The 60,948-nt window shown below is 25.7% G+C and overlaps 4 protein-coding genes across 6 annotated transcripts; 2 read left to right on the top strand and 2 right to left on the bottom strand.

The window, feature by feature from the left end:
- Positions 1-1,454: 1,454 nt before the first annotated feature.
- Positions 1,455-4,182, bottom strand: LOC112594027 (nuclear pore complex protein Nup93-like). Its single transcript, XM_025338620.1, has one exon. The coding sequence runs from the start codon at positions 3,987-3,989 to the stop codon at positions 1,569-1,571; it is 2,421 nt and encodes an 806-aa protein (XP_025194405.1). The 5' UTR covers positions 3,990-4,182; the 3' UTR covers positions 1,455-1,568.
- Positions 4,183-7,160: 2,978 nt separating this feature from the next.
- Positions 7,161-19,753, bottom strand: LOC112594011 (methyltransferase-like protein 22). 2 transcript variants are annotated; one of them, XM_025338599.1, is made up of 8 exons: positions 19,667-19,753; positions 14,427-14,594; positions 9,559-9,681; positions 9,272-9,460; positions 8,474-8,641; positions 7,683-7,782; positions 7,291-7,547; positions 7,161-7,199 (listed from the first exon to the last, which is right to left on the bottom strand). In XM_025338599.1, exons 2-7 carry the CDS (start codon positions 14,521-14,523, stop codon positions 7,361-7,363), a joined length of 864 nt encoding a protein of 287 aa, XP_025194384.1. In that variant the 5' UTR covers positions 14,524-14,594; positions 19,667-19,753; the 3' UTR covers positions 7,161-7,199; positions 7,291-7,360. The 2 variants fall into 2 exon arrangements, with proteins under 2 accessions (XP_025194384.1, XP_025194385.1); XM_025338600.1 differs by lacking the exon at positions 19,667-19,753 and adding an exon at positions 18,882-19,225.
- LOC112594010 (protein disulfide-isomerase) lies at positions 19,367-25,730 on the top strand. Its single transcript, XM_025338598.1, has 10 exons — positions 19,367-19,528; positions 19,719-19,899; positions 23,285-23,482; positions 23,581-23,849; positions 23,920-24,153; positions 24,217-24,417; positions 24,484-24,654; positions 24,724-24,855; positions 24,995-25,084; positions 25,416-25,730. The coding sequence occupies exons 2-10, from the start codon at positions 19,731-19,733 to the stop codon at positions 25,467-25,469; spliced, it is 1,518 nt and encodes a 505-aa protein (XP_025194383.1). The 5' UTR covers positions 19,367-19,528; positions 19,719-19,730; the 3' UTR covers positions 25,470-25,730.
- A 4,769-nt stretch (positions 25,731-30,499) lies between these two features.
- Positions 30,500-44,162, top strand: LOC112594058 (fringe glycosyltransferase). Of its 2 annotated transcripts, XM_025338672.1 has the most exons (12): positions 30,500-31,045; positions 31,133-31,318; positions 35,343-35,391; positions 36,965-37,007; positions 37,140-37,199; positions 37,663-37,804; positions 38,867-38,949; positions 42,995-43,065; positions 43,158-43,252; positions 43,331-43,410; positions 43,495-43,595; positions 43,660-44,162. In XM_025338672.1, the coding sequence occupies exons 1-11, from the start codon at positions 30,914-30,916 to the stop codon at positions 43,550-43,552; spliced, it is 999 nt and encodes a 332-aa protein (XP_025194457.1). In that variant the 5' UTR covers positions 30,500-30,913; the 3' UTR covers positions 43,553-43,595; positions 43,660-44,162. The 2 variants fall into 2 exon arrangements, with proteins under 2 accessions (XP_025194457.1, XP_025194456.1); XM_025338671.1 differs by having other exon boundaries at positions 30,501-31,045; positions 43,495-44,161.
- Positions 44,163-60,948: the final 16,786 nt, after the last annotated feature.

Here is a 60,948-nt window from a genome sequence, read left to right as displayed (position 1 = left end):
TTTAATAATTATTTATATTATTTATTTACGGACCAAAAAAAAAAAAAAGAAAGAAAGAAAATCAGTTAAAACCAACTTAATATATATATTATGTTAAAATATTTAATGTATATATTATTATATTAGATGTTAAAGTATATTTACTGTAATAGAACTTCTATCGTTTTTACAATAAATTATTGTAATGCATCTTATTCAATAATAATAGTATGTACAAATATAGTAACAATATGTAATTTATATTATATTTAAATTATTGTATCCATGTTATGCGGCTTTCACATTATATTATGAAAATTAAATTGTTTAAAAATGGGTATGCAAAATAGGATTAATTCAAAAAGTAGTATGCAAATTATTTTATATTGATGCGGTTAAATCGATTAATTTTTCTTTGTAGGATGCAATATGTTTGTGTTCCATTTTTAAAACTATTATTAGTTTTTCATTATGTAATAAGTTGTAACTTAATCTTGTTATTTCCCTTTATGTTGCCTAAAAGGAAATTGGCACTTAGAGACCCCTTAAACTAATTGTAGAAAAAGTAAAATTATACCTCAATTATGAGTTCTGGTGTTGAAGAAGTGTCACTGATCACTCTTTGTACAAACATGACATGTCTATTTATTCTCTAACATAAATTTTACTCATTGTATTGTATATATTGTCGTTCTATGCAAAAAATGATCAGATAAAAATTATAGCATATAAGCAATTATATTGTGATGTATTCATAAAAAAATTGAAAAATAAAATTATAATTATTTTCTGTCAGATCACTTTTTGCATTATGACGACGATATACAGATTGTTAATATACATTAATTCAAAATAAAAAGACAAAAAAATTTAAAACTGTGTTGAGTTTTTTTATTAACATTTTTTTTTCTTACAGGATATTTAAACATATTTTTTGTTTAATGATTATTTGTGTATTAACAGTTATGTAAATCTCATTTTTAAGACAATTTAGGAAAAATATATTTTTGGAGCATACTGACTCTCTTAATAAAAATATCTGCATTCTATTGATCTATCTGTAGGTCAAGAACTCGTACAAAAAAATACTTATTTAGAGTATACTGACCCTGCTGATGATACATTTTTCATCACTTGTAAAGTAATGAAGTGCAATTTTTTATATTTATTTAGTGTATTGTATGCTTGGTTGTAAATATTTATATGAACAATATAAATATAATTGAACCATCAGTATACTATTTGTATGTTGGGCTCTGGCCTATTTTGTTTTGAAATAAAATAAAATAACCATACACACGCAAAGCTTCTCATCAGTTATTCTATTGAATTCCTGAATATTTTATATACTTATTTTTTGCATGTTATATTATGAAATACAGCCAATGACTAGAAACGTTATTGAATACATCATAACGGTACTGTTTAAATTGTATTTTACGAATAAGGTCGTTGAGGTAGACAGTGTATTAGAATTTAATCAAAAATCACAATTTATATTGCAAATAAATTCTTTGCTATTTACTTAATAATATAATCAGGAATAATATCGCCAACCATAGGCACATTGTTACAATAAAATATTTAAATTAATACAATAGAATTTCTGTTTGCACTAAATGATTGATTACTTCAGAGTTGATTTGGAATGGTACGCGACCTGTGAATGATGTTATGGCTTTTGCTTTTTCTCTGATATATTCCAATTGTGCATGCATTTGTTCTGGATCCCTGGCAGACTTTTTGGATTCTTTTTTAATGTCACTGTATTGTGAATACAACATGTTCATCGTGGCCGTCATCACTCCGGGTATAATTCTCAATATTAATTCATTGTATTTCTTAAATGAATCAAGCCGTTCTTCCACCTGGTTTATAGCCAATGGTATTAAACCAATTGTCTGGAGCACATCAAACGCCAACGTGTATTTGTGATTGTTGTAGTGTTCGAAAAATACAAAAACACTCTTCAACATGTTAAATGTAAATATTGCTTCCTCCGATACATTAATTTCAACTCCCGCCAGTCGCTGACTTAAAACTTCGACATAGTCGAACACTTTGTTTTTAGCGTTAGGAGTTTTGTCCAATGAAGAGAAGATATCTGGTTGAATTATCCGGCTCAGCATAATATTGGCAAGTTCGAGTACTTTGTCATATTGATCCACCAATTCATACAATTTAGCAGACATCTCGAGATCACATTTTTGTTCTGTAAGTGAAGCTGTTGTTCTGATAATATCCATTTTCTGTGTTTCTGATACTATAAACGAGTCCAAAATACCGTTTTGTTTTTTACCATCAGGCTTTAGGTACCCAAATACTTTGTCATATTCATCAGTTTCAATTACAAGATCAGCTACATAGGAAATGAAAAGTGTTGTACCTTCAAATTCGATGTGTCTCAGACAATAGTAATAGTTCATGGCCATTTTGAGGTCTTGATTTTCAAATTTGGCACAGTAAATTTTCATCATTCTAGCTATATTTAATCTATCTATTTGGTTATCGTCTTTGGATAAAATTGGCTGATTAAAGTCACTGGGCAAATACAGTAAACCCATTTCATTCAAAATTATAGATACATGTATAGCATGACAACAAAGTTTTGGGTGACGGAAAATAAATTGAATAGCCGATTCGAATTGACCAGTTAAGAAAAGCAATTGGAAATAAACCATAGGTTGAACATCACTGAATTGATCTTTGTATTCATCATAGATCATTGACTGGAGAACAGGATATGTGAGCTTGTCTTGATCATTTCTGACTTGACATAGTTTTAACCAAAGGTAATCGTCTGCAGTCTTGATCACATCTGAATGTTTACTCGACACATCGGTAGCAGAGACTAATGAATAAATCACTTTTTTAAATGGATCATTGGAGTCCCATGCTATTGATGTAGTTAGTCCCTGGTTGTTTAAGTTGATGTAGTTATGGTTTTTTTTTATATTTGTAAAAACATTTAATAACACTGGATCTTGGTTATTTTTTTCTAAAATATTTACAACAGATTCTAAATCGCCACAACGAATTAGATAGTATACTAATGGCCAAAGTGGTACACCGTCATAAAACAGCTTATCGGGGTTATTATACTGATTGATGTAAACACTAACAAAACTTCGTACAAGTGGATAAGTACCCGGAACACCACCAAGTTTTGCTTTGGACATGTGACTCTTTACATAGCTTTTCATAAATACAATATACCTTTGTTCAAGATAGGTCCTGGCATTTCCAATCATTGTGTTTTGGTTGACCGCAGAACTCCTGACATATTTTGAACCGTGTTCAGGTACAATCTGACTCATACATTTGACTATCTTCCACATTTCGTTCACACGGTCATCATGAGCGATTTCCGCCGCTGTCGTGAATGACTGCAAAATGTCAGTTTGAAACCCGTGGTGTTCAACGTGTTGATTGTACTCGCACAAATGTTTGGCATATGCAAGTTCGATCTGGTCCAGCTGGGCACCCAGGCCAAAATTGGTGGTATTGAGCTTGGCGACTGATGGCATCACACTGGAACCAGGGCTAGACGTCGAGTTTGGAACGTAGCCGGGGAACGAGTTGATAATGTTGATTTTCTTGTTCCTCCAGTCCCTGATGGTCGCCTCGTTCTGTCGCCTGTCTATAAAGTCCTCGTTGCTCTTCTTCACCGACTCGATAAGGCTGAGTATTGCGTTTTGCACCTCGTTCTTCACGAAACTGTCCACGTCCATGTCCGGCTTCGGGTCCAGCGTGTCCATGGACCCCGCAGAGCTGAGCTTTTCCAACTGCTTGGGCACCTGGGGGGCGTCCACGCCGCGGCTGCACAAGAACACATTGCCCTTGGCCTCCACGCCCGGCGCGCCGACTTTGGTCCACAGGTTTTCGGCGGCGTCCAACAGTTGTCGGATGTTCCGGGTGACGCTCGGCATGCCCGTGTCGGTGATGGCGTTGGCCTGCAGCTTTTCGGCCGTCATCACAATCGAATTCCAATCGGTGTTGCCGGCCATCATTAATGTCGTTTAATTGATAATTAATGTCGCGTACCTATACGTCAACAACGCGTAATCGTAATAGAATTATTAGAATTACGGAATAGAACTCATCTTCTGTAATCTGTATCGTGATAAAATCGCAAGTTTGTTGTTTTTACCGGTCCGACGTAAAAGCAAGATTGTGGCTACTCGCTACTACTCTGTAAGCCGGTTGGCGGTTACGAACAGTGAAATTAGTTCATTCGCCAGCCGCCGTGATCGCTACCGTCTCGCCATCCACACGCGCGTGTGGCTCGTCTAATCAAGGTTAATAGCTGCTGATATCAGTATCAAACACGCGCATCTTTATCAAATTTGATAAAAGCCGGAAATCGATATCATTGGAACAAGTTGACTTGAGAAAATATATCTGTGGAACAAAACGTCGTGTTCTTATTATAATATTACCTATGAATAGCTCATAGTTCCTGGTTCCGGTGGAAGCAATGAGTAGGTAAGTTTTGTCTCGTTTGACGTCGCCTACAGATAAATACACATTGTATGTACAAAACACACCATATAGGTATAGGTAGGTACAATAATAATATATATGCTTATATTGTTTATATTCAACCATGTATTTATCTTTAGGCCACGCCACTACGGTTTATAGAGAAAATATTACCTACCTATATTTTATACGTCGTGCTTCTTATCGTTTCACGGTGAACATAGTGTTATACTATGATGACGCCATTAACCAATTTATTATTTGTGTAAGCAATAAATAAATAATCTTTATCTATATTTCCCAAAGATTTTAAAGACATTTAAGGGCCCGGCCTGCAGCACACTCAAACGTATTTAGTTCAAAGTCTCTAAGTTGTAGTCTTTAATGAGTTTTGATTTCATTTGATTTGTCGTTAGCATGGTTGTCTCCAGGGGGGGGCAAGATGGAGCACTTACCCCCTCTAAAGTTTGAAATGTATTGCCTAATTGTGATGATGACTAAAAATAATAATGTTCTAAGGATAAAATGTATTATAACAATACCTAAAATGTAAGTATGACGGAACATAATAATGTACAAGAAATACATTATTATACATTTATACATTTGTAGGTAGGTACTATAAATAAAATGTATAAAAATAAATCTTCATTTATTTTTTAAATTAATTTTGCATCTCCCTAGAAAAATGTTTTGAGACGCCCGTAATTCGTCAGATTTTGTTTTAAAGTTCAAATTCTAATTTGATTCAAAAAGCTGTGTTCTGTATCCTACACGGTTGTAACGCTAAACTTGTCAACTTCTCACTTGAAATTTTCACCACTCAACAAAATAAGATAAATAAATAGTATAAAAAAAAAATTCCCACAAAAATCATCTTACTAGACAGAACAATCCCTAGTATAAAAATTGATTAAATTCATAAACTTGCCTAATGCTCTGCAAAATAATCAAAAAAACCGATTTAACTCAATAATACTCTCAAACAATGACCTACGTTTTTTGGATAGACACGCAAGCAAAAGGAAAAATTTTCACAAAAAAACATACCTACAATTTATTTAATTTTTTTTATTAAAATCAGGTAATATTATTATGATATAATTTATTAAATGATCAATATAATAAAAATATAATTATTATTCTTATAAAATATTTTTATATATGTATAATTAAAATTTTAATCTAAGGATTTTTTTGATTAGTTTATTTTTTTAATATTCAACAAGAATAGTTGCTAGAAAAGTTATTACTTTTAAGTACTTTATCTATTTAATAATTTTTAGTTTATCAACTATTAAGAAATAAATATGATAACAGTGAATCTGTGCTGCATGTATCTATTGTGTATACATGTATATCATAACTTCATTAATTAGTTATTTATTTCTCGTATAATAGATTTCACATATATAAGAACCAGGGTGTTATACCGTTGAATGCATTACTATCTTAGCAAAACAAATTTTGTGGCACTAAGCTTAAACTATATGTTAAAATAACAAGACAATAAAACTATTAAAACCAGCTACTTCCCAAATACTTCATATAGTTCATATATAAAAACTCAACTACTCAGGATTATTTAAAATTATAATTCATTAGAAATTAAAAATAATATAGAACCACAGAATAAATCATATAGCCATATAGCCATATAGCCATATAGGTATCTAATATATTGCTCCGATATACGAATATACCTTATTAGTTATTAGGTACCTTAATATTAGGTTATGGTTTAAACTTTAAACATGATTAAAGATAGCCTATGTAATGTTATGGTTCAGCCGTTAAATCATAGACCTATTAATTAAAGAGTAAAGAGTAAAGACCTATTGTTATTAAACAACCCAAACTAGTCAAACGCTAAATTTGATAATAGGTTTTTAATTTATTTAAGTGCACGTGATTAAGTTAGAAAAATAATCCCCGAAAACTAAATCCCCATCCTAGAGATAAAATAAAAGTAAAAAAAAACTACTGAATATTTTAACTGAAAACATTTACACAAATAGATATATAAATTGTTATATACAACATTAAACCTAACAGTGGACATTGTTTTTATGTATCAGCATTAGACACTAAAAGGTTTTTGTTGTTGTATGACATTCAATGTTCTCTACGGGGTGTCACGCATTTATGTTAAATCGGAACATTTTTCAAGAATGAAAGTATTTTTACTGTTTTACTTAGACTTAATAAGTAAATAACTTTTATTAAAAGTAAGTATAGTACTTAGAAAGGGTTGAAATTTAACCTTATACAGTCATACAGCCTTTTTACTGATAGATATTTTTATCGGGTAGAAGAAAGATATTAATAACGTACGTCAAATTATTTAGTTTTTATTGATAAAATGTAATTGTATTTTTTTTTTTCAGTTGGCACTTAATAGAGGTACAAATGGTACAATAGTATAAAAATACTAAATATTTAGAGAATTTATAAAGATATCATGCATTGTAGTATTTAAAGTCAAATAAATAGTATTTTAGATTTTGTGTAGGGTATTTTGAGAGTAAGCTTGCAGTAAAGCATTTATTTTAATTTGTGTGTACATTAAATGACGTGTAATATAATTTATTATTGATATATTACAAAGATTAATAATAATAGTCATGGGCAATGCTATCATAGGTATATTATTTTTATAATATATAGAAGCTAATATACCAGACATGCTTAAGCCTTAATACCATTTTTCTTAAATGATTAGGTTTGGTTAAATAATGCTAAAAAGAAAAAAATTATGTGTTAATTATTATGTAGCACTTGATTAATACTAATTTTTTAATTAAATGTTTCAATTATTATAATAATAACCTTATCCAAATACTCAATGGCCAATTTTGACGTAACGACTTTTTATTTTTAACTCGTTAACAAATTTTTTTTACATAGAATTATTGGCTGTTAACTTGAATATAACTAGTTCTTTAGCTTTGTTGTATTGAAAATATTGAGGAAAATTGCAATCTAAAAGTTGTACTTCACACCAATTGTTATTTTGTGATAATAGATCATTGAAGTATTCGTAGCATGGAGCGCAAACCTCCAAATCGACTGAACTAAATACATACCTGGTGACAGAAATAAGTTATTTTAGCATTGATTTTAGTAATATGTAAGTATAGTATACCTAATAATATAATAGTTGTTTAATACAAAATTAATATTTAATAGGTACTTAATAAATTTATTTGCATATTAAATACCTCTTTTCCATTCCTATATAGGCGGTTTTTCTAGGAGATATTGCCATTATTTTTTTAAGGGTATTGACAAATTGTTCAGTTATGTAATTATCGTAAATCACTGAAAAAAAAATGTGTGGTAATATAATATATATTTAAATATTTTACAATGTTATCATGATTTATAAAGTTGGTAGAACATTAATTTGATTTAAGTTTTTTTTTACAGCATTATAAGTACTTAATATTACATTTATTTTGGAAAATTAAAATTTGAAATTTATTTCCCAGTAAACTAACTATTTTTGAATTGCAACCCTTTTCCTTTTTGAAGTCGAATTTGAATAATTAAATTACTTTTTTTTTTACTAATTTATATAGTTTGCTTTTATCTTGAAAATTGAGTGATTGAGAATGAACTAAAAATTATATGAAATCAAACGGAGGTTCGATCAAAAAGTTTATATTATGCTAAATACAAATAATAATTAAAAAACTATTATTTTTTTTTTACTGCAGTGCGTAAGCCAAAAAAAGGTTAAAAATTTGAATTTAAAAAAATGAATGTAATATATTTAAATCTTGTGTACCATAAAAAAAAATCATATCAAATTAAAGTACATACTTACACATTGAAATATTGATAGTGTTATCTTAAAATGTGATCACAATGTATACCTATATATAATTATCGTTATAGGTTAATTTTATGACCATTTTTAATAGGTCATAATATTACTATATCGTCTATATCATATATATTTAATTTTTAATTCCATACAATATAAATAATGTATAAATATGAAACAAACCATCTGCAGCAATTAAAATTTGTAAATCTTTTAACTTCTCACATAATTCATTAGATAATTCGGGTTCATTGAAATTCAGCGGCAAAACTGTTGTGCGACTAACGACTAAATCTTGATTTAAGTTTATGTTTTTTTCAATCATTGATAATATATCTTTGTTATTGATATCTAAAAGAATCCGAACAAATATCATACAAATTTAGTTACAGATAAAATTTTTCCTTTTTTATAGTATTTAAACATATTATAAGTACAATAATAAATTAATATGTATGTATAGCATGTCTGAAACTACTTATATATTTTTGAAAATCACAATCATCTATGAATATAGTAATAACCGAGTTTACGTCAATTGGTCATCTGAAATTGGTCGTTTGATAAATTAGTCAAAGTACATTTTCGTCGAAAAACATGAATATTGGTTTAAGAACGTTATATTTATATAAAGGTACAAATGGACAATAATCATTTATTATACGTTTTCCGATAATAAGTTGAATAACAGTGTGTACAAATTTAAACCGTCAGAAAATGGTCCAATATTGTACTGGAGCAGAAATCCCTAGAAAACGGAAGAGATATAATGACACCACTGAGAGGATAAATACAATATGTAAAACATTTAATAATAGAATATTAATTTATAAATACATATCAGGTATATAGCTCATTACTTGAAATACTTTTCACATTTATTATTACATATTCCTTTAAGAAAAATTATGACAAAATATTATTTTGAAAACGACTAATTTTACCACGACCAAATTCATACACCGTAATAACTAGGTTTACCTGTAAAAATTACTTCTTTGCAATACATGGCAGCTACAATACCAGTCAATCCTACTCCAGAGCCAAGTTCCAATACAACTTGATCATTGGTGAAAATATCACTATTTTCCAGGATAAAGTCACCCATTAATAACGCGCTTCGCCATACTTGCATACCGACCATATTTAATGAAGTTCGATTTATATGCTCTATAATACAATAATATACGTTAAATGCTAATTGTTTATTATGTTCAATATTATGTATATATATGTATAATTTGGGATCTAAAAATAAATATCTTTACCGATTATAATGCCTTTGGCAAGCGGACTTCTTCGAACTACTAGATCTCCATCTTCATCTACGGACAATTGTTCTGGGCAAGGTTTATTTGGTAGATATTTAAATTTAAACGTGCTCCTAATACCTATAAATATTTGATTATTTATATAGAAAAAAAATGATTTGTCAACGATTTAACTATTAAAAAAGTCACGTTATATATATACTATTCTATATTGTGACAAATACGAGTCGAATACACCACTATTAGAGAAATACTAGCTCCGATATTTATATACCTATAAGTATGTTAGATTCTTTTTCTCCCGAAACTAATATACAGAGTACTCTCGATTATCCGTGGGTAGATTATCTGCATTGCGAATTATTCGTAGTTTTCCCCGAGTTTAATGCAAAAAAAAACTTTAATCACAAGCTAAAAAGAAGTGTTTTTAAACAAAAAACAAAAACTTGTAACTGATTTATTTGCATATAAATAATTAATAATTTTTCATTATATCTACAATGTGCATGCGTATCTTTTATTTTTTATTATAAAATTTAAAATATTTTCGTCATATTATATGAATGTTTAAATAAAAATAAAACATTTTCTAGTGGCCTGGTGTGGCGCGGCGGGTGGCCTCAGTCACTAATGTATTCTGAGGTCAAGCATCAGCCGGCGTCGCTAGCTCTCGGATGGGTGACCACCCGAGTTCTTAGTGACGAATCAATAGCGCACACACATACACACACGTGTCCCAACCGTACTAACCAAACTTTCCAAATAAACCTTACACAAAAAAAAACCTACTGTTCCTATTCACGGCTAATGGCCGTAGTTGCCGGGCTTAAATAAGATCAATAAAAAAAACATACTCTAATTTAATTTTCCTTAAATTCTATTTAAAATAACATATTACATTAAAAAAAAATACATATATGTAATTGTTGAATGTAAGTTTTAATTTGAATTTTGCAGATTATCTGCAGAATTCGCTTTATCCATGGACGCCAGCCACCCTATTCCGCAGACAATCGAGAGTACACTGTAATTATCATTTTTAACTATAATTACTATTTGTAATTATTGTTGTTTTACAAATATGTACTGAGTATTCGACAGTAGGTATACCTATACTTATATAGTTATATCGCTGAAAAATGATGTCGATATACCTGTAATTTACAATGTATTGTTTTCCGATACCTATACTTCCGTGCACGCGCCAGGTTCCATATAATATATGGTTACAGATGATTTACAGACTTATAGCATTACAATGGTAGAATGGTGATATGCACTAATATTTCTAAAATATATTTCAACATTTTAAATGACGAATACAATTATTATACAATACCATACATTCTGTATAGGTATTTTAGTTGGAACAATTGAGTAAAGGCCATATGGTGATCTGAATTATTTTTAACTTTATACACCGACATCTGATTTTTAATTTTAATTTTGTTATAGATAAAATTATGTCATATTATGTAATGCTACTAATACATGCAAATATATAAGATTCATGCACAGTTCACTGACAGACAACGTGTCGAAAAATAAAGCAATTATATGTACGTAATCGACGTATAATAAAATACAAAAAAAAAAAGTATTATTTTTATTAGTGGATTTGTCTGATTATGCAGAGTATTGATTGTGGCAGGTATTAAAAACTATAGAGAGAAACTAACTTGGGTTAGTTATGAATTTTAAGTCATAACGCATAAGTCAATACAGTGAGATCAAATAGGTATCTATATTAATAGTTATTTTAACATTTTTATTAGCTGAATTATTATATTTATAATAATTATAATAGTAACATTAATAATACATTAAGTTAATTCCATAAATTATTACCTTGTATATAACATTGTAATATGTTTTATAACTAAGACTAAAATAAGATATAAATATTAAATTTAGAATATACTAAATGATCGATATCAATAATAGGTACAATATTAATACAGTGATAAACATTTGACTAATATACATTAAATTACATATCTACCAATAAATGTATAACAATATTTAGAATAAATACGAATTTAGTACTATAGTTCAAAAATTTTGCTATTAATAAAATTGTCATAAGTTATAATTTTTATTTAATATTTATAAATAAAAAGGAATTAAACAAGTTTCAAAAAAGGGTGATAGCCTCGCAAACCCATTCAAAACCACTTGTGGTATTACTGATATTACATTGCACAGTTCCTACTTCCTAAAATGATTATAATCATGGCGTCAAATTTTTAATATATTATGTTACACGTAACTATTATTTAAAAAAATAAATATTTTCTTATAAAATAATATATGTTAATACTAAAAACAATACAAATTTTTATAATTGTAAAAAAATAAATGGATTTTTTTTAAATTTTCCAAGCTACCAATATATTTATCCTGTATAACGGTATGTTTCATTATTTATACAGTTCAGTAATTGTAACCAATGTTAAATTTTTTATAAATTATCAATATTTAATACAAATTGAATTTAAAAATATAAAAGTGATGTGCCTCCTACTGCATAGCACGTATGCCATCTGTCCATATGTATATATCTAACTGTTTAAGCATTTCTGGTTTGTGAAAGGAGGTCATACTGGAAATATTTAATTCCGTTAAGCTGTACACGACACTATGAGTAAGTACATTAGTAATAACAATGCAAGTAATATAGTAAGAGACCCATTTGAAAATGATTTAGTCATTTTGATAATTTAATTTAGATTATGTTATTGTTATACTAAACTATAAAATATAATTTATTAATATTCTATTTTTATTAAGGATCTTTGGCCTAACTAAAGATGAAATGTAGGAATGCTAAAATATTATTTTATTATGTACCTAACTATTATAAAGAGCAATTTTTTAAGTTGTAAAATTTCGATTTTTAAGCGACCCTGGTTTTTTTAAATTATAAGTAGACAATAGTCATGTAAACCAAGTCAACATTATTGAAAATTATCCTGAGTATAAATATCAACGAATTCTATAAGATATTTCTTCAGATAATGATTTGTTTTTATTTATTCCAAAAAAGTATTTATGAATATTTAAAACATAAAGTTATGTTTAAAGGTTTTTATTTCAAAATATTATGTTTATTATACAATTATTTGTTAATTGTGTATATATTTCTGCAACTTTCGACTTTATGCATTGTAGCCTGAAAATGTATCGGGTTATGTTTGGTCACAAAAATACGATTCTGAACGAAGATTATCTGTCATTTCATATTTATTTTGAGGATATTCTATATTTTATTATTTGAAAAATTCACATCTATAAGTGGCACCAAAAGAAACAAAATATTTTGAAAGTTATACTATAGCCTAAGTAATGCTAATATAAATACTCGTTATAAATGTCAGGTTATTCATTTTTGAATTAAAAAAACAAAAAAAACAATTCGATTTTTTAGATTCTAAGTGTAGAGAACATGAATAATGTATTGATTTTACTACTGTGTTTTTTTATCTGTTATCACTTTTTGAGGCAGTAAATATGCTTAGATTTTTAACTTTGAGGGTGGTATTTGGTAGAAAATTTGTGGGAGGGGGGGTCGAAAATTTTCTGGTAAAAAATATTAATTGTAGAACTGAAAACATATATTATATATATATATATGTATTTTACTATACGTAATTATATTTTAAAAATACCTAGATATTACTTATTTATGTCATGAACCTATTCATACCGTTGTATGATAAGGTAGTATTAGCTCAAAGAATAATAACAATAATGTTAATATAAATAATACATATGTATTATTATGATAATATGATAAATGCAATATTTTCGGAAAAAATTGAATCACTTCACAGTCCATTGTAATACTATTAGTGAAATAAATTATTTTAGTAGAAATATTAAAAAACCCAGATATATTAAATTTAAATTTAATACATATCAAATATCTATTACAGTGATCCACTCGACATCTATTGATCTATGATGCACTATAGTGATACTCATTTTCTCATATTTTTACAGGTTTACATATTTATTAATTAGTAATTATACATATTATCTACATATTTATACAGTGTGGTTATAATAGATTCGACTATAATTTACAAAGGTTTCTAATAAAAATATATATGAGTATACTATATTTATTTATTTTACTTAAAAAATAGGATTAGGGATGTATGTATAGTAAAAAAAAAAATATATTGATTTACGTTACAAAGTACATTTTTAAAGAGAAGTTTGAAGTAGTCTTAGCTATCATCTTATACTTCTCAACCTCTCTATGTCTACGCTCAAATTTATACATTTTCAAGTATAGAAAATAAGTTATTTAATAAAATTAATAAAGTTTTTAAGATAATTAAAATTTAAAAATAGAAAATACCTACTGAAACTCGATTTAAAAAAAAATTAGCAGATTCTCATATTATGTAACAACTTATATATTAGCGGTTCGTCTATTTCACAATTACTACCTAAGACGATTCGATAAAATTAATATAATTTGTGTAGCTATAAAATTTATAAGGTTATAATTTATACTTTAAACTAAGTAGGTATACAATTTATACATTTTAAGTGTTTATTAATTTGAATCAATTTTATTTAAACAGTTGGATAGAAGTTGAATATTATACATATATTATAAATATTTGTTGAGTTTTAAATTTTACATTGATATATTATGGTATTGTATATTTACTATAAAACTTATATTTTTATCTATAATTTAAAGTGAAATTATATATGTACTGGCTACTACATACTTATAAAAAAATTATACGGTGATATAACTGGGTTAAATTTAATCATTTGCATTAATAGTACACTATGGTATTTACTTTGTAATATTAATTATTACTAATGGTTAAAAAAAAACTTACTTTTAATATCATGAGTATCACTAGATTCATGTTCTTCGTTCATTTCTAGAAATAGTTCCGACTGCAAAGTATTTGTAGTAGTACTTGTAGTTTCCATGTTTTTTATTTTGTCAATTTAAATAAATCGATATTAAATATTTGTATCAATATGTTATAATACTAGCACATCTAAAAGAATATAATAATACATTTAATTAATGCTCACAGATATCATATATTTAAATAAGCAAATAAGAATAGCCAGGATTCTATTAAACGTACCTATGCCAAAAAAAAAAAAAAAAAATAAATAAAAAAAAATACGCTCAGGGTTTGAGATATGATTATTATAGCCAACAAACTCGGCCAACTTTATTATACTGCACATTTATTTTATTGTTTTCACTCCTCAATAAGTATATAATGTTTGAGTAACCAGTATTATCATTTCAAAAAAATATTTATAAACACATATAATTTTGTTTATTTTTTAATTAATTTGTTTTAATAATTGAAACATACAAATTACAAATTAAGATTATAAAAGTTGGTTCTATAATTATTTTGAAACTTTTCGTCTCATTTAAAGGAAATAAAATAAGATCAAGATGTTTGCGGTCGGATAAAGAATTTAGATCAAAACTTATACAAATATATTATTAATAGAATAAAGGTTCATAATTATATTAAAGTTTAAACTTAAATGTTTCGAATTGTTTGTAAAAAAAAAAAAAACTAAAGGGAATGTGGCGGAACCGTAGGTAAGTTAAAAATAATTGGTAAGAGTCAACATTTTTTATTGGGTAGGTACTTTATTGCTGGTTCAGCGAGAGAACACATCAATTCTGCATTTCTCCATGCGATACCCTACCATCGAATCATTCAAAACTGGTTCCATTATAGCAGGATATTGTATGGGATATGCAAAACGCCAAAACTTATTTTCGTCAGGCCACGGCGTATTCCCTCGATGAATACAGTAATATATAATATAAAAATAATTTAATTTAGACAGTATAGTATAGTCGCTGTTCATTGTGGAATTATCTAAAAGAACTCACAATGAATGTATAAAAAATATTGAATACCATAAAAATATCTAATGCCAAATGTCCTTTATCCAATCATAATTTTTTAAGTTTAATAGCCCTATATTAAGTTTTACTTTAGTAAATACTTATACAGTTTTACAGATGACAGATATACATTTTTTTTGCGTACAATTAATTTGTATAAGTTTATGGAAAACTTGTGTATATCTAAAGAGTAACTTATTTTATTTTGGCAAAAAATATTGATTTTTTTAAATCTTTGTGAGTATTAAAAAAAAAGTAAATAAGTGATTTCCGCTCTGCTGTACATCAGGTATTACTGTGTTAATTGGGTCACTATTATTAGTCTGTTAAACTTAAATTCAATAATATGTCATTGAATACGAAAAACGATTCTGAACGGAAATGGTTTATCAATCTATATCACCAAGTGATAATTTTTTTTTTTTTTTATTATAACTATTAAAGTAATTTATTTTACTTTTAGTATCATATAGTAGGTTGATTTAAATTTTTCCAAGATATTATATTTATTATATTATTATAATAATTTATAATTATACAATTATACCATACGTATTATATCAACTTATATACCTCAAAATTGAATAACATATTTTTGTAAATACCGTAAAACAGAAAAATAAATTTATACTACCTATAAATAGATAATATTTTATAATAAATCAAAAGTGTTATTGTGCATAGTGAGGTTCATAATAAAATAAAATACATAAAAGTAACGAATAATGTTTTTAAATTATAACAAAATAATTAACATATCATTATTTATTGTTTGAATAGGTAATTTCGTTCGAATTGGAACTTTAAATGTCTATAAAAAATAATTGTCTTCATATATTTTTTAAAATTTTATGGTTGCAATATGAAAACTTATAAAGTATCTTGTAAACATTTTTCAAAACTTGGATACAAAAAAAAATATGAGTTTTTATGAATTTTAAACTACAAAGTAGTTAGCACATTTTTGCGTTTTCGACAAATTTTGTAGTATTAAAAAACTTGAAAATTTCTCATCCCTTAAAAATAACTCAAAAACGATTAAAAATGTTTTTTCTTAAAATACAATCAAATATCTGAAATTGTTCGAGGATAAATAATTATTTTACATGTGAATATCGAATGTTGAAAATATACTCAACAAAAATTAATTTGGTTTTCGGATAATTTTTTTTTTTATGTATTATATAGGTTGAGCAACTAATAAACAACTTTGTGCTACACTTTTAAATCCTAGGTAAAATGAAAATTTTTTTATTAAACTATATTATAAATAAATATTGTAAAAATACTATGTGTATTAAAACAGTTAAATTAATATAAATAAATTTTATTTTAAATATTTCTAACTAAAAAATAATTTATTAATTTTCATGATTTTTATAAATGTCAAAGTTTTAACTTTAAATTTCATAAAAATATATCGTAACAAAAATCTCGATATAACGAATAAAACTACCAGTCCCTTGAAAATATCGCGGTATAACGAACAAATATAATGTATTTTGGTCCCCTCGATGAAGCGAAGCGTTTTTGATCAAAACTCTTGCGATGTAACGAATTTTTATAAATTTGGAGTTTTCTATTATGAATTTTTAATTTTAATTAAGATAAGATACATGTCTCTAGTGTATAACTTTATGAAAAATATGTAAAAATAAGTATGTTGCTATTACCACATAATAGATTACGAAGTTTTTCTGATGATTATCATGCGATAGTACATTCAAGTATAGTATCGAAATTAAGATAAGACTTATGTCGATTAGTGGCTCTACGCAAAATGTACTTAACATACAATGTAACATATCGGTACCGTTTTACCGTATACATATGTATACGAATAATAAAATTTTGAATTTTTGTTTTAAATCTCGTTATAAATGCAATTGGTGTACTCGTATTCTCTTGATATAACGAACTTTCGATATAACGAATTTTTTTCTCGGTCCCTTGAAATTCGTTGTTGACTGTATTTTGAAAATGTTATTGTATATAGAAAACAATAATATAAACAAGAAATGAAAAATTAAAGTATCTACAGTTGTTTATTTTCAAGTAATATTAAAAGTACAAAATCAATTTTGTCAAAAATTAGACTTGCGTAAAAATTTCCACTTTTCCTTAATTTTTGTTTTTCCCAGTTATAAAAATAAATACAACTAATCCAATTTTATAAATAAAATCATTCCCATTTTTAAAAATAAAATCAGCTTATCGACAATTTATCGTGAACTCATACACATCATGATAAAATGAATACATTCATTTTTCCGCTTAGTATCTAAAATGTATATATACTTAACCCATTCATCTATTACGTAATTTTAATAATTGAATATATTATATTATACATTATCTAAATCATCAGAAATCATGAATTCCTATATTATAATCTTGATATCTTTTATACTGCTATCTATATTTTAATATTAAATATTATACAGATTGCAGCAATTATTATAAGATTTGAATAAAGAATATTAAATGTTTATTTATTTTAAATTGTATTATTATATTTTTATTTTGAATAGATTTTTTTATAATTAATCAATGTATAGACTCTTTATAAATTTAATTGTATTATTAATAATAAAAAAATTAATGTCATTGATGACTAATGATGTATAAATTATCAATTTTTCTCATAAATATTAAAAACATAGCACCGTTATTTTTTTGAACTGTCGGCGAGATAGAATTTCTTAAAATATTTTCTAGGTTATGTATTATACTTTATAACCCAACAACCAGTAATTCTTATAGAAATAATAAGTAAGCAGCAATATTCAAATTATGCCGGTTAATGATGTCCCCGCCTCGCCTATCAACTATGACAAGAAACTAAACGTTTAGCAGTCTGAACTCTGAATGTACCTAACTTTAATTTGAAATTTTTAAACTGTATTGCTAAAACAGACTCGTCACAAATAGATAGGTAGGTAATCTGTGTACCTGTATAATTTTGTAGACAAAAGGATTTTCAATAAGGAAATACAAATTATCTTATTTATTACAAATTAGTACGTGTATAGGTATAATAGATGTTAAGGAAATATCTATACAGGGACGGATTTAGATATGCGATGGCCCTTGAGCGGGAGATATTGTGTGGGGTCCGAATAAACTATAAACAAGTTATCACGTATATATTTTTGTTATTGAATAACGTTTAATATTTTCAGCTCGCCACTCGCAAAACTAAGTAGTAAGTATCAGTAATTTTGATTTTATATTGTATAATATATTTTCTGAATATGTGTAATTTTAAATTAAACACGTTTTTCTATACTTAACATTAAATTATTAAATAATTACAATAAACTGTGGGGGCCCTAAGTTATAAGCCACTCAGCCTTTTCTAAATCCGGCCCTGTATCTATGGCTGTTACCAGATACATACCGATCTATATTGAAATCTGGACGAGTAATGAGTATCCACTATTTAGTATTTAATCGTCAAAAATTTTCGTGATAAAAAAAAAAAAAAAAAATCCAAGAAAATATTATGAATATAATGTGGGTGCCTTCGCCTTAAATTATTATTCTTTCGGCTCCGTGTAATAGTCGCAGTACTTTCCGAAATTAATAATAAATTAATAAAATTATTTATGAAAATTAACGATTAGCGATTTTGTGTTGTTTTTGACGTGTCTAAATTGAAAAAAAAATAAGATAAGAGCACCGAATGCTGAACGTTAAGCGCGAGAGTGAGAGAGAGAAAACGCGGACGACGTACGCTACAATTATTGGTTCGAAAATGTGTGCGCGTGTACACTGTGCCCGCGGACCAATGATAGGGCACCACGAGCCAGCACGAACATTTTGTTTACATCATCAACATTTTATCAGCGGCGAACAACACCGCACGTCAGCACGACGCACATTATCCCGTCACCATTCGCACAACCAACGCAACAGTGGTCGTCGTAGTTTCCCTAGTCAGTCGTTAGATCCGTTAATTTTTTTCTTTAGTTTCACACATCGTACTTAGGGTTTTCAAATTGTGCGCATCCACGTCAGATCATCACCAAAATCAAACACTCTCAGGTAAGTACCTAAAGTCCGCGGTATTCCGTCAACGGCAATCGTGTATTTCTACTCGACATCTCGGCCGCTGTACAGTTGTAACTGTACAATATTTTAATAATTACCGGTGTCGTGACCGGTGACCCACCGCCTACTCACCTATTATGTCGTTCCTTTTATGATGCGTGTCTTCGTATTTTTTCTCCTGCAGAATCGAATCGACATGATCCTTCACGTAGCGTTTGCAGCGTTCCTGTTGGTCAACTCGGCGATCGCCGACGCCGGTGTCCAGGAACAGGTGGCCGTCGAATCTGACGAGGGCGTGCTTGTGTTAACAAAGGACAACTTCCAAAGTATTGTCTCGTCGTCCGAATATCTACTTGTCAAATTCTGTGAGTAAACGTTTTGTTCCAGTTGTGTTTACAAGCAAGTAAACAACTGTTTCGTTTTAAAGGTTAGAAAACGTCACAATGACCCATGTAATTGGGTTTAATTATATGACACATAGGTTTTCCCACTGATCCAGCACCATATTTTTCATTATGTGAGGGGAAGGAGTTTGTGGCTTTATTTTATTTTTTTTAATCTTAATATCTAAACAGTAGGTACACAAACACAATATTGAATATTATTTTTGACTATTAAGAAGTACATTTTCTAAGTAGGTACTTAATTGTAAACAGTTTTGATACTTAATTTTTGTATTTAATTTTAAATAAAATTTAAATGATTAATAAATAATATTAATATAAATGTGATCAGTGTTTTTATCTTTTTTGTATCTATTTTGGATATTATTCTCTATATCTATTTTTACTCAATGAAAAGAATACTGTGAAGTGAATTATTTTACCTACTCTGAAGCTTCCATTGAATAATTTATAATTTTTCTTGTTTAATTGGTACAATTTATATATTATGAACTTAGTATTAACATTTTATTTTTAGCAATGTATGATAAAATAGATAAATATAATTATGAACTTTAATAGCTTTTAAAGAAAAAATATTCAATTCTTATCATTTTTATCCATAAATATTAAATGATAAAATTAACCCATGATGGCTTAAAATACATTTGGTATTTTTTTTGGAGAAAATAAGTACTTTAATAACCATTTTTTTTATTATTATTATTATTATTATTAACTATTGTATTAATTGTTTATAAAGTCTAAACAAAAATTAAACATCAGAGCTTATTATTTAAGTTGCTTTATTAAATTATAAGTTATATTTTTAATTTTTATACCTGATAAAACTATTTTTGAATTTGAGAGTTTGGTCATCATAAATAGATTCAATCAACTTGTATTATATTAAAATCTATTTATAGAATGGTGTTATCAAAACATTAATAACATAATTTCTTAGTAGTCATGAGTTTATATTTTAATTTATTATAATGATGTTAATCATAATTTATAGTATATGGCTATTATTTTAAATAACTTCATCACATTATTTAACTATACCCTATTATTATAATTATTACTATCAAGTATTTACTTTACTTGCATAACTTACGTTATAAATTTTAATATGTAAAATTATTTATCTATAACCATAGTTTTTACAAAAACTTATTTATTATTATTATTAAATTAATTAAGGCACTTAACTACTATTTACTACAGTCATTTCTTTTCTTGCAATAAGAAATTTAAAAATATTCAAAACTTTTAATTTTAGTGGATCTAATTTTTGATACTACTATAACAACTAATAAAAGGAAAAACAATTTTACTTGCGTATAAATTATAGCTAAAATAATTTTTAATTTTAAGACCCAATATGCTACCAATTATAATTTCACTACAAGTTTTATCCGAATAATATTTATTATGGCTTATATTTTTTGAAAGCTCAAAAAATATTTATAGAATTTTTAAAAGTTTGTTTGCTCAATATTTAAATAAAATATCTTTTTATTAATATTTTTTTATGAAATTAAAATTTAGGTATCTATTTACAATAATTATATAATTTATTGCTTAGTGTTGATTACTTTTTATTATTTTTATTATGTAATAACAAATGTTTGGTAATTGTATATAAACAATTGTTTTTTGAATAATAATGTTTATGTTACGGACAAAAGCCGAAATCGGGCAAACCTCAGAAATGCCCGGGCAAAACGCGAATTGCCCACAATCCTTGGGCAAAATGTCATATTTCAGCTTTTGACCGGGCAAACCTAGTTATGACCAACATCGTTTGGGCAAAACCGCCAAAACCATATACTGACTTTCATCGTAAGGACAAAACCGTAGAGTTTTAAATACGTTCGCTAATATTATAAACAAATTTAATAATTATAAAATAAGTATTATTGTACAAATATATAAAATTAATATATTTTAACCTCACTTGAGTCAAACTGTAGCGTTTTAAATAACCACTAACATTAAATACAAAAAAATAATAATCATAAAATATTGTACAGATATAATTAAATACACTTAAATAATAATAAAAATATAATGATATTAAGTACTCGTATAAAAATAAACATATAATAATATTAGGTTCTCTATAATTTTAAAATAAATAATTAATAAAAAATATTGTACAGATATAATTGAATATAATAATAAAAAAATAATATTTTTGTTTATTTGTTGCTACACATATTAGAACTACATACAATTTAAAACTCTACAGTTTGACTCAAGTGAGGTTTAAATATATTAATTAAGTTTATTTAATTATATTTGTACAATAATACTTATTTTATAATTATTAAATTTGTTTATAATATTAGCGAACGTATTTAAAACTCTACGGTTTTGTCCTTACGATAAAAGTCAGTATATGGTTTTGGCGGTTTTGCCCAAATGATGTTGGTCATAACTAGGTTTGCCCGGTCAAAAGCTGAAATATGATATTTTGCCCAAGGATTGTGGGCAATTCGCGTTTTGTCCGGGCATTTCTGAGGTTTGCCCGTAACATTTATACAATATAAAATAGTACAAGTGTAGTATAGTATAGTATATAGTACCCATATGGGACTATATTTATATACACCTACTTATGATAAAAAAATGAACATAATTTTTTGGCTTTGATGTGACTAGAACCAATAAAACTGTTCACCAATTAGAAACTTTTTTTTTTTTTCTAAAAATATTACCTACAAATTTAGTTGTGTTAATATTTATGCGTATCAATATTGTTTATATTAATTCAGTGCCTAAGTTTAATAAAAATTAAAATGTAGGAACATATTTAATTAAAATAATAGTAAAAATAAGTTATTGACAACGAATAGATCTTAAAAGTTCTAGTGTTTTAAAATATGTATACGCTAATATAAAACAAATAAAATTACAAACGTTAGGTTATATGTTTAATATGCATTTTTTAGTAGATTCATCAATGATATGTTTTAGTGTTATTTAGGTATTAAAGTATTCCATATCAAGTGAATATTAGTTTAAATGCAGACTTAATTTTAACTTGTAAAGAATTATAGTTTTTTTTGACAAATTAATGCAAAAAATGAAGTTAAAATAGTTTTTTTTTTAAATTTAAGTGTACCAGTTGTAACCAATTAAAAAGAAATATTCAGTTTTTCTATGAAATTAATGCGAATTGTATCTGTACTCATAATTTTATAGAACTTTTTGTGTAACCTTTATTTGCTTGCTGTAAATATTGATTATAAGAGCAAAAGAATTTTAAAAACCAAATAAAATTCTTGATAAATGTTGTGATGTATTTTTAAAGTTTATTTATTGTTTTATAATTTTGGTTGTTTTTTTGTATATTTTATAGATGCACCATGGTGTGGTCATTGCAAACAATTAGCACCAGAATATGCAAATGCAGCTCAACATTTAGCCCAGAATGAATTATCAGTTAAATTGGGCAAAGTAGATGCTACTATTGAGAGTGATTTAGCTGAACAGTTTGGTATCCGAGGATATCCAACTTTGAAGTTCTTCAAAAGTGGAAAACCAATTGATTACACAGGTACCCAAAAAAAAATTTTTTAATGGCTAAAAATATTATTCCTAAGTATTTATGAAATTGTTGTTTCATAATAATTATTTTGTATTTTAATATTTTAGGTGGCCGAACTAAGGATGAAATCATCCAATGGGTATTAAAGAAGTCTGGTCCCGCTGCAAAAGTTTTGCAATCAGAAGAAGAACTCAAATCATTCATTGATGGAAAAAATGTTGCTATTGTTGGTTATTTCAACAATTTAGAATCAGATGCAGCCAAATTATTTTCAGAACTGGCTGACTCTGTTGATGATCATCCATTTGGTCTTGTATCAGATTATTCTAAATTTTCTGATTTAGAACACAAAGATACATTTGTTTTATATAAAGATGTAAGTTTTAAAATGTGAATGTTTAATTTATTATTTGATTATTACCTTTATATTTTGATTTTAATTTTAGTTTGATGAAAAGAAAGTTGCATACGATCAAGAGATTTCCAATGTTGAAGAAATCAAGAAATTTATTTTTGTTCATTCGTTGCCTCCTATTATAGAATTCAACCAAGATACTGCCCAAAAAATATTTGGAGGTCAGATTAAGAGTCATTTATTACTCTTCTTATCTAAAAAAGAAGGACACTTTGAAAAGTTTATTGATGACATTAAGCCTGTTGCACTTGACTTCAGAGGAAATGTAAGTTCAATTGTATTTTAATGAATTTATACTAATTAATTTGATCAAATTGTATTTCTTTAGATTGTGTTTGTTACTATTGATACTGATGAAGAAGAACATCAAAGAATTTTGGAGTTCTTTGGAATGAAAAAGAATGAAGTACCAAGCATGAGAGCAATCAAACTTGAAGATGATATGACCAAATTTAAACCAGAATCTCCTGAATTAACTGGAGAAAATGTGAAAAAATTCGTTACAGATTTTGTTGAAGGAAAAGTTAAGGTATGACGATTACTATTTATTTTAATTACTATTGATTATTGTTTTTGACAAAACATTTCTTTTTAGCAACATTTACTTTCTGAAGAATTACCCGAAGATTGGAACAAAACCCCAGTCTGGACTTTGACTGCTACTAACTTTGATAGTGTAGCTTTAGATTCAACTAAGAGTGTTCTTGTGGAATTTTATGCCCCATGGTGTGGACATTGTAAACAACTTGCTCCAATTTTCGATAAAGTAAATAAATTAAGTCTAATGCATTTTTTACTTAAATAAAGTTTTTATTTTTATTTATTTATATTTTAGGTTGGAGAACATTTTGCTGATAAAGATGATATTATCATTGCAAAAATGGATGCTACAGTTAATGAATTAGAGCATACCAAAATCTCTAGCTTCCCTACACTAACATACTATCCAAAGGGAGATAGTCCAAAAGTATGTTAAGTCATTTTTTTATTTGCATTGCAAGTTAAACAAAATTTAATTTTTCTATCTATGAATTTTCAACCATTCACATTATATACATTTTAAAATGTTTTAGAAAATTATTTCATTAATGAATTAAATTTTTTAGGCCATTGAATATAATGGAGACAGAACTTTAGAAGCAATCATTAAATTTGTTGAAGCTGATGGTAAACAAGAAAGTTCTGCTAGCGCATCGGTAATTAACACTTTTAAATTATTATGTTACTATAAAAGATTAAAAGCCATTCTTTCCTTACGTGTCAATATTTTTTATATTCGCGTTATAACCTTTGATTATACTAAAGTTTTGATTTAAAACTATACATAATCATATATCCATGTCCAATTAAATACAGAAGTTATTGCTGAGGTTTAATGGTAAACTAAAAAATTAAAAAAATATTCTATTCAACTTAACTATGAATAAGAAACCCTTCTCTAACATATACCTTTATAAAGAAAATAAATCATATAAAGTGATTATGAAAAATTAAAAACAATTTATAAATAAACATATTATTTTACAGAGTGAGGAAGGAGAAGAAGAAGAAGAACGCGAGAAGCTTAAAGACGAATTGTAAATAGTAATAAATTGTAAAGAAATGTTTATAATTATTATTATTTTGTTTCATCTTACTTGTGAAAAACTTCAGCACATTAGAGTTCAATAATTGGACTACTACCTAATTGTGTACATATAGTTCATTTTGGTTGTATTTGCATTATTTAAACTCTATAAAATTGATATTATTACAATTGTAAGAAAAACAATTTTAATTTAATTTTCATAATGTACCCTTTTTCAAGACTGTCATAGATGGTTCTGAAATGGACTTCTTAAGAAACATTATTTTAAATCAATATCTATGATGTTTCCTTGATAAGTAAAATAAAAATAATAAAATTTATATTTATATTTTTAATTAATTCATGAATCATTATTTTAAGTTATAGTTAAAAACATTTATTTATTAAACTATAATTACTCAAATTCTTGAGTAATTTAATTTATATAGATCTTTTTACTAATTTTATATACTAATAATAACATTGATTTCTGAAATTAATTTTAATGGTAAAGTTTAGCCATAGATTATTTATACTTTGATAAAAAAATCATATATATATCATATATTTATATTTTTTTTTTACATTTGTTATGTATTAAAAACAATCGTGGGTGTATTTTTATTTTAACATCACAAAAATTCATATTTTTACTTCATTTGGTTTGTTAAAATGTTATCTTTTTGTAGTTACTTTAAAATAAATGCTTTATGATTTAATAAATTTTTAATTTATTATGTATGGTGGTGTAAAGGATACATTTTTAAAGACAATAGTACAACAATATTCAAAAAATGTGATGTAAGTTAAATTTAGTTATTTTTTAGTCAGTGTATATTTGCTACACATGAGACGACATTTTACCAAATAATTGTTTTTTGATGATAGTGTATAATGCCAAGTGCTAAGTTGTACTTATATTTTAATATAACTTTTAATCCCTGAAAATGTTAACATAAAAATATATGATTTATCATTAAAACGCTTTAAATATAAGATTTAATTTTATAAATATAAATTTTAGTTTTAACCTTAAAACTATAGGTACTTCAAAGTATATATTATCGATTATATTTTGTTAAAAAATGTTCCAAATAATTCATGTAATCCTACATTGTAATGTTTATATTCTATAAATTATGAATTGAATGGATAATACTAAAAAATAAATAATTTTTAAATTAGTTTTTATCATACTGACCTTACCCTTTCCTTTTTGGTGTTTTCTGCTTAGAACAATTTATGTGCTATTTTTATTAACCTGAAGTTTTGAATAAATCTATGATAAAAACTTACTAGTTAAATGCAATTTTACTAAAACCTTGAATTCCGTAATAGTGCATACATATTTTCACCAATTGTTTCATGTACTTTAAATTTTAAATTTCATCAGCCAAAAACAACTATTTAAGACATTGCTAACTTTTGAAAATGAAAGTACTTAGGTAAGTTATTAAAGTTTTAAAGTATTTAGTGTTAATACATATAGTATATACTGAGTACTTAGATGGAATTAAAATCTTTACATTGCCTGTATTTTTCATATCTTTACAGTTATCTAGTATTAAAGTAAAATTATAATGTTGATTATTTTAATTTATTTCTCTAATTTCCCGAAGTAAAATAATTTTCTAAAAAAGTTATGTGAAAGATATATCAATAATATTAAATTATTGGATTTTATATTAAGAATATCATAATAAGTAATAATAAGTTTTTAAAGGTTGGATAAGCCTATTTAAGAAAAAAAGTCTGAAGTATATTATAATAAAATCGATGTGTATTTTTAACTTAAACCTAACTATACAATATTACAATGTCGTTATAATTACCGATAGGGGGAATGGAGAAGAGCTTCCGTCAGAATGTTCTTATGATTAGATTTACCATTGTTTTTACTAAATCCGGACACTAAAATTGTGAGTCGGGGGGGGGGGGGGGACCAAGGACCAACGCTAAGTATTACATGTGAAAAAATTAACATACGAATAAAAATAATATTAATAGAATAACATTTAATAATACCCTTGTCGTTTATTTTATATCAACTATCAAGTATCAACAACAATAATATTTGGTCTTAGCTTAGCCTTCCGTTTAAGATGACATGTTTTATTGATAATTTAAATTATTCAAAAAATATGATAATTATAATGTTGTTTTTGGGCCTATAGGTTAAAAACAATCGATCCTTCTACAGTCAATAGAATCGATTTTAATGGATGTCTGTACCTATGTAGTTGCTTACAAACCCTATAACTAGTTATAAGTCCTGGGCGGCTGGATTGCATTATATCTTTTTTTCGTAATCAATTGCTGTTTTCCAATAACTATTAGATCTAGCAGCCATCTAAGCTATTGGTTAGGGGAACATTCAGTATCGATGCCTCCCGTAGAGATCAATGATAGTCTTAAAGGTATAATATTACAATGATATAATGTTATGTTTCAGTGATAATGAGGCGGGCTAAAAGACGCCAACAAATCACAATACTCTATGCATAGTAACATACACCCTGTCCTACAATCGGACTCAGCTCATGTTATATCGTTAAAGTGAATAGAATGCGTGCGATTGTCGGCGGTACCTATATATTATTGTATAGGTCTTGTATAGTTGTATAGTATTATAATAACCAATAGGGAAGGACGTACGATACAATTATAAATTAGTTTAATCGAAGAAAGGAAACAATGTTTTTTTTTTTACGAAAATACTATACGTTTTTTTCTTGTCCCGGCACGATACGTAGCATTGTTTTTAGGTCTCGTCAGTCGTCGATACCGTCATAGTTTTTTTGTTTTTTTATTTGAGCAATGGGCCGCTACAAAGATACAAAAATATCATGATATTAAATTATTAAATATTATAAAAGTACCACTAGTACCGGCTACAAGCAGGAGGGCCATTTAAAATTTTTGAAAGGTATGCAAAAAAGCGGTGGAGCAAAATAATTTTTTAACAGACCAATATAACAAGTATCTATATGTGCATTGTAGGTACTTATATACTAGAAATTAGAATTTAAACAAAACACTTTTAATAGTTTCACTCAAAAATTAACTTCTAAAATTTTTTCCATCTCCTACAATATCAGTAAAATAATACTCATCTACTGTGAAAAAAATTTTATATCTCAAACCTCGACTAATTTAACTTTTTTAGCCTTAAAGTTTAAAATCTATTTTCATGGTATTGTATTACGTATTTTTTAATTTTGTAACTAACCTACTTACCTACCTATTGACTATTTTGTGGTTTTTTATAATAATTAGTACCTAATATTATAATTAGGCTTAAGGATATTTACTATTTAGCTCTAAAATATAAAGGATGCTTTAAAGAACAACCAAAAAAGTTCTAAAAATAACAAAATATACAATTCAACATATTTGATAACCATTGAATTTTATTTGAAAATAATTTTCGTACGATTGATTAAACTATAAATAGTATAAATACATTTAAATAGATCAGGGATGGTTTTTAGTGTTAATATAGATCATAATGAATTATTGGTTTTAAAAAAAATCTGTTCGCCAAGTATTGTGTACCTATTTAATAAGACTATATAGTAATATATATCTACTTAAAATATTAGATTTTAATATTCATATAAATATACTTAGATATATAAATGTATAGGGAGGCTTAAAAGAGTATAAAACCATAGAAATCGTTACCTATTGTAACCACTTACTAGTAACCATAGTCGTATTTTAATATTACACAATACCAAACAATTCAAACCATGATTTAAAGATTTAAAGATTCTAAGATGTTAAATAATTATTTATATCTCAAATCAGTATGTTGAAACGGCTGAGTAGTGTGAACGACATATCAAAATAGAGCTATAAAGGTTAATCTAATAATTTCTGGCATTGAGGAAATTCAAAAACACAATCTTTATAAATTTTTGGTATTCATAGGCAAGGTACCTACTGCATATCCTGCAATAGGAGGTATCTACTTTAACTGACACCCATGGCTATAGGCCTACAGATACGATAATCCTTCGACGATTCAGACGCAAATGTGCTTGCTACTTGGATGGCATAGATAAATTTAATTATAATATTTATAGTCTAATATGTATGCATAAACAATGCATTTAAGATTAGAAATCTATAAGAAATGTGCTTAGTGTTTTAATTTTTTACTCAGTAAAAATTTTATTCTGTGTTTATCTTTTTTTAAGGATTAAGGACTAAAGGTCCAAGACTTACAGCGATCAAGATGTGTGTGGTGTGTGAAAATCGGTAAGACGCAAATGCATTGTAATTATTTTAAATCCGAGTTTTAGACTAAAATATTAGTAATTAATTATTATTTATTAGCTATTACTTGTCAACGTAGTTACGTAGGTACCAATGAAAAACGTCTATTTCTACTAGTTATGAGTGTTATGACAATATTATACATTTACACACCTTTAGAAATTAATACTGCTATGCATCTATTACACAGAGGCGTGAATAGGGGAGTACAGGCAATGCGGCTGTATTATAGGTCTTTTATGTCTAGAGAGCCCTTCTGTTGGTTTAAGACAGCGTAGTAATAGCGACTCGAATAACATTTTTTTTTAAAGGCGACCACCGAACCAACAGTGCACCACGGGAGACGTTCCTGCTGTAAATAAAAAAAAAATATACATACATCTGTGTAATATTAATATAATAGGTATTAGGTAGCCATCTAACTTAGTATAGTCTCCTGGTTTCCAGTGTTCCTGCGTGCGTAACAAACACGCCGGTCGGAAGAGGACGTTCGTAATTATTACTTATAATATTAATAATAATAATATTACGGATGTCGTTGGGACGAAGTGGAAACGGAGAGGGACAAAAATATGTGTAACAACTAACAATAAATAATATTATTAACGCGATACGACGGAACACCTCGAGGCCACCGCGACCCGGAGGTTGATGCCTTCACGCAGTCCGTGTCGCGCCCAACACGATCGTCCGAAAGTCTAGCGAGCAATCGGCGGATGCGGTCGTTCTCCACGGTCTCGGCGTCACCACCGCGGTACAATCTGGTATTCTCAGGTGTGATATAATAAGACGTAGATAACCGCCGATCACCGTCAGTCATCACTCGCCGGCAACCGCTAACCGGCAACGGCGGCAGGCAACCGGCATTCGCGTCCCGTCCGTCGACCTGTGTGAACGTGCGCGCGCTTCGTCTACCACACGGTGTCGGCCGTCGCGTTTCTCGTGCTCGTCCCGCGACGGGTGATAACAGTTTTCGCTACTGATAACAAACGCGCACCAAAATAATAACAAAATACACCACACCTATCGATATTATTGCAGTCGTCTGCTTGTTATTACTATCATCATCATCGTAATAACAGAAATCAGTATTCAGTGTTTACTTTGTAGCATCGGCGGCTGGTCGACGGCCGTCCGTGTATTGCCGAAAATGTGATCGGCCGGCCGCGGTGGAACTATGTCCAGAAAAACCAAACGATGGCTGTTACAGTTGCAGATATTACTCGCCCTATTGGCGCTCGCATCGTTCGTTTTTTACCAACAGGTGGGAATCGCCGGAGGCAATGTGCTCACTCCTGTCCAGCAACAGGTCTGTCCCACTCGTTTGACTTATGTTTCGACTGTGTAATTAACGTTTTGATTTCTTTGGTTTTTTTTTCATGTTCGCGTGTCACAGCTGCCAAAAACAGTAAGCAGTTCAGCAAATTATTCAATGTTGGAAAGAAAAACATTTCAACGCATATTGCCTGTCGATGATGACCTTTTAGAAAAAGTGTTCATCACCGTAAAAACTACTGGCAGAAATCACTTGACCAGGTTGCCCGTAATTATAAAGACTTGGTTTCAACTTGCAAAAAAACAGGTACCTATTATTATGAATTTATGTATAGTGTATACTGAATATACAATATACTATTTATCCAATTGTTATAATATATTTTATTTGATGACTACTCCCTTGATCAGAATCACTAGATAATGACTTATTTATTCTTACGTTTATTCTCATTGTATATTGATACTCTACCAAAATTATTAGCAGAGTTATTAGTATGAGCAAACAAGAGGGTTTTCTTGAAAACATACTTTATAAAATAGCTATATAATATTAAATTACTTAATATGTTATGTTTTCTTTTAAAGTATTAAAATAAAAAAAAAATAAATTAAAAGCATTATATTTTTTTAGTTACTAAATGAGTTATGAAGTTACATAGTTGAAACTTAAAATCTTATTAGCTATTCCGAAAAAATAAAAAAGAAAAAGTTAACAGTTAGCTACATAATTAAACATTTTACCTACTCTAGATTTTTTGCTGCATAAGTTTGTTTTTTTAAATTTTTAATTAGTTTAATTTATTGTAATTGAGTTGTTATATCTATTATAATATAATGCTATAAATTAGGAAGTTTGAAAAAACAGATAATATCCTTTTATAAATTTGTTTTGTCATTATTAATGCAATAATGCTCCTTTTTGTTTTTGCTGGTGTAAATATAAAATAATTTATATTTTATTAAATTTAGGGTAAATTGTTGTAATTTTTATTAGTTTGGTAGATTTGAGATAGATACTTTTCTAATCATTAGTTCAATTAATATTTGTATTGCATGCAGTTTTTCTGGTCTTTTTTATGGTTAGATATTGTGATATAATTAATCAGTGATTATTAATTACTTTATAGAATACAATTTTGTATTGAAAGATATTGATTTAAAACATTTGAATTCCATAATTTAAGTTAAGTTAAAATTTAAAACTTACAACAGTTACAACCACTTGTAAAAATTTAATTAATATCTTCAATTTGTTAATAATTTTTTTATAATTTCCCAGAACTACACTAAACAATTACTCTATTTCGTAAATGGATAGTTGCTTGTGCAGTTTTGCTAAATTTCTGTTTACAAATTGGTTCTAAATTCTAATATTAGTTTGAATATTTATTCAGCAATGTATAAAATAAACAAAATGTTATAGTATTACTTATATTTAAAATTATACCATTATTGTTTTTCACGCTATAGTTTTGTTGATTATATCATGCCTTTATAAAAATTCAATAACATTACTATAGTACTTTCTCCATATATTTTTAATCTTGAGATAAAATTGTCTCCAAGTCATATATTATTTAGAAAAACAAATTTTGGAAATAATTAATAATTACGAAATTCAAAAATTATCGTAACAGCTATAATTTACCGATGACTACTACATTTTGGTAGGTATAGGATGAAAATAACTTTTAACAATTAACAATAAACAATAACTAAGCATAATTTTATAGATAAACAATTATGTATTTAACTTAAACATGGTTTTTATCTTCAGCTTATTTTAACTAAAATGGGTATTGGCGATTAAAGGATTTTTTTTTGTATGGAGTATTCTACACGAGTACCAATAATTAAAAATGCTTATACTACGTTTACTCGAGTTAGGTAAATTACTTAAATTGATTTAATAATAATATATTTTTTTTTATTAAGAGGACGCCGCACTCGCATGTGTTATTTTTATCTTACATATATACAACATAGTAAATTTTCATTTAACAAAATCCATTTATGTTGTTAGCTTTAATATTAGAGTTAATTACCTATTATCAAACTTAAAGGTAAAGATTTAATCTAGGTGATGATTTAGGATTTTATTGATATTTTAATTTTAAGCTGAGTTATAGCTATATAAAATATTGAAACTTAAAAATACTCATAACTATCACTTTAAAATTATAATATTAATAAAAGCCTATGTTATTGCTTAGATAAAATTCTTACATTTAATTTTGATAATAGGTAAATTTATTCTTATGTTAAAGCTAATAACATAAAATGGATTCTGTTAAATGAAAATTTGCTATGGTGTATGTTTGGAAAACAGAGATAACACATGCGGGTGTGGCATCATCTTAACATTTTTTGGGTTAAGATGTACCATTTATTAATAAAAAATCGAGTTAAATTAGTTTTTAGACAAAATTATTTTTGATTTTCTTGCTTGTAGAGAAATATTTTGAAAAATATTGAATAAAACACGAAATTTAATGTAACTATAATATTGTTAAAAATAAGTTCAAGTTTTAAAAATTGTTTATTATATGTTTTTCCGTGATTGTCTTTAAAACATAATATTCCATAACATAGAAATAAAAAATATTCAATCGAGTACCTATCATCCAGCATTCTCAAATTATTTATTATAAGTCGAGTTAACAATTTTAGGCTTTAAAATATGATATGATTATAAAATATTATTTAAGTAAGTTTTAATTATTACTAATAAATATCTCAAAGGAAGTAACATTTATTAATTTTAATTTAATGCCTAAATTACTTAAATTATTTATTTTTAAGCTATTTAAAATTATAAAAAGTTCGTGAGATTTTTTTTTTAGTTATTCGGTTACTTAACCGATTTCTATTCAAAATTATTTTTTAAGTACAATAAATTATTATTGATTTTAAATTTATAAGTATAATACATTACTATGGTAAGGTGAGATAAGCGATGCGAAAAGAGTGCTCGAAATTAGGTCTCCGTATACGTTTATAACGACATTTTGTTACTAGTAGAAGCTCTAGTATATTAATTTGTATTTGTTACTATTTTAATAATCATTTCAAAGGAAAAATACTAGTATTTGCCGTTGCTACGCTGTCAAAGGCTTAAAAATAACTAAGAAATTATTTTTAAATTCAATACTTACCTTCAGTACTTATTTGCGTATTTTACAAGAGTCCATTTGCGATATTTGGTTGGTAGTATTTTTTATTTAATCAAGAAAAATTGAGAAAGTTAAAATTATTGCTATTTATATTTAGGTTGATACTAGTTACGAATATATAATTTATTATTTTCAATTATTAGTTTTTGAATAAAAGTTATGTTAAATGCAAAGTGGCTATAGGTTACACAACACACCTGCATAAAAAAAAAATAGTTATCTAAAAAAGATCGGTACTTTTTTTGTACAATGGAATAATAATAAAATTATATAGTTTATCAGATCTTAAATTATACAATCATTTATATGCTTAAATTATAATACATTTAATTTGTATATATGTAGGAGTACAAACTGAAAATTTGAAAATAATCATTTATGTACTTACCTGAAATGTATGTGGTAAATCACTTCATTTTACAATGGGACTTCTAATAGACATTAAAATATTTTCGAAGAATACTTAATTAGTATATTTTTAATTTTTTATACTTATATAAATAATTTTTAATTAAAAACTGTGGAATAAAATATTTATTCCTTAGTTAAAATTATGAAATAAAAGTATGTTATATTATAATATGATCATTGATTAATTTTATTTATTATATGTAGTAATAATTGTTTTGTTACATTATTTTTTAAATTCATTTTATGCAATAAATAAATTGTATCCTAATTTTTTTTTTAACTATCGGTACCTTTTATACAAGAACAAATGTGAATGTGAAGGATTAATAATTATGTTTATAGGACGTGTCGTAGTATTACACGTTCTCTTGCAATTATAAAATGATTATTGTAGTATCAATATCTGTGGAAATACCTAGATTTCCCTTGGATATATAGTAGGTATGTGTCGATGACGCTTATATTCCAATATTTACTGCTATAAGGTTTGTTGCATTAACTATGCATTTAATATTAAACTCATTCAACACTTGTAAGATTTGTAAAGTTCGTAAAATGTATTCGGTAATTTATAAGAGTTTATAATATCAAGGTTAACTAGATCAACTGTTTTATAAAATTAAATTTGATACATAAGTTGTACGTGCAGGCATTTTCTTGATTGTATATAATTAAAGTATTTGACGTAATAGTGCTGTGTTGTTTTTAATTATAATAAGTTCACAAAAATTAAATTTGTTACAGACTTGGTTTTTTACAGACACTAATGATCAACATTTAAGTCAAGTGACGGGTAAGTTGTATGATTACTAGTTTTTAATATTATTTAATTATGGGTACATATTATGAATATTGAAACATACATTTTATATGATAAGTAGTATCAAAATATTATTGGTATTTTATATTTATCAAGCTAAAAGACTTAATACTACTGTAAATGAAACGCAAATATATTTAGCATTTTACTTATGGAAAATCATATATATTATTGTGAATCGTGATGGATTATTTTCATAAGTTATTCACCTGTTATAAAACAGTCAAATTCACATTAATATGTATAATAAAAGTTTACACTTAATAATTTTATCTAACATACAAAATCACACCGAAACTATTATTTTCTACTAGTCATTTGGTAATCTTATTAAATGTTCTCGTTACTAACAGGTGCTGTAAAGCGTATTATTTAAAAAAAAACATTTTTTATACTGTGCCCTCGATTTGTGTACAAGTAGGTATGCACATGTACTGAAATATATATTTATATACTTGATTCGTAGACTTCATCATACCGCTTATTATTTTCGGTTTGTATGACTTGAACTAATCATAGTAATCATTCATCGCTTTTTTATAATCTTGCCTTATACTTACCTATTTTATTACATATATTTAAATAAGATTCTTAATGTTTATATTTTTTATACATAGATTGTTTCACTTTGATATTAGATTTTTCATAGATTATAAAAATCATATTTCCGAGTACCTAATTACCAGTTTTAAAATATATACTTCAACTAGTAATTTAAAAAGTTATATATTTTGTATTTTCATGAATATTCAAAAGTGTTTAAATTTCATAAAGCTATTTTATTTTACCTATAAAAATATAAAAGTTTTACGGAAAATAATATCAGCCTTATTTTAGATTCAAAATGTAATAAAAACTAGCAGATCCGAGTAAATTATTTCATTTACTTAATTTAATTATTTTGAAAACTGAAATTTATTAATTGATTAGTATTGTACATATTTATTTTTTTAATAATTAATGTGATATATTTTTTGAAATTTATTAAATTATTTTTCCATTAATTATATATATATATATATATATATATTATAAAAGCCGTTAAAATTAATAAATACAAAAGTATGATAATGTTTTTGTATACCTATATATTCATTTTAATCTCAAGTCATTAATTTAAAAATACGAAAATTTTTAGATAGAACAATACTTCTTTTTGTTTTCAAACAATATGAGTTCAACAATGACGTTTTTGTCTGGGCAGGCTAATGTACACACTAGAAATAATTATGTATAGAACATTATTGTTTAGAAAAATTATTTGCTCAATATCCTATACTATCTTCAAGTAATTAATTTTTTAAGATTAGACTTTAACACCCGAATTCTTAAAAATATTATTTTTCTTAAATTAGTAAATTGTAGAAATATCATAAATAATTCATTTTTAATAAAATAAATGTATTTATTTACATAATTAGTTTATTAAAATTTTTTATAAACAATGATTTACTTATTCGTTTCATATTAAACATTTATAATATCATAATGATAAATCTGCTTTTAAATACATTTTATGTTGATGTTTTACTTTTTTATATTCTAGGTGGTCACGTCATAAATACTAACTGTTCAGCTACTCATAGTAGGCAAGTAATACATATGCATGTAACATTACAATAAATCGCAGTGGGATATCAATAAATAATTATTTTTAAATTAAAATTTTTATCTTTACAAGTTTATATAGTATTTGACGCTAGTTTTAATTTGATTTTTAGACGTGCATTATGCTGTAAGATGTCTGTCGAATTGGACGTGTTCCTTGAATCGAAAAAGAAGTTAGTATACAACTATTTAAATCGATCTTGTTTAATATATCATTGGTATAAAGAGTAAAATTCACGAAGTCGTATGTTGTTCTATAGTATAACTAATTTTGTATGTCCAAAAAACAACTTATAAACGATTTAATTTTAAATTTGTTATGTAGTATACTAAATTACTGGGTACTGTATTACATATATTTAGGTAACGTGTTTAAATGTTTTTTATCATATTAAAAATATTTATGTATTTTGAAGTCAACAATTTTACATACACTATCTTAAAAATAGTTGCGATAGAAATATGAAATAAGAAATGTTGGACACTAGGAGTACTGCCAAGAGTGTTTCAGAGCCTTTTTTGTTTTTAGATTAATAATTTATCTTTACGACAGTATCTAATTATTACTATGTTTAATATAGTTTTATAGTGCTTTACTGTTATAAAATATTATAAAATTTGTATTATTGATTCAAGGTGGTTTTGTCATGTAGACGATGACAACTATGTTAATGTTCCTGCTTTGGACGAATTATTAAAAATGTATAATCCAATTGGAGATTGGTATTTGGGACGCACTAGCACTCCAAAGCCTTTACAAATTCGCACCAAATTTCAAGTAAGTCAATACCAATACAATAAGGTAGTTATATCTATTCATTTGATTAAAATAATTGTTTAAAAGTACTGAGTATTTTAAAGTTGATGAAATATTGTTAAAACTTTGGAAAGTAAACCACTAAAAAACTTTAACAATGTCATTGAATATTCTATGTGTATTCATTATGATGTTGGTAATATCTAAGGTGACGGAGTAAATTATTTAAACATTTTGATTGAAACAGTATATTTATATAAATAATAATACTTTTTAGCCGTGTATCTTAATAAATACGTTGTTAAAACTTATTACGTGTATATATATTAAATAAATAAATCATCATAAAATTTGTTTTTAAATATTGTGAACTTCATAATAGTGTAAAGACATTTTTTCGAAATTTGTTTTTAGTTTTTGTATTTTTAGTTATTTGAAAAAAGATACTATAAATATTAAAAAGCATTTACTGGAATTTTATTTGAGATTTGACGAAAAATTGATTTTTTTCAACAGATTTTAGTTATTTGGCGCAATTTAACAAATATTAATATAGACGCTATAAACTTTTAGCTGTACATATGTTTCATTATTTTCTTTCCGTATTCTATATATATACTATATAGTATACACATTACACAATACTGTCTTATAATTATTTATTTTCATGCGAAAAACTTATCAATATTATTTCATTAATATTAATAATATAGTAACTTAAAATTTATACGTGATATTTTTGACAAAAATAAAATTCATCTTTTTAATAAAGAAAATACTACAAAATATAATATAATATAAACTATTCTTAGAAATATATGCTGATTCACCTGTTTTCTTGCTCAGAATCGTTTTTTTTTGTATGCCATGATTTATTATTAAATTCTTTAAATTTAACTTAATCAATTGCAAGATATATTCAAATCTTACTATACGCAGGCTCCGCTGACCATAAGCGAGTCTCTGGTTTTCTAATATACAAATGATAACGTATTTATTGTATTTAATTTTAATTTAGGGATATTATGTTCGTGCTTAAATATTAACTGTTACGTCCATAATGTTTTTTATTTTTTGTTTTAGAAAACTACATTTTGGTTTGCTACTGGAGGTGCTGGATTTTGTTTGAGCCGTGCATTAGTACTTAAAATGGCACCGATATCTGGGTAAGTTTTTAATAATTTTTTTGAAGTTATGACATTTAAGTATCTTTTACTTAATATTATAGTTAAGTTGCAAGCATTTTAAGTTTTTATTTTTGACTAAAAAAAAAAAAGTTAAATATATATAACTATTATATGAAGTATAAAAAATTTTATCATCAAAAAATCAAATCGATAAACATTTTCTGTAATTTAAACTTGAATGTAGGTGTACTTAAATACTGTATACAACTTTAAAAGATGTAGATATCTGTCGGCTGTTTTAATTATAATTAAAAAAAAAATAATAAAAGTGAGTATAATAATATGTTCTTGTATATCTAATTAAACAATAAATTTAAAATTTAAAATCCTAAATTTTAGAATGTATTTAAATAATACTACGGCAATATTTAAAAAATTGGTATTTATTTTATATCATACAATCGTAGGCAATACAATGCAATGTTATACAATCCAAGTATAATTTACATAATTTATGTTAATTGTTGTAACTTTTATATAAATTATATTTTAATATGTATTTTATAATATGAATATTTATGTCTAAAATATAATAATGATTTTCTATACACGACTGTACATTGTCATAGAAAATGTTTTTATGCATGTTATGAAATTTGAATTTTTATGTTTATTTAATCTAAATTAGATGAATATTTATCTCCACGGTGAGGCTAAGAGGGAACGTCCCTTTCAATTTATCGCTCTTTAAAATTTAACTATGTAAATCAAAGTTGTACAATACTGTTAGTGTACCAGTTTGTTACCACTGTCTAGACATTTTTATTTAAATTGATACCGATCTAATTATTTAACATTTGTATTTATATTTATTTTATTTTGTATGCTTATTCGTTTATATTTTATTTTTAAAACGCTTTTACTCGAGGAACCAATAAATGATTTTATCTCGTAAAAATCTAATACTTATTAAAACACATTATTCTGACCAATACTCGATTCATTGATATTAAACGTGTGAACAGTTTTGGAGATATTTTTACTGTTTAAATCGATTTTATTATATGTATTTAATATAATATCAGGTTTTTAACTGGTTCTCTGAGGTGAATAACATTTTAATACAACTATGACGATTTTTGTCATTTTTAGGTAGGTATTGTCGTTTTTATATAAAAGTCGACCCATAAAAAATTCAATTTTAATTGCTGGGATAAAACGAATTCAGTTCTTTCTAATTTAATGACATGCAGTCTCCATGAGTCAAAAGTGTATTCGTAACCCGTTTTTTTAAATTGAATAATAAATTGGGTGTTCCAATACAACTGTCAGTTGACGCCCCTTGTCCCCTCTATTTTCTTTCATTCCTCGTCGTTAATCAAATTGCTGAATTGACGAGTTAACCGGTTTATCACGTCTAGGCTCTCCGAAAAGGAGTTGTCTTGTGATGTATTTTTCGCACTAATAAGCTGAAATTCCTATAATAACAAAGCATTTTTTTTATTTTTATCATTCGTAAATTAAAAAAAAAAAAAAAAAAAAATGAAAGGAAAATTTCCCGCCATTGTTAAAAGAACCAAATTGGGTTTCGATTGGTGTTTGTCGGGGAATGTAAAGCGATTGTCTAATTGGCAGATTTTAATTGGCTAAAATTCTTTATGGAAGAAAAATATCTAGTTGGAGTCAATCCAAATGCGAAGGTAATAAGATGAAAAAAATGTAGTTCCAATAAATTAGATATAATGTTGCCAACAAATGTTGTTGCAGGTGATTTGTTGTAAGTATTGTTATTGGACGTCAAACTTAAAATTCAATGACTAAATTTTAATAACTCATTAATTTTAATGATAACATACCAACATTTATTCGCTATATTTCATATTAGTAGATATATGATTTTGAAAACAAATAATGAAAAGCAAAACCAATGTTAACACCAGAATATGTTCCTACTTTTTATGTATTTAATGTTCTAATTTAAAAATATAAAATTAAATATAATTTTTAATTAATGTATTATTTGAAATTCAATTTTATAAAATTTATAATGATAAAATATACTATAATTTAATACACGCGGAAAAATCACGGGGGACAAATATTATTTAATTGACTTATGAGTTTGAAAGAGAACACAAATTTTATGATAGTTAAATGATACATTATTAGAAGCCAAAAGCTATCTTTATGAGTCTAAGAAATATTGATATTATTTTTATGAAAAGTTTGTTACTGGTATTTGATAATGAATATCATGATAGACGGGCTAACTATAATGGGTATTCTACATATTATATAGTTATACAGACATACGGTATACATACTACAAAGTATAGAAGTAGGAAAATATTAAATAGTACCTATTATTACTTTAGGTATGTAAAAGGATTATATAGTTTAAATGTTTGTATTCCATTCAATTTGATTATATCCTTAATCACAGTTCATTATTTAAATTAAAATATTGTTTTAAAAATGCTTTTCAATATTTTTTGTTGTGTGTTATTTGTTAGATGTCGATTTATTTTGGTTAGCAATGAATTTTCAATTAGGAATAACAAATTTTGCAAAAACTTACACCTCCCTAATTAATAATTATGGTGGGTATATCGGAAGTTTGGTATTTAGTTTACCACAGATGTTTGTCAAAACTTTTAAAACTTGTTCATAGCCGTAACTTGTGTATGGCGTTCGAGGCGTTACATTTAAAGATAAATTGATTGACTACAACAACTTTATAATTAAGTCAGGCTTAATAATAAATACATTTTAATTGATATTAGTATATATTTATGCATTTATGTTCATACTAAAATATAAAAGCCCGCTTTATAAACGTTGGATATCATTTATTTTTTTGCTATTACTTTATTTTAATTATATTTATTTAAAATATTTTACATCAATTCGTTCGCGTAATGTATAATTAAAAATTCATTATTTTTGTCATAAAAAAATCAATTTTTAAATTAATACCTATACATTTTAAAATAATATTTTAAATTTGAGTTTTTAATTAAATTCAAATATTTTTTCTTTTGAAATAAAATAACGACAACAGTTAATAAGACTATTTACAGTGTTATTAAATTAATAATTTTTTAGAGTTAAAAAAGATAGTTGCTTAATTTATTTAATTTAAATATACCATTAATATAACCTTTTGATAAATTATAAAAAAAAGTTAAGTATATAGTAATAAATGTATAATAAGTTTTAAAACATCACAATTTTTAGGTTAGACAAAGATTAAAATAATGTAAGAAAGTACTATTTATACTCTACCATAAATATAAAATTAAAAGTTCTTTACTTTTAAAATTAGGTACCTAATTTTATAATAACTCGTTTATTATACTACGATTTAAATCATTTTTACTAAACGATGTCTAATGTTCATCGAAATTCTACTTAACCTGAAATATCTTCAATTTTATTGTAAATCGATGTACGTCTTATTCATCAACTGCAATAACATAAAAACCAGACCACCTATCAATAATTATTATATTTAAAATACATAATAGCATTCTGTGGTATATTAAGTAAAACGTACAACTCTAAAAGTAGTTATGTTTATTTTATTACGAATTAGGTATCATTTTTAGCGTCTTATGTTAAAATAATATGTCTTTTTTATTATGTCATTGATAAACATATGATTTTAATAATAATTATCTAAACAAGGTTTGCGTTTTCATTATTTTGAGTATAGGTATTGCATGGGAAATAAATTTTTTAGTATTATCATATGGCTCACAGTAAAATATTTATTTATTCATTTTTTAACATTTGGAACAGATGACGTGTGAATGATCGTTTATTAGATGATTTTATTTTTTTCACAAGCCATGTGTCACACATTAAATAGTTAAATTGTCAACCATCCAGAAAATATACATTTATGAACACGTTAAGAATAACAATACATAATAGTTTCCTGGATGAATAAATTTAAATCCTGGCTCTGGTTCTTTGTCATTCACTATTATGCAGACAGAATCGTAAAAATTAATGGCGTCTTTTTGTTTTTAAATGAATTGATTTTACTTATTATTATTATTATTTTTGTTTTTTGATGCAGGAATGGAAAACTTATGGCAATTGGGGATCGTATAGGTCTTCCAGATGATGTTAGCGTCGGATACGTTATAGGTGTGTATATGAGATTCGTAATGTATGGTTATTCAGATTTTCTTGAATCCTTATCATTTCTAAAATAACCAATTATGTTTTATTTTTTGTAGAACATTTGTTGAAAATACAATTGACTAGAGTGGAACAATTTCACTCGCACTTGGAGCCAATGAGACTTATAAAAAAAGATTTATTCAACGAACAAGTAATAAATACATATATATTATATATACACCGAAATATCAATATTAATGTTAATTATTTTGTACTTTTTATAATATAGCTGACGTTTAGTTATTCTTTGGACAATGATCCAAACACTGTGGACGTGGATGGATTTAACGAAATCACTGATCCTACCAGGTACATTTTTTACTGTTACAGAATTTAGAATAATGTGTTGTGTATTACGATGTAAAATAAATATTAAACTATTTTTATTTTCAGATTTCTTTCACTGCATTGCTTTTTGTTTCCTGAAGCTTCGAATTGTGTTGAAAAATAAGTATCAAGTATACTATTAATCGTTATATTGTTCCAGAGACTTAGTAAGAGTTAATAAAATCAAATTTAGTGTCGTTTTGTAACATTTTGCTCGGTATTTTTTTTTAGTTGTTGTCTTGTTTGACCTAACGTTTTATTAACTTGAAATATAAAAACCATTAATCATAAGGTCTTCTGAATGTGCATGTCATGGCTGATCAGAAGGTGGGAAACCGTCATAATGGTTGCGACTAATATTCGTGTGCTTACAGTTGAATACTCATTTCCCATAATGTGCCCGAATGATAGGACTGAAAATTCCCTCATTACTATATCATTTGTTACGATAATGACATTAACTATGAATATTTTCGATTAATCTTAAATTTAGGTTAGCCTAAATTAACTTTATACTAAAAATGACACTTATAAGAATTTCTTTAATTTTAGTTTTTTAAGTATTAGATACTCGGAACAGTCTGAACAAATATACTATTTTACATGAATGTTATTTTTTGAATATTTTCGGTTATGTTTTGTACAAAGATTTAAAATGTATTAAACATTTTCATAGAAGACATTATTTAAACAATTAATCAATAGGAAGTTCGTGTAAACAGTATAAACAATAAAATAGTAATTCTTTAATCATTAACTTATGTTTAAATTAATCATTGCTCTATGTGTTATAGATAATTAATCTATAAATAATCAATTTTAATATCAATATATCGATGTCTCATCCGGTTAATATATTTATATTTTTATTATTATCATAATAATAATGGTTAATGTTTTAAAACCGTTTTCTAAAGTTTCTCGTTGTTTATTGAACCCCTTCGCTCTTTAATGAAATATTTCTCAGTAATAGTCGAAAATATATAGGTAGTATTACGTGTAAATATATTATGTAAAATGTATGTAAATACCGCACGTATCTACTTACGTGCCACCGGAAGGCGCCTTATTGACATGCACGTTATTTATGTTAAGTTTTTTTATCTGTGATATTTAATTTTAAGCAATTATTTTTTGTACAAATATAATTTATTATTATAATTATCTAAATTATGATCTGTTTGTTATTTAATCAAAACATTTGTATAATACGGATTTGCAGCTATTACCTATTTGTGTCTTTTTATTGTGTATTTTAAGTAGTTAAAATGTTTTTATTTTTCGTTAATTTAAATAAATTGTTCATTTTTTATTCTATTATAGTGCTACCACTGATGTATTTTTAATGACAGAAAAGTTTTTATTAACACTTATTAATATATATATATATATATATATTTTTTTTGTGGTATTATATGTAACAATAAAGCTCATTATAGTCGAGTTTCATTATCTGATATATTTTCTAACAGATTATATACTATATGAAAATAAACGTTATTATTATATAGTATATACATGTACCGTGTATCTAAGTTATTTATTATCATTTTAGATTAACATACTTCGACATCAAACGTTGAAAAAAAAAATTTTATTAATAATCCATCAAGATATTTTATTGGATTCAAAGGTTAAAAATATTTTTTTTTTCATGTTTTTTTGTAAAGCCAGATGCACAAAAGAAGGGAGAAAAATGTATCAAATCTGTATTCACTATTCATCACTGCATGAACCGCATCACAACCGTCGTGTACAATAATATAATATATATGTCGACGGAACTAAAACTAACGTTTTATACGTTTAAGTGGTTTACTCCGAGATGAAGGATAGAGACAAGTGATGGAAGGAGGGGAAAAGGAAATGAAACACATTTTTTTTCACAAACTCTGATGACGGGAGGATGTCTTGCGCGATAAACGCTGTCATATGCGCGTGTCACGTACAAACTTTGCTTGGGTTTTTATATACCCTCGGGGCATCAATTGCCTTAGAAAACTAGCCCTTATATTATACCCTCAGCTATATATATATATATATATATATATATATATGTATTGATATTATGGCTTTTTCTCGACGGCGGTAATAAAGTATTATATTTTTGTATCGCATCATGCTCGGTCAGAAATTAAATTTGTCGATCTCGCTGGTTGGCATATACGGATCAATATATACTGGGTGATTCACATTGTATGTCCACCTCGTTGTTAATTTTTAATCGACTATTTTTTTTTAATATTGAGTTGGAATTTTTGAAAATAATAAAAGTCCATAATATTTTTAAGTACCTACATTTATAATATACATATTTATATTTTTTAAATTTAAGTGATAGTATAGTTCAGACTAAATTTATTCAAACATGAACTGAATAGAATTCTCTTTTCACCTATAAATTATTAAGCAGATTTTTTTAAATACAAATTAAAAATATATTTAAATATTTTTTAATATAAATTCGAATAAGAAGTCTTAATTCTAAAAATTAATGATTTGAATAAATTTATTATTAAAAGAAAAAATCGTGGTAAGTATGCTTGGTAAATTACCCTGTGTATATTTATATTGTATTATATTTTATTTCTATTTTATTTCAGTTGCTTATATCTTGTTCTCTTTACTTATAGACTATAGGTATCGCATAAATATATCGATCTTCACTCGTGTGTGCACTACCCATGTACATTGTACACATACAATACACTATATATTATATAAATATTGTCATAACCGCGTTTGTTCCCTGGATAATTAATATCATAAAAACCGACCTGACCATGTTGTAACGTTTGGTGAGGGCGCTGAAAATTTGGACTTTAATAATCCTTATAAAATTGATAAAACAATGATTAAAACTTAAAATAAGTATAATAATAACAATAATTTAGCAGAGATAGAAAGACATTTACAGCGAAATTTCATATGAAAAATTTAATTAACAAAATGAATAAAAGCAGTATCTACCTACTTCACAATTAATGCTTATGCATACGTGTAAATATACGGTAAATTTATTAGAAGTATTCATAATAAAGTATAACTAATCCGGAAGTTAATCAATTATAGGTAAAAACGATACATTACAGAAAATCAACGATTCTTTCAGTTTTGCTTGCTGTTGTATCTATTTTTAGTTAGCGGTTTGAATGTCTACACTCTACAGAGTCAAGGTGGAACGCAACAAGTTTTTCGAATGATCGATACCAACAGAAAAAAAAAAAGAATGTAAAAAGAAACGACGAATAATTGAACACACATAAATATCGTGGATAATTATAGTTTATAATTATAAATATAAAAATACCAATTCAATCTACATAATATAGATACGTCGTCACTCGGTGGTTGCGAGAAGCGATCGGATTGGAAGCGAACGTTAGGTAGGTATCTAATTTTTTTTTTAACCTGCAGAATCAGAGACGTTTAATAGGTATGCTGTGAGGAATAACAGATGTTGTTAATTAAAACGTAGGTTGATTAGCGTCGTCTGTTTGATTGAAATTTAATATGTTTAATCCGCTTTTGAAGAACGCATTCTAATGCTATCATTAAACGAGCATAAAGATATCTTCTAGGAGTTTATCCGTTACCTAGTCGAGACTTTCTCCGTATTGTCATTTTGCGTAGGATAATAATTATCGTTTTAACCGCAATGTCGTCTACTCCTATAAAATTGTCAAATAGGTCCTTTATGGCTTCACGTAGTACGAATATCCCTATTTATAAAGCTCATTATCATAATATAGAGAATTATATTATATTAGATATTTTCGTGCGTTTAATATTTTGGTGATATAATATCGACCCGTGTAATTCAATGACACATTGTTGCAGGTTTGTAGATATTCTGATAATTTTAAAACGGTCATTCTACGCTCGGTTATAGTAAATTATACTTATCTATTACCGTACATTTTGTGTTTCTATAGAAATATATTGCAGATTTTAATATTTTCAAAACAAATATCGACGGTAGTTTTGTTTTTGTAAGGATTTTCCAAGGATTTTCTAAGTTAATAACGTAAATATTTATATTAGGGGTGTTGTATGCATGTATGTATATATATATAGATGAACTCGTTCAGATTCATATTATAGTTTTATGGACATTGTTTAATGAGTAACGCGTTCCAAAAAGTCACCATAGTTAAAAACTTAATTTTTGTAGTTATAATTTTTAGCTATTATTTGTTAAATAAATTATAACTCAATTGTTACAAAATCACTGTAGGTAAAGATGAATATACTATATAGGCATCTAACTGATCTAACTACCTATGTCATATCTAATACTAGTAATGTATATAAGATTGGCATATAAATCAAATAAATAAATAAATATATTTTAGGTTTTGAACGGAACGTTGAATGAATTATCGATTTTACAATGATGTATGTTTAGTATTTTATTTTATTGTGTCTGCAGAAATATAGTGAAGGTTTGAAAACTCAATTCAAGGCTTTTCATCAATTGTTCTAACCTAACCAAAAACTGAAAAAAATACATAATTTTTAATAAAGTTTGTTTTGATTTGTCGACGATGACACTAACGATTGCATAAAACAAAACCCGACTGAAACTATTATTTAATTAAAATTGATTTATCACGTGGTGTGTACACTGGCTTATAATTTGTATCGTAATATTCTTAATCTATGCCCACAACATTAAATATTAGATCATTATCACAGATTATAAATTGATCTTGGTTTTACCTTATAGCAACAAATATTATGCTCGATAAAAACTTATTAAATTCAAGTAATAAACTAGCGTTTCAAAACATTTACGTATACCTAACGGCTAACGCACTAACGCATAAAGGGTTATTAACTTAAATCGGGTATTGTAGTTTCTGCAGTAGTTAATCCCATTGGTGAGAATTAATTACTAATTATTATAGGTACGCATATTTAGTATAATAAGTACCGTTATAGGTTTAACTGTTTATATTCTTAATTTAATTAATTATACCATGCACAATTTTATTAAAAATTATTTCAAATTAAAAAAAAAAAAAAAAAAATTGAGAATTGTTTGAGTGTTAAAAAAAATTTAAAATAATTAGTGCGAGTCATTTAAGGTGTTGTTAATAATAATACAGTACTTTGAAGTATCTAGAATGAAAATATTACAAATGACTTAAACGCAAAATTTTAAAATATACGATCATGTGATATTATAAATTGTTGTAATTTATAGGCATTTTTAATATATTATGATTTATAGATTTTTTACCATTTAAATTTTATGTCGTGAAAATAAAACTTACAAATGAATTATATTTAACAGTTAAGCTGAAAGCAACAATGGTATTTAACATCGTATGTTATAGTATTATGTAATTGTATGTAATTAGGTGATTATAGAAGGTAATCTATAATATATATTTTACTTGATAATGAATCATTCTGTTGAAAATGTATGTTCTTTAAAACCAAAATTAGATAAAAAAAAAAAAGTAAAAATTTAGAACGATGGTTTGAAAATTTGATTTAATCAAATACAAACATAATGGTGTGTTAAAAGATATTTCATAGTTATTTATAAATAAAAAAAATTAAACAGTAAAATAAATTTCATCATACATATTATATTTATCTATTAACTATTTAAATTTATAATTTTTAAAAGTATACTCTGATTTCCAAACATATACAAGATGATTCTTTTATCATTGAACACTCATTATTTCAAAATGTGTTGACTTTTTTCAATTTTTTTTTTAAAATGTTTAGTTTTATGCTTTTCTAGAATATAAAATCTATAAATTCTATTATATAAAATTTTTATTTTTTCATACTTGTCTTACATTTAATAGTGAAATCCCTATAAACTTTTAATTTTCAAATGGCAACCTATATATTAAATGTCATATATTAATAGGACTATTTTTTTTTATGAATTTTAGTGTTATAATTATTAGTTTCCATATAACTGTTAACGAGTTTTTGCTGCTCAAAGTTGGGTAGTTTAGGTTTTCAGGTGTTCGCTCACAGGTTATTACGGCTGCAAGACATTGATTAAAATTTAAAGCACAATTATTGTTTTATGTTTATAAAACATATATATGTATATGACCAGTAGTCAAATAATAAATCGTTATCGTTCGACCCAAGGTAATAATATCTTTATAGTTTTGTACCTGCTAATACTTACAACACGTATACGGACTATGGACCTTCGTAGACTTTGGTATCCATGATATCACAAATTATAATTAAAGTTTGATCATTTACAACTTTCTGATATCATAGTTTAATGGTTAGAATAGCCACAGATATATATCTGTGACAATATCATAATATGAAAGTACCTCCTAAACCACGTGAAAATTATAATACTTTAGCTATAGGTAAACTCCTAATGATTGCCGATAAACATAGATACCTAATATACATTTTTAATACCTATACCAATATACCGAATAATGATGTTAACCTCAAATTTTTTAACGCAAAATAATGTAAAACTCATTAGTCATTTACTCTTTACTCGTCATTATTCGTTTGACATTTAATATAATACAAGTCGTTTTTTCTGTGATTGAAAATTTAATTATTTCATTACTTTCATTACTAACGTAAACACTAAACACGTCGTTATACGCCAACATTTATATTAAAATTGAAACAATTATTATCTCTATAATATAATATTGTTATACAAATTAAAATTATGACTTTGATAAATAATAGGTTAGCTATATGTTTTTTATGATGTATTTTTGTTTATTACCTAAGTATCATCCAAATTGGTATCGTGTTCCCACGATTGGTTTACTTGGCCAACATTTGGTACTGGTGGTTACTTGCTAATTGCTATGCCGTCGAATCGGCATACTTGTACAATTATTTGTCACTGGTGCCGTTCTCGAAGATTGTCGGTAAATGTGACACAAGTCAAAGGAACGGCGAGTATATTTATATCACTGATCCCACGACTGGTTCGTATAGGCCAAGAAAAACAGTAGCATGCTAACTTTGATTCAGATCTAATAACGCCGAAATTAGTGAGTACTAATATTGAATAATATTTTATGATAAATTATGGATATGGAGAGAATAGATCCTTCCCATATGCTGTATTTATTTATTTATTTATATTTTGTCGTTCCTTATTTTAATTTTAAGTTTAAATACAAATTTATCGGGATTGGTAAATTGGGTCCCAGAAAAAAAAGGTTGTGGGTAAGTTGAGTCCCGAAAAAAATATATAAATTAAAATGTATGTGGTTTTTATAATATTATGTTCTCAATAAATAATATTATATAGTATAAATGATTAAAAAATTGTGAACCGGAAAAAAAATGTCAATACGCTAAATAATATAGTACGTCAAATTTTACAATATATGGTATAAATAATTAAAAAATTGTGTACCGGAAAAAAATGTTAATACGCTAAGTAATATAGTACGTCAAATTTTACAATATACCTGTCTAAACACACATTAACATCATACGTAGAATTAATTGGTGTCCAGGCGGTGTACCACACTGTCTGCAATATGACGTATTATTGTAACAATTATTCAAAAGTAAATTATATAAATATGAAATATTAAAGTTTTAAGTTTTTAATATTTTAGACCTAATCGCGCCAATGATTTATAGCCGGGACCCAACTTACCTATTACCTTTTTATAGCCAGGACCCAACTTACCTACTACCATTTTATACCCGGGACTCAACTTACCGCTTTCAAAACGAACCCAAATTATCGCGGACCCAATTCACCTAGCTCCAAATTTATATATTAATATATTATTATGAACTAAAAATAAAACGATAATAATTTTAAAACTTCATTAGTAAGTTTTCAATATAGGTAAGTGATTTTTTTAATTATATTATCTATTGTTTTGTAGCGATCATCTATTATAAATTATTAAATAAGATAAAATGTTAATATGTGATGAGTAGGGCCCGGATTTCAATGTAAAATGCATCTTATTTTGGTTTATCTTATACAATGCTTTCCAAGTTTGTAATTTGATTCATGTAATGGAGACTTTAAATCAAAGGTGAAATTTTTTGCTTTTTTTGTATATTTTAATATTTTTTTATTTTTAGAACATATTTTAGTACATTTCAGTCATTTTTTATTTTTTAATGCAAATTTGTACATTATACGATTATAATATATAGTATTTATACACATTACGGCCATAGATTAAATATACTTAGAATATAAAATCTATGATACGGTTTAATTTTCTTACATGTTTTTTCCTAAAATTTATAAATCATTCTATACATACAATATTGTCTATCTATCTTCATTTATTATCGGCCTAATCCATCGTCGCTAGTCGTAAGTCAAACTTATCAATTTTCAGTTTTTTTTTTTTTAAATTAAAATATTATAAATTACCAATAAAACAATAATTTAATACAAGTGTATAAATAATTTTTTTAAAAGCATTTTTTCCGGTAAAATGTATTTTTAAGACATTTTTAGCTTTTTTTTAGAGTATTTTTCAATAATTTTTAGTGCATTAAAATCCGGCCTGTAGTGATTTATTATAAAGGGTGGTGTGGTGGCAAAGCCCCCACAGGTCTGCCTTGAAGTATTTTTTGATATCATCTGTCCCCCGCCCGCATAAGACATTCTGAATCACGCAACTGGCCGCCACCTCCAATATTTGCTATAAACAACTAGCTGTGGGAACAGTGTACTTGGTTACTTGCACAAGTGTTCAATTATTGACGTATTTGGCGAGTACACCAGTCGCGGATTAACAAATGTAATAATAATTTTATACTTGTCTTGTATTGCCCAATCATGGTATTTATAATTATGCTTTGTTCCAAATGACCCTCTGCGGTTTTTCTCAGTCCTGTTTTCGACCTAGGGTATTCACTTACACCGAGTTTCACCGGTACTAGTAAGAGTAAAAATTATTATAAAAATGTATATTTTATATTTTATACCATATTATATCAATAACATAATATTTCTGTGAATACTGTATAATAGTAAAATTAGATTATTTATATTCATAGTAGTACCTATAAAGTAAAAATAAATAATATTTTAAAATAAATAAAAATGTTATTGCGTCCAGTAAAATTTACAATAATACAGGGTGGAATACTCGAACGGCCGATTTTAAAAATAGATTTTCCCAGAAATAATTAAGATAAGAATTATGGCTATATATTATTAATTTTAAAACAACACATGCCATTTACTATTTACTATTTACTAAATAGTATTTAGTATTCATGGAACAGTAAAGTAGTGAACAACGTGCTCGTTCGATGAAATTGTTTTACAAAAATAATGACAATTTCGTCGCAATTTGCAATGCGTTCATTTCGTCTTCACTTTAATCTTAAACGCCACGATTCAGTACCATCTGCCAAGGCTATTAAAATATGAATTACTGACTTCGAAAAAATGTGTTTCTGAAAGAAACCTGTACGAAAAAAAACCATTCGTCCACTTGAAAATGTACTACCTTTGGAAGTGATACGCCGTATAGTGGAAAATATACGAAGTAGGCTCGGGAAGAGATGGTCATTATCTTGAGAATATGATTTGAAAAAAATAAATGGTAAGTTATTCACTTCATTATAATAGATAATAATTCATTTTTATTCGTTTTTTTATTTTATCGTTCATCTTTGAAAATCGATTATTTTAGTTTCTCTCTCTGCAAAAAATGCATAAAAGTTTAGGAACCCACGATTTTTTTTTAACAACAGCAAAATAATTATTATACCGTTATTTATTGTCTAAAAAGTAAATTTCTCTAAATTGGAAGTTTAAAACGTTTATAAAAAAAATAATTTCCTTAATATACAGTGTTTCGCAGTGAACTGACAATTGCAATAACTTCTGTTTTATTGAACATTTTCAACTTATTATTGTTTTAAATTATCAATTGTCATTTGCATTATATTTAAATTAATATTTTGATTTTTTTTTTTAAATTTTGTATCTATATAAAATTAAGAAATTAAAAAACTTTTCTATTTGATGTTTAAAAACTTAAGATAGCTATTTTATTAATATCAATTTTAAAACATGTTAGCAAAAAAAAAAAAAAAATTAAAAATGTTCAGTTATTTATTTTCTACGATTTTTTGAAGTTTGCATAATTTTATATTATTTCAAATAGATTTTCTGGATGATCTATAATTGCTTAAACACTAATAAACAAGAAATAAATTTTATTTTAAGCAAACTTAAAAAGTCGATTAAAAATTATTGAGTTAACCTTAGTAAAAGTTTTGAACACTAAAAATTTCTAAAAATCGAATTTACAAAACAGCTATCTTGATTTTTTAAATATCAATCAGACATTTTTTTAATATTTTAATGTGCATAAAAAAAGTAAAAAAATATTTTAAATGCAGCGAAGATAACTGTAGATTAAAAAAAAAAAAGTTGAAAATGTTCAATAGAACGAAAGTTATTATAATTGTCAGTTTAAGGTGAAACATTCTGTATTTTTATATTTTATTGTTTAAATATGAAATAATTATGATCTTGTACAATATTTTTAAGTATTTTTACTTATAAAAAATTTTTAATTGATATTTATTAAAAAAAAAAAAAAAGAATGAATTTTTCTTATGTTGATTAGTAGCTCAAAAATAGTTAAAGCATTTTGAAAATGTTATGATTTAAATATTTGGTTAAAAATTTCAAGAATCTATGGTTATTAGTTATTGAGATACATGAAAAAAAAAATAAATGTAACAATATGCGGACATTTCATTGTATAATATCTAAAAATAACCTAATTTAAATTAATTATAAGTTAAAAATAAAATGTGTAAGCATTAGTATAAAAAAAAAAATAATGTAACAAAATAAAAACCTAATTTAATTTAATATAAGTTAATCATAAAATGTTTATGCACAATTGCAAAAAAGAAAAAATATATAACCTACCTAATTTAAGTTATTATATAAGTTAAATGTCAAATGTTCAGACACAAGTTCAAAGAAAAAAATAATGTAAAAAATATAAAACCTAATTTTAATTAATTATAAGTTAAACATAAAATGTGGAAGCACTAGTATAAAAAAAAAAAAAAATGTAACAAAATATAAAACCTAATTTAATTTAATATAAGTTAATCATAAAATGTTTATGCACAATTGCAAAAAAGAAAAAAATATATAACCTACCTAATTTAAGTTATTATATAAGTTAAATATCAAATGTTCAGATAAAAGTTCAAAGAAAAAAAATAATGTAAAATAATATCAAATCTAATTTAAATTAATTATAAGTTAAACATAAAATGTGTAAGCACTAATGTAAAAATAAAAATAATGTAACAAAATATCAAACCTAATTTAAGTTAATATAAGTTAATCATAAAATGTTTATGCACAATTGCAAAAAAGAAAAAAATATATAACCTACCTAATTTAAGTTATTATATAAGTCAAATGTCAAATGTTCAGACACAAGTTCAAAGAAAAAAAATAATGTAAAAAAATATCAAACCTAATTTAAGTTAATATAAGTTAATTATAAAATGTTTATGCTCAATTGCAAAAAAGAAAAAAAATAATGTAAAAAAAAAATATAACCTACCTAAATTAAGTTATTATATAAGTTAAATATCAAATGTTTAGATAAAAGTTCAAAGAAAAAAAATAATGTAAAATAATATCAAATCTAATTTAAATTAATTATAAGTTAAATATCAAATGTCTAAGCACTAATGTAAAAATAAAAAAAATGTAACAAAATATAAAACCTAATTTAATATAATATAAGTTAATCATAAAATGTTTATGCTCAATTGCAAAAAAGCAAAAAAATAATGTAAAAAAAAAATATAACCTACCTAATTTAAGTTATTATATAAGTTAAATATCAAATGTTCAGATAAAAGTTCAAAGAAAAAAAATAATGTAAAATAATATCAAATCTAATTTAAATTAATTATAAGTCAAATGTCAAATGTTCAAACACAAGTTCAAAAAAAAAAAAAAAAAAATGTAAAAATATAAAACCCACCTAATTTAAGTTAATATAAGTTAAATATCAAATGTTCAGACACAAGTTCAAAGAAAAAAATAATGTAACAAAATATAAAACCTAATTTTAATTATTTATAAGTTAAACATAAAATGTGTAAGCACTGGTATAAAAAAAAAAAATAATGTAACAAAATTTAAAACTTAATTTAAGTTAATATAAGTTAATCATAAAATGTTTTTACACAATTTCTAAAAAGAAAAAATAATGTAAACATTTTTAACCTACCTAATTTAAATAATACAGTCGAATCGCGATAACTTGAAGTTGAAGGGGAATAAAAATACACTTTGAGATACGTATTTTTCGAGATACCTAACTCGAGTTTATTAAAATTAAATCAAAATGTTGAGTTATATAATGAAATATAATAAAATATAAAAATTATAAAAATTTAAATGGATACAATGGCATTATAGATATGTACATAATATGCATTATTTATTAGATGCAGTATAAAAACAATTTGTAATTAATTTTATTGTGTTAATAAAAGTATATCAAAATATTTATTTCATCAATTTGTAATACAATTGGTCTAAAGGATAACTGGAAAAAACAAGACATCCTGTAAGAATTTAATATTTCACCAAATACGCTGTCAACATTTTTAAAAAATAAGACGGATATTTTATTAAAATGTGAAGACAATAAAAAGTTGAAACTAGTCGAATATCCAAATATATAGGTATGTTTATTCAAATAGTTTACTCAATGTAGAGATAAAAATATACCTATAAGTGGACCAATACTAAAAGAAAAAGCAAAATATTTCGCAACTCAATTTGATTATTCTAATTTTAAAGGAAATCAAGGTTGGTTAGGGAATTGGAAAAATCGTCATAACATAATTTTTTGTAAAATATGTGGCGAAGTGCTTCTGTAAATGACTCTTTGTATAATAAATGGTTAGGAAAGTTATCTAACATCATAAAAGAATATTCTTCCGATAATGTATTTAATGTGGATGAGACAGTATTATTCTTTTAAATGCCTACCCGATCGCACTTTAATTTTGAAAAGGGAAACTTGTTCGGATGGCTATCAAAGCAAGGAACGGATAACAATTCTTTTAGGATCAAGTATGTCAGGTTCCGAAAAAATTAAACCACTTATAACTGGGAAATCAAATCAACCACAATGTTTAAAAGAGTTAAGAGTTTACCATCAAATTACGAGTCAAACAAAAAGGCATGGATGACTGGTGATTTATTTAAAAGTTGGCTTGAAAAATTTGATCAAAAAATGCGACTAAATCAAAGAAATGTTTTATTATTTATTGATATCTGTACAGCTCATTGTATTATTAATTTAAAATCTGTAAAAATCGAATTTTTACCTCCAAATACTATACATCTAAACTACAACCAATAGATCAAGGAATAATGCAAAATTTCAAAATATTATACCGCAAACAAATTATTCAAAAATTGTTTACGATATTGATGAAGGCAGACCATGTTCAATAAATTTATTACAATCTATGCGCATGTGTGAAAAAGCATGGCGTAATGTACAACCGAATACAATTATCAATTGTTTCAAAAAAGTGGGATTCTATTTTAATGAAAAGCAGTGTGATGGTGATAAATGTTTAGAAAACAATGATGATGATAATGGTGGATATGATTGTCACATTGAAGCAGATATAGCTTAATATCGATCAATAGAGTACATTTCAATCGTATACTACAATCGATGAAAATGTTGAAGTCAGTGGACTGTTAACTGATAACGAAATCATGGGTATCAATATATCAAACAGTGATTTCAAAAATGATGAAAATGATGAGTTTGAAAGAACTTTAGATATGATAACGTCGAATCAAGCAATATCATACTCAAACTGTTAGGCAATTTGTTGAATCTGTCGCAAGCGTGGATTTGAAGCCATAGGAAAATTAGAAGATTTTGTCAACAAACAATTAATAATGAAATTGTGTCAGCTATAGTTAAACGATCTCATTTTCATTTTTGAGACATGTTTAAAAACATACAAAAATACGCACAATACACACGACACCTAAACATATACTAACCGTACATACATATTTACTGTTATTGTGTATGCGCTAATAATCAGTTTCTCATCTACTTGTTTAATCTTCAAGTAGATAAAATAAAATATTACAAAATACCCAGATACCCAAATATTACAGATATAATAATATACTTCGACTAAGCTATTCATCACAATTTTAAATTCGAGTTCACAAGACTTATAATACATCGAGTGTAATGAGAATTTCTAGGAGAATAAAAAAAAAATCGAGTTGTTAAGTTTTTCTAGTTATCGCGACTCGACTGTAAAAGTTAAATATCAAATGTTAAGTCACGAGTTAAAAAAAAAAGTAATGTAAAAAAATATAAAACCTAATTTAAGTTAATATAAGTTAAATATAAAATGTTCATGCACTAGTTCAAAAAAAAAAATAATGTAAAAAATATCAAATCTAATTTAAATTAATTATAAGTTAAATATCAAATGTCTAAGCACTAGTGAAAAAAAATAATGTAAAAAAATATATAACTTAATATAAGTTAATATAAGTTAATCATAAAATGTTTATGCACAATTGCAAAAAAGAAAAAAAAATAATGTAAAAAAATATAAAATCTGCCTAATTTAAGTTAATATAAGTTAAATATAAAATGTTCATGCACTAGTTCGAAAAAAAAAATAATGTAAAAAATATCAAATCTAATTTAAATTAATTATAAGTTAAATATCAAATGACTAAGCACTAGTTCGAAAAAAAAACAATGTAAGAAAAAATCCTAAGAGTAATAGGTTAAAAAAAATTTTTTACAATTATTAAAGTATAAAAAAAATATCAAAAATCAATAAATTAATATCACATAAAACTAGAAACTAAAAGATAAGGCTAGTTCCATGGGAACGCAGAGGCTTTTGATGAAGCCGCCAGCCTCTGACTGGATTGACCATATCGTCTCCGTCGTCAGTGTATGCGCACTTACCACTCGAGCTCTCCATACAAGATTCTGTAAGCGATAACTGGACCTTTTCTTTTCAGTAAGTTAAACCAGTGATGTTTGTTATTTGGACTCAAGTGTTCAGAAAGTTGTCTTCTCATTTGTATTACTTTACTTTTTTCTAACAAGTATCACATATTCACTTCTGCAAGTCTGGTAAGTTGCATAAATGCATGATTATATTATGTTACATATTATTATTATTATTATTATAGATTATAGTATATTAATTTTACATAACGGTGTACTTGGTCATATTCTCAAAAACTTTCCGAAGATCAGGTGGAAGGTAAAACTTGAATTTAATATTAGTATCTGACGAGGTATCTGATGAGTGATTATATTTTCCAGCACTTATAAGAGTAGAAGTATATCGCTTCAGTTACATTTATCTTTGCTTTATTTCATTTTTTTCTTCTATTTTTCTTGTTATTACATAAACGAATTTGTCAAAAATTTGATTTATTAGAAGATTGCTGTTTTTCCTGAATTTTTTATTTGTTTTCCCAATTATAAAAATTAGTTCAGGGAATTTTTAAGTTAGACTCCGTAAAAGTATAGACTAGATTCAAAATAATGTTCAAAACCACCCTCATTTTATGAAAGTTGAAGCATTTTATCGACAACTTATAGTGTAGATAATCATTTAAAAAAAACCAAAAAACAAATACAATATGATAAAATTAATGGCCATTATTCCGTTCAGAATTTAAAATGAATTATTCTGATAATACTTAAACGTATTACGTGTAATATCGTAAGTTTCAGAATTTCAAATTTTCAAAAGGATATATAGCCATGTAGGAATAAAGATATTTTTAAATCCGTTAAAACAACCTCATGTTAAAATATTCAAATTTTAATTTTTTAATTTAAAATGTTTTCAAAATGTCAAATGTCTATAAATAGCATTAAAAATGCCAAAATGTTTTGAAAATTCTATTAAACCAAGGAAAGGTTATCATGAATATTTTGTGAAAATGCCAAGTCTCTATAACTATTTATTTTTGAATTACAAAAAAAAACAAAGATAGATTTTATCAAAAATTATATAGTTTTGTGTAAAAATTACATTTTTCATTAATTTTTCTTGTGTGAGTATTCTTATACTAACCTGGGGAGTAATCAAAGTATAACTAAAGGTAATTTAAATATTTTAATAATATCAAAAATACTAAAATATATTTTAGTTCTTAACTTGATATTTGTATGATCATTATTTTTCATGACGATTTTAAACTGTTAAATTATTATTAATAATTATTTATCTTAAAAAAATTACCATTGATAATAATTTTTTCAGATTAAATAAGTTGTATTAACATATTTGTAATAACATACATAAATATTAAAAGTTTATACAAGTTAACACAATTTGTATTTCACATTAACATTTAATATCTCAATTTGTATATTTTTACTCTATGAATAAAAAAAAGAACCTTTTCTCTTGAGCGAGTATATAGATACTGTTCTAGATACAAATTATAAATTAGTTATTTGTTATTACTTTATTATTCTTATCAGTTAAAATGCTCGATGGCGTCACAAACATAGTTTTAGGGCTATTGCCCCATATAATTTTAAATGTGCGAGTAATTATAAATTGCAAATAAAGTATAAAAATATTTTTATATTTGACTATTATTATGGAATAAATAAAATGTTAATATTAATTCAGTGTGATTAAGTAGTATTGTGTTAAAATATATTTTACTGATTAACACATAGAATCAACATATTAGCAAAAAAATGCATACAGTATGCTCGTATAGTTGTTATATTTAATAGGAGAATAGGGAAGATATGATTATTTTTTATGCATAGAGTATTTATTATTGGAAGTTACCTATGAGTTAAGTAATGTGAAACATATAATCTATTATAATAATGTTAATTCATATAGTAAAATAATATTATACAAAAGCCGTTTTTAATTTTATATATGGAGTAGATGGGAACTTTAATATTTTGCCTATTTGCTCTTTTAAATAAAATTTTCATAACGAAACTGAAATTGATGATAATATAGAGAATTTGTAGTTATAGATTATATTAATAAAATATAACTCAACATTTTAATAGCTATATTTTATTACTAATATAAATTTATATCATAATCAATGAAATTGTATTATGAAATTTTAAATTTTAAATGTTATATACATTATACATATTAAAAATTTAAATGTATAAAAATGTTTATGCTTATTATAGATTTTGATAAAATGTATTGAGTATGAAATATGGCTGTATTATTAATTACCTATCAACGGTTTTGGTAATACTCATTGTTTCTGTTATCAAAAATAAATTTTATAATCTATCTGCATAAAATTAACACCCTAATATACTCTACTCTACCTATAGAAAATTTAATTAGTATGTATATGTTAATTAATATTTGACAACTTGAATTTTTACTTTATTTTATTAATAGTAAATGTAAAATACATTAATATGGGCAAACTAATAAAGTAAACGGGATAATTAGAATCTGAATTAA

Source organism: Melanaphis sacchari, unplaced genomic scaffold (assembly GCF_002803265.2).
Source record: "Melanaphis sacchari strain LSU unplaced genomic scaffold, SCAv2.0 Contig21_pilon_pilon, whole genome shotgun sequence".
Taxonomy (NCBI): Eukaryota; Metazoa; Arthropoda; class Insecta; order Hemiptera; family Aphididae; genus Melanaphis; species Melanaphis sacchari.
The sequence above is the reverse complement of the archived record's forward strand: the minus strand, read 5'-3'. Positions and strand labels throughout refer to the sequence as shown.

What these genes read in the sequence shown, in the direction of transcription:
- LOC112594027 (XM_025338620.1), bottom strand. Translation starts at nt 3,989, where the DNA reads ATGATGGCCGGCAACACCGATTGGAATTCGATTGTGATGACGGCCGAA.
- LOC112594011 (XM_025338599.1), bottom strand. Translation starts at nt 14,523, where the DNA reads ATGGAAACTACAAGTACTACTACAAATACTTTGCAGTCGGAACTATTT. An exon ending in CAAAGAAGTAATTTTTACAG is followed by an intron (nt 8,642 to 9,271) that starts GTAAACCTAGTT and finishes GGATTCTTTTAG; the next exon opens with ATATCAATAACAAAGATATA. An exon ending in AATTTTAATTGCTGCAGATG is followed by an intron (nt 7,783 to 8,473) that starts GTTTGTTTCATA and finishes TTTTTTTTTCAG; the next exon opens with TGATTTACGATAATTACATA.
- LOC112594010 (XM_025338598.1), top strand. Translation starts at nt 19,731, where the DNA reads ATGATCCTTCACGTAGCGTTTGCAGCGTTCCTGTTGGTCAACTCGGCG. An exon ending in CACTTGACTTCAGAGGAAAT is followed by an intron (nt 24,154 to 24,216) that starts GTAAGTTCAATT and finishes GTATTTCTTTAG; the next exon opens with ATTGTGTTTGTTACTATTGA. An exon ending in TTGCTCCAATTTTCGATAAA is followed by an intron (nt 24,655 to 24,723) that starts GTAAATAAATTA and finishes TTTATATTTTAG; the next exon opens with GTTGGAGAACATTTTGCTGA.
- LOC112594058 (XM_025338672.1), top strand. Translation starts at nt 30,914, where the DNA reads ATGTCCAGAAAAACCAAACGATGGCTGTTACAGTTGCAGATATTACTC. An exon ending in TTCAACTTGCAAAAAAACAG is followed by an intron (nt 31,319 to 35,342) that starts GTACCTATTATT and finishes AATTTGTTACAG; the next exon opens with ACTTGGTTTTTTACAGACAC. An exon ending in TTCCTTGAATCGAAAAAGAA is followed by an intron (nt 37,200 to 37,662) that starts GTTAGTATACAA and finishes TATTGATTCAAG; the next exon opens with GTGGTTTTGTCATGTAGACG.